General features: G+C 37.6%; 3 protein-coding genes and 1 non-coding gene across 4 annotated transcripts; 2 read left to right on the top strand and 2 right to left on the bottom strand.

Moving 5' to 3' along the window:
* Positions 1-17,699: 17,699 nt before the first annotated feature.
* On the bottom strand, positions 17,700-18,101 carry LOC110876032. Its single transcript, XM_022124216.1, has one exon. The coding sequence runs from the start codon at positions 18,099-18,101 to the stop codon at positions 17,700-17,702; it is 402 nt and encodes a 133-aa protein (XP_021979908.1).
* An 8,516-nt stretch (positions 18,102-26,617) lies between these two features.
* LOC110878071 (protein disulfide-isomerase SCO2) lies at positions 26,618-27,993 on the top strand. Its single transcript, XM_022126327.2, has 3 exons — positions 26,618-27,162; positions 27,370-27,496; positions 27,682-27,993. Exons 1-3 carry the CDS (start codon positions 26,815-26,817, stop codon positions 27,753-27,755), a joined length of 549 nt encoding a protein of 182 aa, XP_021982019.1. The 5' UTR covers positions 26,618-26,814; the 3' UTR covers positions 27,756-27,993.
* A 6,606-nt stretch (positions 27,994-34,599) lies between these two features.
* TRNAP-UGG lies at positions 34,600-34,673 on the top strand. Its single transcript has one exon. It is a non-coding gene; the product is annotated as a tRNA-Pro (tRNA).
* Positions 34,674-36,900: 2,227 nt separating this feature from the next.
* LOC110876031 (glutamic acid-rich protein-like) lies at positions 36,901-39,150 on the bottom strand. The gene is made up of 4 exons (XM_022124215.1): positions 38,922-39,150; positions 38,192-38,844; positions 37,394-38,068; positions 36,901-37,197 (listed from the first exon to the last, which is right to left on the bottom strand). The coding sequence occupies exons 1-4, from the start codon at positions 39,148-39,150 to the stop codon at positions 36,901-36,903; spliced, it is 1,854 nt and encodes a 617-aa protein (XP_021979907.1).
* Between the last annotated feature and the right edge of the window lie 32,939 nt (positions 39,151-72,089).

The raw sequence follows: 72,089 nt of genomic DNA, 5'->3' as shown, positions 1-72,089 counted from the left end.
TTACCAACTTGGGAGCTCCGGCAAGTCCTGATTTTACTCTTGATAGGTTCTATCCCATGACGATACGAACATGGGTGAACCATCTTCATTTGGTTTACTCTTTTTCAATTCATAAAATTCCTTTACCCCTTTTACCTTTCCATCAATCATTTTTCCAAAAATATGCTTCACTTTGGGGTTAAAAGCTTTTCCAACATCAAATTCTTTCTTTTCAGAAAAAGATTGATTTGAAATTTCAACTTTGCCAACTTTTTGTTTAAAATTTTCAGTCCGCAATGGTGGAAAGTTTGCGTCATCCATTGGCGGAACAGAATTTTCACTTTTTAGCTCAACTTGTGGCTCCTCTGACTTTGACGAGTCAGATTCATCGCCAGAAAATAGCTCCTCTGATTTTGACGAATCAGAATCATTGCTAGAACTATCATCTGATTTCTTAACAACCCACTTTTGGTTGTTAAGCTTTGCTTTTCTTTTGTAAAAACTTTTTGAACACTCACCAACCTCAAATTTTGAATTATTGAAAACTTTAACTTGTTCGGTCGGTGGTTCAATATCAACAACTTTCTTTTTGAGTTTTTCAGAGACTCCTTGTTTTGTGTTGGTTGCCTTTGGATAATTCAAGGCAATGTGACCAACTATGTTGAATTGGTAACAGGTTCTCGTCTCCTGTTTCTGAACAGCTTCATTCTTCATTCCTTCTTGCCTCTTCGCAAGGAATTCTTTGTTCGATTGCTTCCCGAATGAGCTCTTTTCCTCTTCTTCTGAACTTGATCCTGAAACAAATACAGTTTTTGGTTTATAAGTTTTATCATTTTTATAATTTTCTGGTGGTATAAAACCTAAACCTTTCTGTTTGAAATTACCGTTATGGTTTGGTTTCTTTTGAAAACCAGAACCAGAACTGTAACCTTTTTTCTTGTTTAACCTTTGTTGAACTCTTGAGGTGTATTTTTTAGGTTTTTCAGAAAGATTTACATCTTTTATTTCAAAAATATTAATTTCTGTTAGTTTGAAAACCTTGTTTATCATTTCAGTTTTAACACCTCTTATTGGAAATTCTTCATCAGAATATAATTTGTCAGAATCATTCAAAGTATATGCTACTTTGAATGTTTCGTCATTCAAATTATTTTGTGATAACAGAAATTCTTTATTGTAAACCCTTTTGACTTTTTCAACTGGTGGACTTGGAGTGTCAGACTTTGACTTTGACTTTGACTTTGACTTTGACTCTGACTCCTCAGTTTCCTCTTTATCTAACACATGATCCACCACTTTCTTCATCAATTGAGATTGTTGATCAGTGTCAGATGCAGTGAATGTGACATCAATGTTATCTGGCAAGTTATCTGAAGTTTCAGATTCCCACTTTAAGTTGGTTGCCTTTTTGACTCTTTCTGAATTAGGATTTCTTGGAGAATATCCATTTTCAAGTGGAGGCGGACACTTGGTATAGTTAGTACTGTGTTTCTTACCAGAATCCTTCGCTTCAGTATCTTCTTCTTCAAATGCTTTCATGCCTTCAACTGTTGGGTATATCCTGTCAATCACATAAGAAGAACAAGAGTAACTTTTTAATAACTTGTTTACTCTCTCAGTTTCGATTCTCTGGGTTTCCAATCTCTGTTCAAGTTCGGCACATTTCTCAATGTAATGATTTACGATTTTCTACTTTGTCATGAATGCTCCTGGAAGTGTCTTCATAGCTGTTGCTTGTTCACTGCTTGATTCATTGTATTGATTCATAGCTTTGTTTAGAACGTCATAAGATTCTTTCAGTCTGTTCATGTTATGAATCAACGTGTTGTTCTGCTTTTTCACAATCTCATAATTTTCACATTTCTCAGGCATCTTTGTTGCATCAGCTTCCTCATCAATCTTGAAAACTGGAATTTCTTTGACCTGCTTCTTTATCACACGAACTTCTTTATCATAATTATCTCTCTCAGCTAGAAATCTTAAATGCTCTTTCATTCTGCTTGCATAATAATCATCATCACTGTCATCTTTCTCAGCTCGTAATTTTTCATATTCTTTCATTCTGTTTGCATAATATGAAGTATCATCATCACTATCATCTTGTCTTGTAACTTTCTTCTTTTTCGTAGCTTGTTTTTCTTTGATTTTTTCTGTTTTACCTGCAAAAAAATGAATCATCATCATCAAAAATTTGAGCAACAAATGCTTTAGGCTTTAAGAAATTTTCATCTGGACAGTATTTGTCCCAGCTAAACCCCTCTGGCAATCTTTCATCCTCTTGATCTATTATTCCATAACAAGCTCTTTTTGATGACTCCTCGATCCTCTTCTTAGCATGTGCAGTTTGTGGTTGTTGTTGTTGATGCGACTCTTGAGCAACTTGATGATAGATCGCTTTTCGATAATAATCATTGTTTCCGAAAGGATTTTGAGCTCCACTTGCTTCACGATTTGTGCATTCTCGCTTGAAGTGCCCTTTTTCCCTACAACGAAAACAAGTGACTTTAGATTTATCAAATCCTAAAGTAGAAACATTAGCGTCACGGAAATCATCTCTTCCAGTGATCTGTTTAAACTTCTCAGCTCTCCTCAACACACTAGCCAGACACCACTTAATATCCATTAATTCCATCTCCTCGGCATCGATCTGATCGTAATCCTCTTTTGTCAACATTGGATTTCTGATCTTTCCTGCAACTAAACTTTCATAAGATTCTAACACAGTCACCAACAAAGACATATGACCTTTTGCAACCTCTTTCGAGAAATTCTGACCATTCTCAAGATTCAACGCAATGTTGCACTGTAGTACTTTGCCATTCTTGGTTGCGGAAAAAATTAGATCGAATGATGGATATCAAGAGAATTTAGTTTTATTGTTGGATTCCCGAGATGATCTTCCAGAAGAACCTTTTGCATTGAAAGCAGTTTCAATCTTTGGTGCAATGTTGGTCTTATCACTAGTACCTCCTTTGTAATACAGACCAATGTCTTGTTCACCATTAAAATCCTTCATTCTCGCTATTTTTCGTTGTTCCATCTCTTGAGCTTCTAGTTGTTCAATAAACGTGCTCAGCGTTAGATTGTCAAATTCAGGTTTATTTTTCAACATCATAAGATACGTGCCCCAAACATCTTGTAGCAATGCATCGGCTAACTTTTCAATCCATTCATCATCATCTTTCTTGATGTTCAATCTCTTCATGTTCATCACCAAATTGCAATATCTTTCTATAATCTGCTTGGTGTTTTCAGTTTTTAATCCACAAAATAGATCGAATTCTTTCTTCAAAAGCGATGTTTTGTTCTTGATCATGTCTTTACTTCCAACAAACTTTGATCTTAGTTCTTTCCATATTGAAAATGCACTTCCATTGTGTTGTAATAAGATCAAAATTTCTTCTTTAATAGCTTGCTGCAGTAGACTAACCATCATCTTTTCACTTTTGTATTTCTTTTTCTCATCAACACTTAGATCTTTAATAGCAACCTTCTCTCCTGCGTCATTAACCGGTCTAATATATCGATATTCAATATATTCGCATGCATCTAAGTAATTTTCTTAAACCCAATTTTCAAAACGCTCCTCCCATCCACTATACTCCTCGATACTCATTAGCTTAGGCGGTTTTTGCATGGTACCCATTTCATTTTCTAACATCGTGTTCTGAGTTACAGTGATCGGAGTTGCAAAGGCGTTGTAGAACTCGTTTTCCATGTTTTCGGTTTCAATAAAATTCACAAACTCAAACTTTTAAACGATCTGGAAACAAACCAAACAACCTGGTCACTAATTTGATGCGAATTGGGTTAAATTCACACGGCCCAAGTATGTTTCAAATGAAATGAAGACTTATCAACCAATCTGTGCGAACTGGTATTCTCCTTGATGCGACCTGGGTGCAATTCGTGCGAAATGGGGTCTACAATGTCCAATCCGTGCGAATTGAGGTTTACTATGTCCAATTCGTGCGTATTGAGATCTACTATGTACAAACCATGCGAATTGAGTTGTCAAATCGTGTGAATTGGAAGTAACTTTCAAACGAACTGACTCAATTATACTCAATTTGTGCGAAATGGAAGTTTAATTCAAACAAAGTGGTGACCAATTCGTGCGAATTGAGTGATGATGTCTCACAATCGGACATTTTTTGACAAAATTGATCAGGTTTTAGTTCGATTTTAGGTCTGATTCTTTCAAGGATTAGTTAAAATAGTATTTCGCACGTTATATGTGAAAATCAAGCCATTTTATCCGTAAAAACTTGGTTAATTTTGAAAAATTTTGAAGAAAGTGAGTAGAAATCAGAAATTGATGATGAAATCAAGCTGAAAATGGTAAGAACTCTTCCTCCTGAGCTCTGATACCACTTGTAGGATCGTTGTGCGACCTTAACGAGTCGTTCAGAAGAGATCTCGTCCAATACGAGAGGCGGAAACAAACGTATCGGAGTTATTTCAGCTGATTTGCACAGAGAATCACTTAAACTATCTCTTGTATTGATTTAATGACGTTTTACTACCTGGAGATACTTCGGCAGAGCTTCGCTACCGGAATCCAAACCTTACAAATGAAATGAACAAGCTCCCTATTTATAGAAGATCCAATTCGCATGGAATGGACTTCACATGACCTGGCATTGCCAATTCGTACGAACTGGCCCTCCCATTTCGTGTGAACTGGACATCTTCCACTAAATATCTATTTTCTAGACTACCGAGCTTTGTTCTTTCAAAACTATCTATAAGAGTCGATACAAGACGAAGTCGACAGACATATGCACCAACAAAGGTGGAAAAAGCTTTCAACATGGTTAATCAATTACCAGAAAACATTGACATAACCTATTCCAAATCTGATGATTCTAGTAATTCAGAGGTGGTAGGTAAGGTCGTTGAAAGTGTCTTGAAAGAAGAGTCGGTTGAAACAGGTAAATCTGAATCACAAGATGAAAATGAAGGTAGTTTTCATGAAGGTTATCTGAAAAACTCAAAATCTGAGAAAAATGCGAATGATGATTCAAAAGGATTGGTTTATACCATGATTGGATCAGACAAATTATTCTCAGATCTTGAAGTCCCGATTCAAAATGTGATTTCAGAAAAGATTGACAAAGTTTTCAAGATGGTTGAAATTAAAAAATCTGAGATTCCAAAGTTTGCTAGAAAAAGTCACAAAACTTTTTATAACAAACCTGGTTACAAAAAGAAAAACATGAAGGCTGGGTTGGGTTATACAAAGAAACAAAATTGGAAAAGAAATGAAACGCCAAATTATCAGACAAAGATGAATTTTGTTCACAGAACAAGTTCCAAAGAAGAGAAAGAACTCCAATTTAGACGACAGTCTAATGAAGAGTTATACGCTCAGAAAAAGCAACAACAACAGGTAAAAGATGTCTCAAAGAGAACATGTTTTAAATGTGATCAAACTGAACATCTTGCACGCAAGTGTCCAAGTCTGAAACCTGTTGATGTTGAGACGGCAAAGAAGTCCGATGATGTTGAAAAACAAAAATATGAGGATGTGAAACAAAGGTCAACCAGATTTGATTCAAAACAAACTTGGATGTACAATACAAACAAGTTTTGTTCGAATCAAACTTGGAAATCAAATCCAAATAGGTTTGATTCAAGACAAAACTGGAATTCTCACATACCCAGATTTAGAACAACACAAAGTTGGAAAACAACTGTCGATGCAACGAAACCAAATCAGTTTTGGAAGATAAAAGGTTGAAAATCAAAACACTCAAAATGAATCACATTTTTACAAGAGAAGTGCTTCAAAAGGACATGGCTGGGTGGTTAAAACACAACCTAGTTCTGAGCAGAAAACTAATTCAATCAAAAAGGATGAAGTAAAAAATGAAAAGTTGTTTGCTCAAAACGATGTCAATTTTCCGAAGTTGAATGAATCATATTGTGTTGAAATGCCTAAGGTTAAACAGACCTGTGCTAATTTGTTCAAGTAATTAAATACATTGAATGTGCAGGTGCTCCTGAAGACAACTGAATGTCATCTAGAGGAGTGTCGGAGCAGCCTGGCACGAGAGGATAAGGCTGCTGAACCCTATGACTGTTAAACAGGGAGTTTGTTTGATTTCTATACATAAATAAACAATATTTCAGAAACCCTAAAAATTAAAAATTTAAAAACTAAAAATATGTTTTTATTTTGTCAAAAATTTGAAAAATAAAAAATATATTTGTTTTTAAATTTTGTCAAAAATCAAAAATTCCAAAAATGCGTTGATTGAATACGCCGAAACCCTCATGGCTGAACAAACATGATTAATTTCACAAGATTGAAAAACGGTTTTTCAAACTGTAAAATATCAATGTGTTGTAAATCATAGGGGTATATTTTCTGCAAAACAGAGCATTTGAAGCAGAAAATGGATAGCGAGACAAAGCTATCTACATCTGGTTGTCAAATTTTCTTAAACGGTTTTGAATTTTAGGGGGAGTAAGAAGATGTTAGAAAATCCAAAAACATTAGAAAATTTGAAAAAGCCAAAAACATGATAAAATTAAAAAATGAGCTTTGTGTAAAAAGAGGAAATGATAGTACATCAGTAGACAGCCACAGTACGCTAAAGAAATGGAAAGTTAAAATGTGATAAACGGTCTCACTGATGATATGCCAGTAAGTTTTTACACGCTTAGTAGATTGTTTTCGAGATATAAACCTAAATATCAAATACTTACTTATCTTGTGGGGAACATCTCTCGGATATATGGGTAACCCCCGAAATCTTGTTTGAGAGATTACCTGATTCTGAGATACTAGGTCTTTATACTGTTTGATATCTGGGGTATTATACATGGTCTTCTGATATTGTGGAAGCAATGGCCTAGACCTCGTATAATACTTTATGCACTTTAAAAGCTTACACTCTGCATAAAAATTGAAAAATATCGAAAGATATGAATCAATTGCAGCTGAAGAAAATATTCCCTAAAGGGAACACACCTAAAGTTTGAGCCTTCATCTCTTTGACTGAACGGAAGTTCATACATGAGCTCTCAAGGTTTCGCACTAACCCAGAATACAGATATCAAATTGGTATACTCACCTGTAAGACTGAATCTAGGGAATTTTGATACGGGAGTATATTCTGAGGGGGGACACGCGAATAAGTTAAGTTCTTAAAACACTAATCTCGTATCTCGAATCAATTGAACTTTGTGTGAAAATTTAAAGTGGATCAGTATACTGACAATCTAAGTGAATCGTTTAGAACTGAAAATGTTTTAAGCTGAACGGTGCTAGTGATTTGTCATAAACTGATATGATCCTCTGACGCGAACTCAAACAAAAATATTGTCTGTAAATATGTTTGTAAATATTTCTTTACTGCTTTATGTTTCAGAAAAATTCAAAAAGATTTTGATTCTACTTTATTTTCGACAACCGACGTCTGAGTGCTGTATTTCAAAATCTAAGTATGTTGATCGTGTTTCTGAAAATAAACAAGTTCATTAATTTGAAACTTGAAGCTTTTATACAAAAAATAAAAAATAAAAAACAGTTTGTGATTTCTCCAAGGTCATTAAGTTGGACTTGGATGATTAACTATGAGGGATTTGGATTCGTTAATTGTTGAAATCTGCTGTAAAGAGCTAGGTTTCGATCTTGGATACTTAATACTGCCAAAACTATGAAGTTTGTTGATAGAGGGAGAAAAGCAAGTAATCCTGGATATATTCATATTATTATATTTTAGAGCCAGGTTCTTGATTAAAAGTGTTTGAGAGCCAGGTCATCATTCCTGGAAGAACCGAAAACGCTTTCACTGTTGAAATGTTTTAGCTTATGTTGAGAGAGTTAGGTTATTCAATCCTGGATGTTCAAAACGTTTTCACTTATAAATGTTTGAGAGTTGCAGAAGTTATTCCAGATTATGATCCCGATAGCCGAGTCTAAGGGGGAGTCTGGAGACGAGCACGAAGCAAGGGGGAGCTTGTAACCGAAAAGCCAGGTGTCGATCCCAAAATCACGGAAGCTTGTCAAAACGGGGAGCCTGAAGAATAGAGTCTGTTGAAAGGAGGAGCAGCTGATGCTGAAGACAGATCCACAGGGATTCCATTCGAGCAAGAGGGAGTCTGTGTTGCTGAAAATGATAAAGTTCAAGAAGACTCACAGACAGAGAAAGACAAGACGCTACGAGATTGACTACGACAATATGCAAGGGGGAGTCTGTTAGTGCATTTATGTCTATCGCCTCCGTCAATCCAGTTCGTAGCAGAATCTGAAGAAAACTTAGCTTTATATTGTAATATGTAGAAAAAAGGAAAGGTGGCAATATTGTAACTAATGAGATCTCTCATCAAAGCCTTGGCCTATAAATAGGAGGCTTATGCCTTAGATTTAGAATTTTTGGCATTTGCTACTTTGGAGCTTGGAGCCTAGAGAGAGAAAGTAGAGAGAGAAAGTAGCAAGGTGATTCACGTGACTTTGTACGTTTTCATATCTTCTAATCGAATCACATATTATTGTACGGTTCTCGTGTTTGGTCCACGCACGTGTACGGATTCCGCACGTCACACGTGGCATACGCAATCGTTAGGGAGTCAAAAACCGATCCTACAGTTTCTGTAAAAGACATAAATTGAATCAATGAGACATGGATTAAGTTCATTCTCGTATGGTGTTCAATTATTATTTTCTCGATCAAGAGTTAAAGTGGTCAGAACAAACACACAGTAAGTTTGGGTAAGGCCTTACACTTCACCAGTTTGAATCAACGAGGGCGCCACAATGTCTAACTGTTACATATCATGTAAGAGTACAGAATCCCATATCGACTACGTACAACTCCCACTGAACTTCAGAACTATTCCCAATTAAAGCCTTTATGACTGGCTGTTACGCGACAGCGGTTGACAGTAATCAAAGAATAATCCTTAGTAAACGGAAGTTCTAATATGTATCTCAGGTCAAAGGATACTAAATGAGTATACCAATATCAAATCATCTTATGATTAAGACCCATGAAGATGATTTGATGCGAGTTACATCCAACATCATTCTCAGTGAGGTTTGTGAATTTGGAAGTCAACTCCTTGAGTCCAAAGTCAGAATAGTCTTAATTCATAATCGTTCCCACGAGTCTGACCGACTACAGATAGTTTAGAATGCAAGATTCATGGATTAAACGTATTAAAATCGAACATAGTTATAAGATTCAGAATTGCATTTAACCAGTAAATCAACAATGAATTTAAAAAGTACAACTGTTAAAAGTTCGTACATCCAAATACTAAATCAAAACATACTTCTAGCTAATTTAAGTGTCACACCCTGATATTTCCACGTATTACCAGTGGGCCCGGTGGGGAGTATCGTGACGTAGTTGATATCATCATAGTCAAACAACACAATTTAATGCAAAGCGAAAGCAAAAGATGAATCACATTACAAACCGAATAAATAGTAATATCAAAGTATTACAAACGGACTATAAAGGATCCACAGGCGGATCAAAAGATAAAAAGACAAATTGTTCAACAGATTTTAACATCTAAGCTTGCAAGACTGGTATAATGATGCCAGGAGTAGCCAGCCTATTCCGTCTAGTACCTGCACTTAGCCTTTTTGGAAAATACGTCAGTTTACACTGGTAAATACAATTAACTGACTCATTTTGAAAAGAGTTTAAGAAAATAGATTTGAATGCACATGGCACAAAAGTTCTTTTATAACTTGGGACAATTATAAAAATAATCTTGTATACAGTTTTACTTATTTGTCGTCCGTCAGGGCCGGTTAGAAGAGCCGGACAAGATTAACTGACGCGCCACAGGTATAACGCCCACAAGGTTAATTCCTTAAAGTGGGTTACCAGTTTTTACATATGCAACTGTCAGGTGTATGCCTACACCCCGTGCTTAAGTCGTGGCCATTTCAATGAATGATGCCAAGGATATCCGGGACATGGTCATTAACCCCCCAAAGGCCATACACCAAATAATACAGATTAAAACGGGTTATGTAAATACATTAATCACAATCCGATTTAAATGACTACATACCCGACCAAGCGGTATTATTATAATACCGTATCCCAAGCCCGTATAGGGAAAATAAGTTAAAAGTATTTACCTAAGCAAGTATATATCAAAATTAGCGAGTGCAAGTAGCTTTTATCGGGCTCCTAATCTGGAACGAAGGTTTTTAATAACCTATTAGATTCCTAACGGGTCTTAATTAAGCCTAAACTTAGACCGGTTAGTTTTAAAGGAAGATACGGTTCAAAACACACGATTAAGCGAAGACCGGATTAGAATGTGGTTTAGACCCAACAAGTTTCTATACTTGTTTAATATGGGTAAACTAAACACATTCTGGATTTTGAGGTAAAAATGATAAGGTTTGACCCGTTTCGGCTAATTTATGCAAACTAGTTACAAAAACCGCACCGAACGTGAAAAGTTCATAAAGGGTAACCAAATGAGTCATGAACAGGTTTCCTAAGTTAATATGCCTTAAATATGTTGTGATATAAGTAGGATACCTTCCATTATGCCCAAAATGAATTTAAACTCAAATTATGCCCTGTAGGGGTATTTTGGTCTTTTTAAATCTTATAAAAGAGTTTACATATAAATCTGAGTTTCAGGTCTGATGTAATCAGTAAAAATATGTATTTATATAAGTTATAACAGTAGGGTATTACATATAGGTGAAATTTATCTTTTATAACCAAACTATGCACCGTAGGGGCATTTTGGTAATTTCACATAAGCTTTAAAGGTCAAAATTAGTATTCTGAGTTCAAAACTTTTGCTTACTATTTAATTATGAAAATTTACTCAAAACATCAGTAGGTATCAAACCTTATATGTTAAAAACGGCTTTAACTCATACTATGCGTTTAAAACGCGTAAAAAGGCGATTTTAAGCGATTTCCGGGTTTATAAGAAAAGCTGATATTTTTATTATTCCAGAAAGCTTAAAATATTTTATTTATCATATAGAATCAGTAGCAAAAAGTTTGGTATCAAAATGTTGTGTAAAACTCATTTTATGCATGAAAAGGGTAAAACCGACAATTACCGAATCAAAGCTATAACCGTATGTTATGCTCAGCCTAAAAATAAATAAAAATCTTCAAAAATCCTAAAATATTATTTTATATCAGCAGGTAAAAAGTTTGGTATCAAAAATTGGGTTTAGATAGGCTTTATGCTAATTACGTCGTTTAATTAATAAAAAGCTTTCTAATTACGCTATTGAGCATAACTCTTAATCTAGACCTCAAACTGATGTGAAAATTTAGGGACATGTTTATAATTCACTAACAAAGGTTATTGTCTTTTCACATTTTCAAAATTCTCGTTTTAAGGTCAAAAGGGCATAATAGTCAACATTTAGGCATATAACGAAAACATGCATATGAATCGGATAACTAATGAACCATGTTGTATAATCACAGAGGGTTATACTAACATGTAACCTGGTCCTAATAAATCTCTAAGGCATTTCTAAAATATGTATAATGGGTCAAAACTGAAAGTCAAAGCAAAAGTCCACTTATGCGACTTTCGGTTCTAAACCGAGCTTAAACTGAAAATTGTCGGGTTGAACATGCTTAGACATGTTCTTACATTAATTACCAAGTTATATGAATGATAAAACAGGTTGCATGGCTTCTACATTGTTAATTATATGTTTATTTGAAAAATTGATTTCTGTTGACTTTTTTATAATCAAGTTTGACCCGACAATTGACCTAGTTAGAGTTGGAATCAGAGGGTGCCCTTTCAAGGGTTTATCACCCACATAATTACCAACTCAAAGCTACTCTTAATTCGAGAATTGACTGGACCATTAGTGATTAATCACTAAGTCAAACCTTAATTACGACGGGTTTGACTTTAGGCCATTAAACTAATAAAACTGAATTAAGAGAGGTTAAGGACACTTACTGAAGTCCTATGCATGACTAATGATCCTTAGAGAATGGTCTTGAGCTCCAGGAGACTCCAGAAAATGAGTTTGAATGGTTTCAAATGAAGTGCCCAAAATGTTGCAAATGAGCCTCTATATATATTGATTTTAATCTCATAGGATCATGCCAAACAAGTCTATTGTTGCTACCAGATGATCACAACTGTCCATATTGCATGAAATCCCATTTGCACAGCCCCTGGTATCCATTTACAGGCCCTTAAGTCGGTTAACCTGCTGAAAACAGGCATGTGCCATGTTTTTTATCGCTGCAGACTTCCACGCGGCCCGCGTAAAAGACCAGCATGGTCTTAGGTGGTCGGTATGAGGCCCAGGATCAGGTTAAAAGGTTTTCCATATTTGCAGTTTAGGTCCCTGGAAAGTGGTTTTAATTCCTTATTTGCATATTTAACCCTCCAATTTTGACTTTTAAGGGCTCCAAGACATAACCAAACTTTGTTAAGTCCTTGGTTAGTTTTATGATCACCCGAAAAGCCTTAAATTCCAACATTGACGCTTTTAACCCCTCATATACGAATGTTAGCATAACTTCCTCATACGTTATCGAAACATTGTGAAATTTTTATCACTTATTCTAGTGTGCATAATTAATCGTTACAAAACTTCGGGTTTGCTAAAAGGTCACTCAGAGGTATAAATTAAACATGTTGACACTTTTAACCCTTGCGTTTTGTAATCTTTCACTTTCTTCCACATTTGGCTTCGTATGATTCATAATTCATTCGTTTAAGGGCATAAACATCGTGTAGGGTTGTTGGAAGGTATATTTATCCATTGTTGACACTTTGAATCCTTTTACACACGTAGATTCTTCGTTTGTCAACTTTAGTCCCTCATAAGTAACCTGTTACACGTTTAGAGCTCATGACACGTGTCGATATTATATTGGACATGAAATTACGAAGTGTTACATTAAGCCCAATAGCACCCATGTGATGATCATGCTTGCCCTGAATCATGGGCTTAGTAAACGGATCTGCTAGATTTTGATCTGCGTTCACTTTGCTTATCACGATGTCTCCACGTTCCACAATTTCCCGTATGTAGTGGAACTTTCTTAGAATGTGCTTGGCCCTGTGATGAGACCTGGGCTCTTTGGCTTGAGCAATAGCACCTGTGTTATCACAAAATATTTCGATGGGTTTCTTAATGCTTGGAACCACATCGAGGTCGGTTATGAATTTCGTCATCCAAGCAGCCTCCTTTGCAGCATCCGATGCGGCTATATATTCAGATTCGGTGGTTGAATTCGCCACGCTCTTCCATGAGATAGCTCCTCCATTTAGAGTGAATACAAAACCTGATTGTGAGCGAGAATCATCTCGGTCAGTTTGAAAACTGGCATCAGTGTAACATCTTATAGTCAGCTCTTCTTCTACTCCTCCAAATACTAAGAACATATCTTTAGTTTTTCTCAGATACTTCAGAATGTTCTTGACATCAGTCCAATGGGCGATGCCAGGAGTTTGTTGATAACGACTAGTCATGCTTAAAGCATGCGAGACGTCAGGTCTAGTACATAACATAGCATACATGATAGAACCAATCGCTGAAGCATATGGAACTGCTTCCATTCGCTTAATTTTAATGTCCGTTGAAGGAGATTGCGATTTGTTCAACACAGTCCATTTAGTCATAGGAACACATCCTTTCTTGGAGTTTTCCATCTTAAAGCGTGTCATCATTTTGTCTATGTATGTACTTTGACTTAGCCTAAGAAGCCGCTTAGATCTATCCCTATAGATCTTGATTCCTAGAATATAAGCTGCTTCTCCAAGATCTTTCATTGCAAAACAAGTTCCCAAATAGTGTTTAACTTCGTTAAGCATAGGGACGCTGTTTCCAATGATCAGTATATCATCCACATACAGAATGAGGAATGATATAGTGCTCCCACTAGCCTTTCTGTAAACAAAAGGCTCATCTACGAGACGCCTGCTTGAGTCCATAAATGGACTTATTCAGCTTGCACACCCTATTAGGATATTTTGGATCAACAAAACCGTCTGGCTGAAACATATAGACATCTTCAGAGAGATGCCCATTAAGAGAAGCGGTTTTGACATCCATTTGCCATATCTCGTAGTCATAGTACGCGGCTATGGCAACCAATATCCTGATCGATTTGATCATAGCAACGGGCGAGAAGATTTCATCATAGTCAATACCCTGAGTTTGAGTGAAACCCTTTGCAACTAGCCGTGCTTTAAAGGTGTGTACATTTCCATGCATATCGGTTTTTCTCTTGAAAACCCATTTGCTCCCTACTGCCCGAGATTCGGGGGGTAGCTCAACCAAGTCCCAGACTTGATTATCACGCATAGATTGCATCTCAGCGTTCATGGCTTCCAGCCATTTCGCAGATTCAGGATCTGAGATAGCAGATTTGTAGTTAGTAGGTTCGTCATTAGACTCATCTACTACCAAGACTTCAGCACCTTTGAGATGCCAAAGGTATGTGTCAGGTTCTTTACGAGTCCTGCTACTTCTGCGAACGCCTGTGTTCATGTCTGATTTATCAGCAACAATTTCTTGATGTTCAGACATTCTCGACTTCATCAGCGGTTGTTGTTGGTTCTCAAATTTCTTCAAGATCAACCACATTATTTCCAGTTCCTCGATTAAGAACTTCTTCCTCGAGAAAGTGTCCCTTCCTTTTGATGGAAATAACATTTGCATCAGGATGGTAGAAATAATATCCGCTTCTTTTATAGTATCCGACGAAAACAACCTTTCGCCTCGAGGATCGAGCTTATCATCAGCATCACTTGTGATGTATGCATCACATCCCCATACTTTTAGGTATTCCAAATCGGGTTTACGCCCATGCCACATCTCATATGGGGTTTTGTTTACCTTTTTAGTCGGAGCCAGATTGACAATGCGGGCGGCAGTCATAAGAGCATGACACCAAAAGGAGTGAGGCAAGTTAGTTCAATGCGGATCTGTGTTTTGCGGATGATTTATTTCTGTTTGCTAGAGGAGAGGTGAATTCGGCTAGATGTATTATGTATTCTCTCTCGAAATTCACAAAGATGTCGGGGTTAGTGCCTAGTAACCAGAAAAGTACAGTTTTCTTTTGTAATGTAAAGAATCAGGTCAAACAGGCTATTCTGTATATTATGCCTTTTACAGAAGGGAAGTTACCTGTGAAGTACTTGGGGGTGCCCCTGGTTTCGGCTAGGATTGGTTATAATGATTGTTGGGTGCTTGTTGAAAGATTAGAAAAGCGTATTATGCATTGGAGGAATAAGCTGTTATCGTTTGCAGGAAGGCTTCAACTTATTATCTCTGTGCTCTCTTCAATGCATATTTATTGGTTTTCGGTATTTATCTTGCCAGCTCGGATTATTCAGGAATTAGAAGCTAAAATGAGAAATTTCTTATGGTCTCAAGATTCATCTTTCAATAAAGGTAAAGCAAAAGTTTCTTGGAAATTGGTTTGTACGCCTAAATATGAAGGGGGTTTGGGTATTAGGCGTATTGGGGATATGAATAATGCTCTGATGTCGTCTCATATCTGGAGTATTGTCTCCAATCGTGAGTCTCTGTGGGTTAAATGGGTTCATTCCTATCATTTAAAACATAAGAGCTTCTGGAGTTGTAAAACGCCTACGAATAGTTGTTGGTCCTGGCGAAAACTTATTCAGATGAGGCCTTTAATTAGAAATCATATATGGTCGGAGCTAGGGAATGGTGGTAATACTTCAGTCTGGTTTGATTATTGGAGTGATTTGGGTCCGCTTGGCGATTTTATATCGCCAAGAAATATTTCTGATGCTGATTTTCGATTGGACAACCGGGTGGCCGATGTGTATGTTGATGGTTCTTGGTTGTGGCCTACTGCTTGGAGGGATAGTTTTCCTGTTCTTAATCAGATTGACCATGTTCAGTTAGATCCCTTGAAAGTTGACAGATTGTTATGGAAAGATGGTAGTGACATTAACGAATTTTCCTCTTCTGGTGTTTGGCACTCTCTTCGGCATAGAGAACCGGAAGTGGATTGGGGTAGCATTGTTTGGTTTGGCCAGTGTATCCCTAGACATGCATTCATGATGTGGTTAATTATGAAGGGTAAGCTCCTTACGCAAGATAAAATTCTGCAATGGGATTTATCTAGAAGAAAAAACATGAATATGATGTGCTGTTTACTGTGCTATCAGAACGTTGATTCTCATCCGCACCTATTTTTTGAATGTAAGTACTCAACTCAAGTGTGGCTTATAGTTAGAGACAGGGTCGGAATGAGTTCTATTGCGCCGAGATGGACGGATATTGTTCAGTGGCTTTGTAACCGAGATCATCAAAGAAGGGTCGATACTTATGTTGCTAAACTACTTGTAGCGGCTGCAGCGTATAGTATTTGGCAAGAGAGGAATGCCAGGCTATTTAAAAATCAGTTAAGACCTCCTGAGACGGTTAGTGATGTAATCATGAATACAGTGCGATACAAGTTGATGGGAGCTAAGCTGAAGAATACCGTTAGGGTGCGTAACCTTCTTAGAGAATGGGAGATTCGTACGAAAGACAGGGATGACGATGGGGGCTGATTAGCTATTATTTTTTATTGTTACGTCTAGATTGTTGTCTAGTTAGTTTCCCTTGTTTTGGTTGTCGTTGGGATATTTTTGTTTTTGCTTGTTTACTTTCATGGGGCATGTCTCATGATTGAACTAGTGTAGACTCTCTACACTACTTGAGTTTTGTTGATGTGAATATATAGAATCACCGGGGTAACCCTTTACCCAAAAAAAGTTAGTTCAATGCGGGCGGCAGTCATAAGAGCATGACACCAAAAGGAGTGAGGCAAGTTAGTTCTACACATCATCGATCGAACCATATTAAGTAGGGTTAGATTTCTCCTTTTGCTCACGCCATTAAGTTGGGGTGTGCTAGGTGGAGTGGGTTCTGAAATTATTCCACACTCCTTTAGATGATTGATGAACTCTAAGCTGAGGTATTCGCCACCTCGATCTGATCGAAATATTTTTATCTTTCTAGTAAGTTGGTTTTCTACTTCATTTTGAAACTCTTTGAACTTTTCAAAAGTTTCATGCTTATGCTTCATAAGATAGACATAAGCATTCCAACTATAATCGTCGATGAAAGAAACGAAGTATCTTTCATGGTTCTTTGTCATGGTTCTAAAAGGGCCACATACATCAGTGTGAATGAGTCCTAGCAGACCATTAGCCCGTTCACCAACACCAGTGAAGGGACGCTTTGTGAGTTTGCCAGCTAAGCAAGATTCGCAATCATTAAAGGAGTCATGTCCAGTGGATTCAAGAATCCCCTCGGATTGGAGCCATTTTATACGTGCCTTACTTATGTGGCCAAGTCTACAATGCCATAGAAAGGTTTCATTCATACCAGCTTTGTTACGCTTAGAAAGATGATATATGTTATTACATGTTTGAACATCAATCTCATACATACCATTTCGAGGTTTAGCCTCAAAATAAAAGACATCATTCAAGTAGGCAGAAATAGAAATACCATTAAAAACGTACTTGAAACCTTGTTCAAACAAAAGGGAAACCAAAATAATGTTTCTGGTTATACCAGGTGCAAACAAACAATTGTTTAAATTAACTACAAGGCCAGAAGGACATGAAAAATGAAATGTGCCGGTTGCAAGAACGGGCACTCTTTTCCCATCACCAACGATGAGTTCCATGTCGCCTTGTTTAAGCTTCCTCCACTTTTCAGGCTCCTGCAAAACATTAGTGACGTGGTAACCTCACCCGGCATCAAATACCCATGTGTTACTGGAGACAGTAAAAAGTTCAATAACATAAATGAGAATACCTGAAGAAGTGCCAATGTTATTGGCCTTGTTCGCCTTCAGCTTGGCTAGATACTTTGGGCAGTTCCTTTTCCAGTGCCCTATTTGGTTGCATTCAAAGCACTGACGCTCCTGAGGAGGGGGTGGTTTAGCAACCTGCTTGTTGTTGGTGGCAGTTTTGGCAGCAACAACAGCCATTTTCTTGCCTTTGCTGTTATGAGCCATTTTCTTATTGTTGGGCTTCTTAACACCACCAGACTTGACCATCAGAACTTGGTTGGTTTTATGTGGAATGTTCATCTCGGTCGTTTTAAGCATACCATGTAGCTCAGGCACAGTCTTCACCCAAGCATTCATATTATAGTTCATAATGAACTGGTCATACTAGCTAAGGTGAGAGTTCAAGATGAAGTCCGCTGCCATTTCATCTTGCAGGGGATAACCAAGTTTGTTCATCTGGTCAATGTACCCTTTCATCTTAAGCACATGAGTACTGACACACGATCCTTCTTGCATTTTACAGCTTATGAGCTGCTTCATGGTGTCATATCGCTCCTGTCAGGCTTGTTTCTGAAACATGCCTTTCAGTTGCTGGATCATGTCATAAGCATCTTTATCTTCCATGTTCTTCTGAAGTTCAGGAGACATGGTGGCTTGCATAAGGCAGGCTACCTCAACGACATCCTCATTATGTTTTTCCAGTGCCTTACGAGCAGCAGTAGTGTTACTTTCAAGCTCAGTAGGGACTGAGCCATCTAAGATATATAGCTTTTTCGCCATCTTGAGAACTATTCTCAGATTGCGGTGCCATTCGAGAAAGTTAGTGTTATTCAGTTTTTCCTTTTCAAGTATAGACTTGAGGACGAAGGAGTTATTTTCATTAGACATCTGTTACATAAACAAAGAGATTTTAATTAGTATTTTTGATGTATATTTCCTTATTTAATTAATGACCCATTATAGTAATTAGAACAATGAATGAGAATCTGGCTATGTCAGTAGTAAAGACAGCTGTGGCATGCACTTTAGTAAGTGACTAGGCAGACTGACAACGAGTATCAATTGTGAGAATTGCACAACTCTCGAGTATGAGGCCGCTAAGACAACTCTTGTTTATGCATTGATATGTTTAGCCTCATCTATGCCGACCTTTTAATTTTGAGACAGCTGGAGCATGTGGTGAGAAAAGAAAAACTAATAGTTGTCCTAAAAGAGGTACTTGTGGAAGGGCCGGATGTGTCAACGAAACCCTTGCACCTTGGAAGGATATGCTAGACATCAAGTGTGGTGCTGTGGCTCCAAACACTGATGGTTCGCTTTTACGTTCCAAGTGTAGCTTGTGATAGGATGGCATAGACTATTGATTTTAATTATGGGTTAATTTAATATTTACCAAATAGGGTCGTAAGAGCCAATTTTAGTACATATTTAGTCGTGACATCTTGATGAACCCTTTCATCTCTTAGGAAACTTAATTTTAAATAACCTATTAAAAGTAAGTTTGTCGCGACTTGTATAACCATATAAAAGTTAATAGTTTTAAAACTATTAAGTTATGAGTTTTAGAAAGTTAAAACTTGTTAAATTTCAAAAACTCTAATGGTTATTATTTATTTTAAGATAAACTATTTGTTTTATAACAAATATTTGCAAGTTGTAAAATCAATTTAGAACTTGTTATAATTGATTGTGAAAATTTTAAAACACCTTTTAAAAGTTTGGTATTAGGTTGGTATGTTATATAAACCTTATATGATAAAAGCAACCATAATAGCAAAAAATAAATATGTAAATCTTTAGGCCATTTTGTTTGATCTTGCTAGAGCCAAATAACAAGACCAAAATGGGTCACGGGGTAACAAACAACCACAAGGATGTACCTAGTGCATCTAGTTATCTTTAGCACCTCCTTGATTCCTGTAAAGTCTTCAGTTTTGTCTTCGGGTCTTCAACATTGTAATAAAAATATAATAAAATTGAAACCCTAATCTATTACAACTTTGAGCCACAAAGTGGGCCAAAAACCATAAAAAAAAAGAAAAACAAGAACAAAATACAAGTATAAGGTCGACCAGATTTACGTATTTAACACAATCATATTAAAGTGGGCAATCTTTTGGTCAAATAAAAATAAATAAAACTTTTGACCAAATAACTTCTTGCCCAAGAAATATTTAGATCTGAAACTTTAAACAAGTTAAAGTTGGAGATCTATAACCGGTTAAATGGACCAGTTCCGATTTGCATGTTGTAAGCGTGGCTCTGATACCACTGTTGGGATTCAGTGGTGTCAATTTTACTTTTTATCAAAACGGGTTTGACATATTTTATTAACTAAAATATAATTAATAAAAACACGCAGCGGAATAAATAAAAAATCGACACCAAAAGTGAACCGAACAAGATCATGGTTACAAACATGCAAATACGGTATATAAAAATAATTAATCTAACGATGAGAAAAATTATACCCTTTTGGTTAATAATAACCATGTGAGACACCGAGGTACAATGAATAAGTGCTAGACACGAACACAAACACGACTTGCTTTTAGTATAATGGAATCACAAAGAGGGTGGCACAAAATACTGATTTGCGGCTCCCTGTTTGTTGGGTTTTTTAAAATCACCAAAAGTGGTGATTGTGTTCCTCCCTTTTGACCACAGTAGTAAAATCACCAAGAAGTATATATATATATATAGGAACAGAATTAGGAGAGAACGCTTCAAAGTGTGAGAACGGTGAGAACGATTCTCACCCACAAGATCTTAGTGGTTTGTGGCTAAGATTGATGCGGTGGCATTTTTGTAAATAATAGGGGGCTTGGAACTACCAGAAGGGGTAAAATAGGAAGATCCAAACAAAGGTGCACATGCTAATCACATGCCATTTTCCCCCATCATATTTAAACGACAATAACTTTTTTATACGTGATTATTTTTTGAAAAAAATTACACCAAAAAACTCAGCGTTTTTTTATCTTTCCAACGAGTATACTATTGATATACTTTTCGAAAAAAAATTAACTGGGTTTTATGGCGTTTTTCTGAACTGGGTGTTTTATGGCGTTTTAGACTAGATATTTTCATGGCGTTTTTCTGAACTAGGTGTTTTTATGGCGTTTTAACTAGGTATTTTCATGGCGTTTTTCTGAACTGAGTGTTCTATGGCGTTTTTAACTGAGTTTTTTCATGGCGTTTTTCTGAACTGGGTGTTTTATGGCGTTTTTACACTAGTACAAATTATGATTTTTCTGAGCTCAAAAAAGCTATATGGCTCAAAAAAACAAAAAAAAATATTTTTTTTGTGCTGTTGTAAATTATAGCTAACAAAAAAATGGTTTTTTGAGCTGTTGTAAATTATAGCTAAAAAATAGCTTTTGAGTGTTTTATGGCGTTCAAAAAAAATGATTTTTTTAGTTGTTGTAAATTATAGCTCAAAAAATAGCTGGCGTTAAAAAAATTGGTTTTTTGAGCTGTTATAAATTATAGCTCAAAAAAATAGCTTTTGAGTGTTTTATGGCGTTTTAACTGGGTATTTTCAGTGTTTTATGGCGTTCAAAAAATGGTTTTTTTGAGCTGTTGTAAATTATAGCTCAAAAAAATAGCTTTTGAGTGTTTTATGGCGTTCAAAAAATGGTTTTTTTGAGCTGTTATAAATTATAGCTAAAAAGATAACTTTTGAGTGTTTTATGGCATTCAAAAAAATGGTTTTTTTGAGGTGTTGTAAATTATAGCTCAAAAAAATAGCTTTTGAGTGTTTTATGGCGTTCAAAAAAATGTTTTTTTTAGCTGTTGTAAATTATAGCTCAAAAAATATCTTTTGAGTGTTTTATGGCCTTTTAACTGGGTATTTTCACGGCGTTTTTCTGAATTGGGTGTTTTATGGCGTTTTATTTGAACACCCAGTTCATGTGAGTGAGTTTTTTTTGACAATATTACCCCTTAGTGTAATTTAACATCAATGCCACATGTCACCACCAAAATCGTTCTCACCGTTCTCACACTTTTCACCGTTCTCTCTAAATTCTAACCATATATACATATATATATATATATATATATATATATATATATATATATATATATATATATATATATATATATATATATATATATGGATCGCTAAAATGAAAACCACCTCTAGTTGTAAGAACCATGGGAACCACTTTCTAGCCCTTAGATCAACTAGATGGATGAATGTGATTAAAAGTAGATAATATTAATATTAAAAGCTTTTTGTCTTATTATGTGTTTAATATTATAATCCAATAGGGTATTTAAGTAAAATCACTTTATTTTGTCTTTTTATATATATTAATTTTAAATTATCTTTTTTGCACCTATTCATTAATTAGTTTTTTGACTTAATTATTTTTAATTTATAAACAGATTTTTTTTGTAAATCAATTTTTTGAAATCAAATTTTTATTATATTTTTTTTTAATTTTTAAGATTTTTACGCCCGGCCTTTTCACGCCTCGTTTTTTGACGCGCCGTTTTTTCGCTCGGCTTTTTCACGCGTCGTTTTTTCAACGCGCCGTTTTTGCGTTTTGCGCCCCGGTTTTTTACGTTAACGTTATTTACGTTTTACGCGCCGGTTTTTTGCGTTTTACGTCCCGGTTTTTACGTCAACGTTTTTTTGTGTTTTACGCACCGATTTTTTACGTTAACGTTTTTTTACGTTTTACACGCCGGTTTTTTTTTTACGTTTTACGCACCGTTTTTTTATGTTTTACGCACCGGTTTTTTTACGTTTTACGCACCGGTTTTTTTACGTTTTACACGCCGGTTTTTTGCGTTTTACGCACCGGTTTTTTACGTCAACGTTTTTTACGTTTTACGCGCAGGTTTTTTTACGTTTTACGCACCGGTTTTTTTACGTTTTACACGCCGGTTTTTTGCGTTTTACGCACCGGTTTTTTACGTCAACGTTTTTTACGTTTTACGCGCCGGTTTTTTTACATTTTGCCCACAGGTTTTTTTAAGTTTTACACGCTGTTTTTTTTACGTTTTACGCACCGGTTTTTTTTACGTTTTACGCACCGGTTTTTTTACGTTTTACGCACTGGTTTTTTACGTCAATGTTTTTTTTTACTTTTTATGTTTTTAAATTTTGCGTTTTATGTAAAACTTTTTACGTTTTAAGTTTTACGTTAAACTTTGTTACGTTTTACGTTTTAAACTTTTTACGTAAAACTTTTTACGTTTTACGTTTTACGTAAAACTTTTTACGTTTTACGTTTTTACGTAAAACTTTTTACGTTTTACTTTAAAACTTTTTTACGTTTTACGTTAATTTTTTTAATCTTTTTACGTTTTACGTTAAAATTTTTACGTTTTACGTTAAACTTTTTTACGTTTTACGTTTTAAACTTTTTACGTTTTACGTTAACTTTTTACGTTTGACGTAAAAGTTTACGGTTGAACTTTTTTTCACAAAGACTTTTTTACACAAAAACTTGTTTACGCAAGACGAACGCACCCATAAATCGCAAAGTCGGTAGGTGTCTCGGATATATTTTTATCGTCATCGACTGGGGAAAAGAATATAAAAAACCAACAACAATAAAACAAAAGAGTATCTCGAAAAAAACGGGGTTTGGCTCAGATTTTTTCCGATAATTAAAAAGGCTGCAAAGTGGGGTTGCAGGTTCAAAAACCTACACTCCGCCGTCCTTGCCGCGCCATCGTCATCAAAATCTATTTTTTTTTCATCATCGCCATCCAATCCAAAACATATCAACCCCACAGTCACTGATCAAATAAGAACAAACCAGATTCAAACCACAAGATTCAAAACCAACAAGATTCAAACCCAACAAAAACCCAGTTCATCAAAAAAGCACCCAGTTCATCAACAAAAACCCAGATTCAAACCCAACAAAAACCCAGTAACAATAACAACCAAACATGATGTAGATACCCAAAAATCAAATCAAAAAGGAAACCCCATCAACAATAACAAAATGATGTACATACCCAAAATCAAAAACCCAGATTCAACATGAACAAACATTCAAAGCCCAGATTCAACAGAATCAAACCCAGAGAGTCAAACCCCCAAGAACACCCATCAGATTCAAAAAAACCCAGAAAAATCAAGAACACCCATCAGATTCGAGAACACCATCAACAAAAACACTTACCCACCGACGCACCATTGCCCCTGAAACCACCACCACCACTGACGCCGTTCTCCGCCACCGCCAATCGCCGCCGTCCCCTCGCTACGGTCAACACCACCACCACAACATCAAATCGGTCTTCATTTTCATCCCAGATGGAGAATAGTGGTTGGGGTTTTTGTGACAATCGGTCTTCATCTTCATCCCGCGAATAACTTCATCTTTGTGATGATTGCGGCGACGGAGGGACAGCTGTGGGGTGGCGGCTCCGCCGTGAAACGGAGCTTCCGTTTCTGTTCTCCGGCCTTGCCGTCGATGTGTGCCGCCACCACCACAGTGGTGGCCGGTCGTTTATTTGAGCAGGGGTGGGGGGAGGGTTGAGTGGTCGCCTGATGTATATATCGAGTGGGAGAGATGATGGTTCTAGTTGCCTCTGATTTTCTTCAAGAGAGAGAGAATGAGAGACAAAAATGAAGATAAATGAAGAAGAACCTGAGATTTAAAGAGAGAGGAGAGAGAAGGTGCTTTAAATGAAGAGAGATAATGAGATTTGATGTTTTGGGTAAATGACTAATATACCCTTTCTGTTGGCATGTTCTGATTGGTTGAAAGTGGTTCTCGCGGTTCTTACAACTCGAGGTGGTTTTCATTCTAGCGGCTCCCTATATATATATATATATTGTTGATCGACGGCAGTAATGCCTTTTTGTGTATATCAATTAGAGTTCTAATAATATGTGTATATATATTTATTAGGTTAATAACCCTAATTATCTCTAAGGCCCCAAAGCTTACTATGTCTAGTACAAAACCAAACGCGATACGAAGCCCGAAAAACAAAGTTTAATTAAACAAGTAATTAAACGTTATATTATTTATAACCCGTATAAATAACAAATTCCGTTTCTCGTGTATATATAATTATTCTAGATAATTATATATTTCGTTCCGTTAATTGTTCGTGGTCACCAGTTAACCAAGTTAAGTGGATTTAATGTTCGTTGCCCAAGGTGTAACTCTTACGGGTCATAGCTCGGTCAGCAGCGTTGAATTATCGAACCCGTACATATAAATCCAACAGTAACGAGTTTCACGGTGTTTTGATTGTTTTGCAGGATCATCGCTGCTGTTTGTTAAGGAAGAAAGAAGACTAATCTTAATTGGACGAGACACAAACCACAAGCTAATCTCTGGATTAACTTGGTATTTCTTCATGTATTTATTCTCACGATAAAGGGTGGTTACAAAGAGAACCCACAACGTCTCATCCTTATAATGAGTCTAACGGTATTTTGTTTTGTAGATTACATTTAGTTCATCATCCAGGAAAGACCAAGGATTCGCTCTTATTCGATAAAAAGCATCCCCATAAAGATAAATAGAATAGGTGTTTCTTCACATTGAGTACGAGTATATGATGTCCTTAATATATGTAATTAGTTGATGTCCCGCCCACGTTGCGGGGCGATGGCTGAATAATTATCAATCAATTAAAAAACACTATTATAGTTTTGTTAGGAAAAAAAAAAAACTAAAACGATGACAAGACCGTAGTTCTGAGCTCAGGACAAAGCTGTAGTTTGTCATGATTAATGAGCGAGTGTTAGGCAGCTCATTGACATGGAAAAAAATTAAATCCAGTCAACCAATTAAAAAAACACTTTTATAGTTTTGCTAAAAAAAAACTAAAACGATAGCAATACTGTAATTTGAACTGAGGGCAAAGTTGTATTTGTTGACTTGGGTAAAATCGTAATTTGCCAAAAGTTAAAGTGATGGCAATACTATAAATTTGAACCAGAGACAAAATCGTAATATAACTATGCACTAAGGATAAAATCGTAATTTTAAGCTGGGGACAAAATTATATTTTTAATTTGAACTCGGGCAAAATCAAAATTTTGAAATGAGGGCAAAATCGTAATTTGAATTGGGGGGCAAAAGCATACTTTTATTTTGAACCAGTCAAAAACATAATTTTAAACTTAAGGCGAAATCATAATTTTTTAAAGAGGCGAAATGCGAAATCGTCATTTTTAGTTTGGGGCAAAAACAAAAAATTATTTTGAACTGGGGCCAAAATTGTAATTGTAATCTGAGGATAAAATCATAATTTTGAACCGAGGGCAAAATCGTAATTTTGAGCGAGGGACAAAAACGTAATTTTATTTTGAAGTGGGGGCGAAAACATAATTTTATTTTAAATTAAGGAGGAAACCGTAAATTTAAAACCAATATAGGGCATGTTTGGCTAAGCTTATTTAACTCAAAAACGACTTTTGGGAAAAGGACTTTTTGAAAAGGAGTTTTTAAAAAAGTGTTTGGATTAGCTTATGTGGTGGGAAAAGCCAATAAGTCAATAAGTTGTTTTTTAAAAAGTGTATGGCTTAACTTATTGATGTAAAATGACTAAAAGGGGCATTATTTCATAAGGGATGTTAAAAAAATAAGGGGCATTATTTGTTGTTTGAAAAGCTATAAGCTGATCAAGAAGTCACAATCTCTTAACTTTTCAAAAACTACTTTTCCTTCATATCAAAAAGTCATTTTAAAAAGCACTTTTCCACTAAAAACTGCTTATTAGCTTTTTGATAAGTCAATAAGCCAATAAGTTGGTTGGAAAAGCTTAGCCAAACATGCCCATAAAATAATAAAACGGGTGGTCAAATAGAGTAGTATCAGACACCTGTGTATATGGAGGAAATGGGATATCGTGTGTTTTGTAACATAATGGTTATTTGCGAAGGTATAAAGAAAAAATAGATTCAGATGTTGTTTTTGTATTTATGGTTTTGTTTATTCCGGGTGTCAACTCCATCTCCATTTCGGATCATATTTAGCCCGCTTCATTTCACAACCCGGATCCTTCACCACCACCACCACCACCACCACAATTCACCCATATCTCCGTCACCGGAAACACTCCCTCCTAACTGAATTGTATGTTGCCGATAAACCCTACTTCTATCTTCACCAAACCCCCAAGTACCCCCTACCTAACCCCTCCTCCACGCATCCGTGCTGCTTCAGATAACCTCACCTGGTCCTTCAATTATGCCGCCTTAGCTGACTCCGGCAGTCTCAATAGCAACGACTTCGTTGGTGCACCGACGGCTGTTGAGAAGAAACGTAGTCGTATTGATAATGCCAAGGAGAGGTGGTCGCGTGACCGTGAGAGTTACTTGACCGATGATGACGATCCCCTGCCGCTCCCCATGACGTATCCAGATACGTCACCGGTGTCGCCTGATGTTATTGACCGACGCTTACGCTGTGATCCTGAGATTGAGGTTTATTTGATTAGACTGAATTCGTTTATTCATTCATAGCTTTTTCAAAATTTGGCCCAATAAATAAATAAATAAATAAATTTAGACCAATAATAACTAACATTCAAACCACCACCCCCTTGAAATTATTTATTTATTATCTTGTTTGTTTTAAGAGTATTGGTTGTTGGTACAGAAGTTAACTTGGTGTTGGTTCATTTTATTTAGGACTGTAAGGCAGTAGTTTATGAATGGACGGGGAAATGTCGAAGTTGTCAAGGATCGGGTTATGTTAGTTATTACAATAAAAGGGGAAAGGAAGTTGCCTGCAAATGTATACCATGCCAAGGAATAGGTATAACAACATAATCCTTTTTGTTGTAATAACTAACATACTTTTTGTTTCATACTACATACAACAAGCTGTCTGTCTGTCTGTCTGTCTTGAAGTTTACACTTGTTAAAATTCTTGGAGTGATGGAACTATACCTCCCTGCCTGCCTATTTGATATGATCCAAATGTATGAATCATCGTTACAGGTTACGTCCAGAAGATCACAGCACGTAAGGATATCGATGTAATGGAGGATGTTGATAATGGGAAACCACCTTGACTCACTCACACATAAGTATTATTATTATTATTATTGTTGTATTCAGGTTCTATGACCTTATTTCTTCTACTACGGCTGGCTTAATCTTGTAATTCTTGTGCAACCAAGTGTTTTGTAAGGCTTGAACTAGAAAAGATGGAAGATGTTGGGCATGAAAAGGATTTTTATATTCTTGTTATCCGTTATTTGTTTTTGATCTCGTCTCTGACAGCTGCCAGCGAATAATAAAGTTTTAACTTTTGATAATCTGTTGGACTGTCATCAGATCTGATGTTTATATGTTCAGATTTCCGCAACTGGTTGCATTATTGTTGTTTTCTTCTTTCATCTGATTAAACATTCTGAGACCTTATGCTCTTTTGTCCTTGAGTACACATTTCTTAGTGATGTTAAAATTGCAACTGTGTGAATGCAGATTTGTTAAACTGGATTTGTACTAGGTAAGAAGAATAATTACAACTCACACAAGGAAATCTGTACCAATTATTCTCTCTGATTAACTGCACACTACTTGACTGTTAAGTTGGTCATGAACTAACAAGATGCAAGTAGAAAGCAATAAATCTGCAGTTTATTATTGTAAAAAAATGATCAACTGAAAATGGATCTCCTGTTCATTGTATCATGTTTGTTTGTTTTGATTTCTGATTCTTTGTAACTATTAACTAGACCAGGCAAACACTCAATTTGGACTTTTAATATTATAAGACCACGGGTTGCTTTGGGATGTATAATCTTTGAAAACAAGTTATATGGGCCCCTTCCATTTCACAGACGCAGAGCAGTTGAATACAAAGAGATTAAATATTCTGATTGCAGTTTTGAGCATTTTGGCAGACAGCTGTAGAGGGGTATTCCGTTCATTGTAAAAGAGGGATAAAGCAATGGACAGGTAATTTTCCTTGAATTGTTTAGCAGCTTCTTTCTTTCTTTCTTTCTTTCACTGTAAATGTAATGCAATGAGATTAGCAGCAAAGCTAACTTAATAAGCAATCCCACGCGAGCTGATTTTGATCTTGTTTTAGTTTCAGGCATTCTTTGAGTTTGCCACAGAAAAGGATCCAAAATGAAGTAGAAAAGAGGAGTGAAGTTGAAATCCGATCCAAAAATGATTAGTTGTAAACGACCCGAGCCAGGTATATTTATAACGAGATTCTTGGAGGATGAAATTGGGCTCTTTTTTGCAGTTAATGATGTGTGAGAGCTAGTAATCTTGTTCTTAATAATAATGATAATGATAATGATAATAATGAGCAGTCAGGTCTAGTTTCATTTATTAGGGCACTTCGATTATTCATCAGCCTTTTGACGTAACTATGATCTCTTTTATAACAAATACCAGATTGATATGCTCCGTATATTGAAGGTAAACGTTAACTTTTGTTAGCATGCATAATACCATCCACGCTTTCTGCCAACATAATACTAGTCAAGTTCCTTGTTAAACAAATACCAAACACTTTGTAGCTTAGCAGTATTAAATGGTGAAGGGTTATAAATAGTATTTGTGGTTTAGTAAAATTCATTTTTATATCTCGAGCTTGTTCGTGAGTAGTTTTTAAAAACCGAGCTTGTTTCATTTGTTAGTTATTCTATTATATATATCTATATCTATATCTATATCTATACTATATATAAAAGCATATCCGAAGGACGACTTAAGGTAATTTGCCACTTTACTTAAAACACCTTTAAAGCATGATGTATAAGTGTTTAAAGCACCAAAAATAAAAATGGACATCACTTTTCTAGTTATACCCTTCCACCCAAAACAAAAGGCACGGGATACCTAATTTGATTAGGGTTTCAGATTCATTTCAAAACATCCCGCCGCTTCCCAGCTCCTCTCTCTCTGGCGATTCAGGAAAACGATTTCCCTAGATCTATGAAGTTTCAACAAATCGATGAAGATTCTGACCTCCTGGTTCCTGTAGGATCGTTTTGCGACCTAATGAGTCGTTCAGAGTCAACACAGAACTGTTTGAGAGGCGGAAACAAACAAACAACCTAGAATCAGTGTAAGAATTGAGTAGAAACAGAGTATGATACTTAAAACAAGCTTCTCATTGATAATTGACTTGAATACACGGTGAAAATCGGGCAACACTTCGTTACACTTCACCTAATTTCGTACCAAATGAGAAGCTAAGACTACCTATTTATAGGCAGGTAATTTCGCATGGAATTACCACATGACAGTTCATGCGAAATTACACTTCGTAATTTCGTGCGAAATAGCAGCTAGCTATTTCGTGCGAAATTACCTAAAACAAACTTAAACATTACATATTTGACACTTTTGACCCCTATACAAGCTACCGACATGACCTAGACTTTAGACGTAGGCTATAGACATTATGCACCAACAAACTCCCCCTTGGATATTGCCGGAGTCTTCAGTCTGGTCTTCAGCGCTTTCTTCACAGGGATTTGAATTTCTCTTCCCTCGGCTTAGGCTTTTTCATCAGCAGCTTCCCAAGCTTCTCGTTCTCGTCAACCTTCTTCTTTTCCTCAGCAGCCATTCTCTGAACCACAGTATGTCTTAGCATGTTGTCTTTGTCTTCACGAGCTTTTCGTTCTTTCTCAGCATTCAACTTTTCTTCTTTCTCTATCTTTCGCCATTTAGATGACCATTGACTTTCAGCATTGATTCCTTTCTGGAAATAGATGGATACAACCCTCTGAAACTGCATAGCCTGGTCTTTGTCTTCAGCTTTAAACCCGATCTTGTTTACAAACAAATATTCTATATCCTTTGCTGAGCAGTTCACTAACCATAAAGGATCATACACAAAGATGTGTCTGATTTCATTTTCAGCTCTGTAGGTGATCACAGCTTCAGTCGACAAACAACTGTATACCCAGTACAAAAACCCCTTATGAAAGTCTTGCTCCATCTTAGGTACTGGAATGTTCTTTATAACTCTAGGCTTTTTTACATGCAAGATCGTCTCTTCAACTCCAGTCACTGGATCTACCCTCCTTACTTTTTTCGGGTATTGAGGCTTCCAGTGTTTGAACCCTCTAAAGGCTTCAAATTTCATCAAACCCCAGATGGGTACATCATGCTTTCGTACAGGATAATCTAACGTTCTCACTTTCGACAATTCCTCAACGTCCCACCAGGGTAAGGACATAATATCCTGGATGTACTCAAAGTATTGGACACCAAACTCTCGCCGAATAGCATACACATTCACTTGAGGCAGAAATCCCCAACTGACAGTGTTAGTCAATATTAGATCCGAGATTTTAGGGATTTCATATTTATTGTAATTGATTTATGTTTCCTTTTATTATGTCTTGTATTGTCCTATATAAGGACCTCCTAATGTACTCAATAAGATAACACAATACAATACAAGTTTGATTTGGTATCAGAGCCAAATCAGCTCCTCCATAATTCACGGCTGCCAAACCTTCTACCCAGCCGGAAACCCTAACAGCAGCAGCGCTGCCTACTGTAGCCGCCACCACCTTTACCGAAAATAAACCCTCCGACTCTCCTCCCTCTCTTCCGATCACTATGGCAGCCATTACAACCCTAACAAACCAGGAGAAAACTATTCACAACTCTCACAAATTCGCCTCTAACATAAAACCTACCAACTATGGCCATTGGAGATCAATGATAGAACCTTTCTTGGTCTCTCACAACTTGTTCGGCTATGTGGATGGTACCATCCCACGCCCACAACAGCAGGTCACAACAGGAACTACTACAACTGATAACCCAAGTTATCTCCCATGGGTCGCGAATGATGCCCATGTTCGGTTGCTGATTACATCAACCGTGTCTGAAGAATCTTTCCAGCATGTCCAAGGTAAAACATCTCGTGAGATTTGGCTTTCATTAGAACGTGCCTACGCACCAGTTACCTCTTCTCACGAGTTTACTCTAAAAAGTCAACTCCTTAGAATCACCATGAAAGGTGATGAGAAACCTGCTGAATACCTAAGCCGAGCCCAAAAATACGCTACAGCCCTAGCTAACATTGGCGAACCCATGAAAGATAAGGATATAGTCATGCTTACACTTTCAGGACTCCGTGAAGAATACATTGGTCTTAAGGCAAACTTGCTGGCGCGGTCTCCTCCTGTTACCTTCAATGAACTTCATGGCCTCCTCAGTGATCATGACTACATGATTGCCAAAATCCATGGTGTGTCTTCTGCAGCCTCAAACCCGCAAGCTTTTCTGGCTACTGCGGCACCCACGGCAGCCCCACCATCCAACCTTAATACAGTCCAACAGCAACTCAGCAACCTCCAACTTATGGCTGCACAGTTTGGGTATCAACTGAATCCTATGGGAGCTTCCAACTCACAACCGCAAGCGTTTTTTGCACCCAGATCTGTCAATTCTAACCGAGGTAGCCGTGGCTCTCGGGGATCCTCACGAGGACAGCCGCGCAACAACTCCAACAATCGTTCTCGTGACAACGGTACAAGACAGTTTGCTTGGGCCTCCACTCAGAACATGGTTTATGGTCACTGCAATCGTTGTGGCATTGGCCACCTACCATCTCAGTGTCCAAACCAGTCCAATCAAACTCGCGTGACTCCACAGGCCAACTTTGCTGCTCACTCGGACGTTGCCTCCCAAGCTGGCTTTACTTGGCTGTCTGACACTGGAACAAATGATCATTCTTCTCCAGACTTATCTAGTCTCGACAACGCTGAGCCCTATTATGGTAATGACTCTCTCCTTGTTGGTAATGGTAATCCCCTACCTATTTTGCACATTGGCTCCACCAAACTTTATTCCCCTTATAAAACCTTTAACCTAAATAACATTCTTCATGTCCCTGCACTTAAAAAGAATTTATTATCTGTCTAAAAGTTTTGCCATGATAATGATGTCTTTTTTGAATTTCACTCTTCTTATTTTGTTGTGAAGGACGAGTCTACATGCACCACCCTCCTAACGGGTCCAAGTGTGGTAATGACTCTCTCCTTGTTGGTAATGGTAATCCCCTACCTATTTTGCACATTGGCTCCACCAAACTTTATTCCCCTCATAAAACCTTTAACCTAAATAACATTCTTCATGTCCCTGCACTTAAAAAGAATTTATTATCTGTCCAAAAGTTTTGCCATGATAATGATGTCTTTTTTGAATTTCACTCTTCTTATTTTGTTGTGAAGGACGAGTCTACACGCACCACCCTCCTAACGGGTCCAAGTGAACAGGGCTTGTACCACATCCGCCTTCCTCGTTTTCAGTCTCTTCCAAAAGTCGCTTTCACTGCTGTCAAGGCTTCCTCCACAACTTGGCATCAACGTCTTGGACATCCTCATGATCAAGTTTTTCAGTCTATTGTTTCCCATTGTTCTTTACCTGTTTCAAATAAACTTTCAAATTCATTATGTACCTCTTGTCAGCAGGGCAAGTCTTCAAAACTCTCTTTAGCAAATTCAAATTTTCGTAGCACAAATGTCTTGGATTTGGTTTATTGTGACGTTTGGGGCCCTGCGCCCACTTTATCTATTGATGGTTGTCGATTCTTTCTCTTATGTGTTGATCATCACACTAGGTATATGTGGTTTTATCCATTGGTGCATAAATCTGATGTTTTTTCTACCTTAACTAATTTTATAAAAATGTCAGAAAGACAATTTAATACTAAACTAAAAAGCATTCAATCTGACTGGGGTGGCGAGTTTCGCAATCTCACACATTTTTTTTATAATCTTGGAATCATCCACCGACGTTCGTGCCCTCACACTAGTGAACAAAATGGGACTGTCGAATGTCGCCACCGTCACGTTGTGGAATCTAGGCTTACCCTTTTAGCTCAATTCATCTTCCTCAACCCTTCTGGCAATTTGCCTTCGAGACGACTGTCTACTTAATTAATCGACTCCCTTCTCGTGTCTCGTCCAACAAGTCCCCTTTTGAACACATTTTTAAACGTAAACCTGATTACTCCTTTTTACGTGTCTTTGGGTGTCAATGTTTTCCTTATCTTCGTCCATATAATCGTCACAAGATGGAATTTCGGTCCACTCCGTGTGTCTTTCTTGGTTACAACCCTGTTCACCATGGTTACCGGTGCTTTGACCCAACTTCAGAACGAATATATATTGCCCGCCACGTTCGCTTCAACGAACATATATTTCCTTTTCACAATCCGACACCCGTGCCACCTACCTTACCAACTGAACCTCCCTATATCTCCATCTTTCCTGGCCCTTCCATCCCTTGGATAGATAGAGAGGGAGGGCAGAGCTTTTGGTTTTTCATGTTGTCAAAGAGTTGAACAATGGTTTTTTCGTGTTGTTAAAGAGTTGAACAATGAAAATAGATGGCGAGTGCCCGATCGAAACTAAAGCGCTAACGTTATATTACTTAGTAAAGCAACCTTTCGCGCTAGGCGCTCACTTTTTTGTCTGGGTGGAAGCTGGCGGCGGGGCTTGCTTAACCGGGTACACGGAATTGGGATCTCTGTCACATGCAAATCTTTCGAGCACTTCCGGTTCGCGATTCCCTTGTTAATGAATCTTTCCTGCCCTTGTTATCAATCAAACCTTTTCACCTTCTAAACTGATTTACCTTCCCAGTCCACTTCCTCTCCTAATATGAGATCAGAATCGAAGATTGCTGCTAGTCTGATTTCATTTCTATCGGCCTCTTTCTTCTTTCTATAATACAACTGATCGGTAAAGGAAGCTTTGGGGTTCCGTTCCATATTTCATATAGATAGAAGTATTTTACTATTATTATATGTTAAATGAGACCAAAAAGACGAAATGGAAATAAAAATTCTAGATTTTAATAGAGGAGATAACGATGTGGAAAACAAGACAGGAATTCTCTACAATGACACTGTAGACCAATGGAAGGGATGTAGCGCAGCTTGGTAGCGCGTTTGTTTTGGGTACAAAATGTCACGGGTTCAAATCCTGTCATCCCTACCTATTACTGCTCCTTTGAGCAGTAACGAGGGGTTTTTTGAGATCAACTCACGTTGGACATATCATATAGAATCTTTCATTCTTATGATACTATATAGTATGCATACAAGACGTATTGGGACGAATCCTTTTTCTTTTATGATAAGAAAAGGCTCTTAGTTCAGTTCGGTAGAACGCGGGTCTCCAAAACCCGATGTCACCCGACCTCCCTGTTGAACCCCCTACGTCACCCACACCTTCCTCAACACCTCACGGCCCATCTATCCCAACCGAACCTACACCTCAAAACCCACCAGACCAAACCGACCCTTCACCCATTCCTACCAACTCGCCCGCTGCCACTCTACACCAAACACCCACACCTGTCTCAACCAATCCGCAAGCCAACCCACCTCCTCGACCTAGACCACCCAACCTACGACCCAATCCCAAACAAACCACTCCCTACAATCCTGCAGCTTACACTGCTACTACTTCCCCTGTCTTACCCACTGAACCCACCTCATTTACCATTGCTAACAAATCCTCGGAGTGGCGTCATGCCATGGCTGAAGAGTTGGAGGCACTTTATAAGAATGGGACATGGTCACTTGTTCCACCCGTAAAAAATACTAACGTTGTTGATTGCAAGTGGGTTTACAGGTTGAAAACAGATCCAAATGGAAAGATTACCTGCTACAAAGCACGACTTGTTGCTAAAGGATTTCACCAACAACCAGGAGTTGACTATCATGAAACCTTCAGTCCGGTTGTTAAACCGGCAACTATTCGCACCATCTTATCACTAGCAGTTACACAAAAGTGGCCACTTCGACAATTAGATGTTCAGAACGCCTTCTTACATGGGGATCTTCAGGAAACAGTTTACATGAAACAACCTCCCGGGTTTGTTGATCCTACCAAACCCAATCATGTGTGCTTGTTGCACAAGTCTCTCTATGGGCTTAAACAAGCCCCCCCGTGCATGGTTCACTCGGCTTTCTACTGCGTTGCAACAAATTGGTTTTTATGGATCCCGAACAGACCCCTCATTATTTATTCTAAATTCCAATGGTACTATTGTCTATGTTCTTGTTTACGTAGATGACATCATCATTACTGGAAATCATCCAGGGGCAGTCACTGATGTTATAACTCGTCTGAGCTCTCCTTTTGCGGTTAAGGATCTTGGTCGTCTACATTATTTCTTGGGTATCGAAGTGGTTTATCATAATTCTGATCTAATTCTCTCCCAGCGTAAATACATTATGGACATTCTTCATCGAGCTGGACTGACAGACTGCAAGCCGGTCACATCTCCTATGAGTACTTCTCATGTGTTACTTCCAGATGACAGTCCGCTTCTTGATGACCCTTCTCGATATCGGCAAACGGTTGGTGCTCTTCAGTATGTCACGTTATCTCGTCCGGACATTGCTTTTGCTGTGAACAAGGTGTGTCAATTCATGCATGCCCCAACCGAAAACCATTGGGTTGCGGTGAGACGAATACTTCGTTATCTTAAAGGCACGACTCATCTTGGCTTATTGTTTCGTCATGGTTCGGGGTCCCAACTCTAGGCTTTTTCTGACTCTCACTGGCACCGAGATGTTATTCAGGCTTACTCTGATTCTGACTGGGCTGGTTGTCCTGTCGACCGTCGATCCACGGGGGGGGGGGGGGGGGTATGCTATCTACTTGGGCTCAAATCTTATTTCGTGGGCTGCCCGAAAACAACGAACTGTCTCTCGGTCTTCAACAGAATCAGAATACAAGGCAATCGCTGACACTGTAGCAGAGCTTATCTGGTTAAGGTCTCTTCTTCGAGAACTTGGGTTGGTTAATCACTCACCGACACTTTGGTGTGATAATCTTGGAGCAACTTATCTCTCTGCAAATCCGGTCTTTCATGCACGCACAAAGCACGTCGAAGTTGATTATCACTTTGTTCCTAAACAAGTCACTAAAGGAAAGCTGAATGTCAAGTTTATCTCCACTGATGACCAAATTGCTGATGTATTTACAAAGCCCTTGTCTTCACAGAGGTTTGAATTTCTACGGTCCAAGTTGCAAGTCGTTCCCCGCCCTCAACTTGCGGGGGAATGTTAGTCAATATTAGATCCGAGATTTTAGGGATTTCATATTTATTGTAATTGATTTATGTTTCCTTTTATTATGTCTTGTATTGTCCTATATAAGGACCTCCTAATGTACTCAATAAGATAACACAATACAATACAAGTTTGATTCACAGTGACACATCTCTATCTCTTTTATAATACTTCAATGGCCGCTTAAACTTTCGTTCATTACACTTTCGAAACCATTTCTTCCTTTCTTCCTTCTGAGCATTTTTCACTGTACCATCAAAGTTTTTATCTTTCAGACATTCAGAAACTTTTCTTCTCAACTCATCGACGTTCCCTTGACTGAAAAATTCAACCAGAGTTGGAAAGTTTGAAGTGTCTTCATTCACACTTTCTTCATCAGTACAATCCTTAACCTCAACCCTATCATAGTTATCAACTTCATCAACATACTTGTACTGATACTCGGGTTGTTAATTCATATCAAAAGCATTCAACTCTTCTTCAAAATCAAACTTGAAGTTAGGATCATCAATACACGTCATCTCTATGATATCATTCATAGTGCATGTATGCTTGATTTCTCCTTCTTCAACTTCAGGCTCAAGACGTAAAATTTAACTTTTCTCTTTTATCAACATTTTGATCACCCACGTTCTCCCCCTCACCTTCTGCACCTTCAGGTTCTTCATTCACATCATCGTGAAGAAAATCATCAACATTTTCTTCATTCGATGCTTCAGTAACTTTGACACTAGTACCACCCTGACCATTGTCATCATCATCATCATCACTGTGACTACTTGCAGAGAATACATCATCTGCATCATCAACTTTATCTTCATCATCATCCTCTTCATCATCATCCTCTTCGTCATTATCCTCATCAACAACTTCCTGATCATTAATAACATTATCAATCAATACATCTTCCTCAAAAATACCGGAAACAACAGATATTGGACGAGGATTCTGAATAGGTAATTCAGAAACAGAAGATGGAACAATTAATCTTTCAGCAATTTCACTAACACCTTCAACACCCTTTCCTTTATTTTTCATCTGAGCATCAATTTCAGCTGGACGTCGAGCTCTAACCTCTTCAACTTCAATCTCTTCAAATCTCTGCTCAACAGACTTTCCAAGCATGTTTTCTAACACTTTATTCATCATGTATATCTCGTGTTCTTTCATTGCCTTAACAACTTCCAACTCTTTGTTCTTTAACTCGAAGTATTTGTTCTGCTCATCTCTGCGTGCTTTCTCTTCTTCTAATTCAACAACTTTTACTTTAAGAATATCAACCTCTGTCTGATCAGCTTCAACTTTCTTTAACAATGAAGAATTTTCAGCTTCCACAGACTTAACACGCTTTTCCAATTTTTTCTCACGATCAACCAACCTTTTGTTTTCAACCAAAACTTATTCAACTTTCTTTTCCAATCTCCTTACTTGTTCATTATTTGCAAAGTCAAAATCTCCAATATCGTCAAGACCAATATTCACATTCATAGGGATGTTTGGAAAATTTCTGAATCCAGAAGATCCAGGAGTTGTTTGGACAGGTGGTTGTGTGGATGGTGGTGTTTGGAAAATTTGTTGGGAAGTAACAACAGGTTGTTCTTGGATTGATGTTTGATGTGGTGGTGAAAGATGTGGTGGTGATTGATGTAGTGGTGAAAAATGTGGTGGCGGTGATGGTGGTGGTGTAGGTTGTTTTGGTGGTGATTTATGTGGTGATTGAGGTGGTGATGGTTCAGGTGGTGGTGATGGTGATGGTGGTTGGCTAGATTTTGTTTTCAGTGTGCGTTTAGGTAGTCTCACGATCAACTTTCTCCTCGCTGCTTGTGGAGACATCACTTGCTTTCTTGCACTAGCTTTCTTCCTGCCACCAGATGATGGAGGCGTTTGAGATTCAATAATCTGCTCAGGAGATGGATTGTACAATTCATCATCTTTATCTTCTTTCCTCTTTCTCTTGAGCTTTTTCTCTTTTCCAATTTCAGCTTTAATTCTCTTCGCACGTTCTGTTTCATCAATTTCTTCTTCAGATGAACTTGATGAACTATCGTCACCATCATTTTCACCAATTGCCTTCTCTGAATCTAATTCATAATCAATAACTTTCAATATTTGTTCAGTCTCAGGAGAGAAACTGGATCTTGATCTTTTTCTGCATCACCTTCGTCTACAGCTTCATCTTCTTCTTCTGATTCATCAACAAGCATGGTTTCAACAACCTTCTTTTGACGCTTTTTCTGAGGTTTAGAAGATGAACCCTCCTCTTTTTGAACTTTTGGAGTTGCTTTTCTGCTCCTTTTCTTTTTCTCTTCTTTCAAGAACCACTCGTTTCTAGTTTCTTTGAAGCTTGCAAGTGTTTTCAACTCATCAGCATAACTCGCTTCTTTCATTTCTTTCTTATTCCTCCAATTCTGATGATTGATTGGATCTGGATCTTGATAATTCTTGTCTTTGATGAAAACCAAAGAATTCAACTTTTGATGATGGCTCTGGATGGTTTGGATGATATCTGGCCAATTGCTTTAAAGACTCATTATCCATGTGAAACTGCACTAACAAATCATTCTTTTCATCTCTCTCCAAATCAGGATACGCATGGTCTAACATCATCTGCACAAATCTGGGATAAATCCAAGTCTTGCTCTTTGAAGTGATATTTTCTACCATATAGTGAAATACAATCTTTGAAAAGTTATACTTATTCAACACAATAGCTGTCACCATGTTCATTTGATAGTCTCTCATCACATCGTAACCTCCCTTCCTGTGACTGAGAGCATGCAGCACTGAATGGATAAGAAACTTGTAAAGCTTTGGAAAACACGCTTTCAAGTAGTTGGCTTTGTTTAGTGGACCATTGTAACCCAACCGCAACATGCATCCTTTTACCATCCTCTCTGGAAACTTTGTTGGAGAGTTTTCATCATCCGGAAAGTTTATCACTTAACGTATAAGCTGCTCTGTAATAATGATTGGTTTGTCTTCGTCATTCAAACTCACAATTGAATTTATTGTTTTGTCTTCTTCGTCATATGTTGCATTTTTCCAGAATCTTTCAATGTGTGACCGAAATACCAAATGTTGATTCGTCAAAGCTTTCTGAATTGGTAACCTTCCTATGAACTCAAGAATCCCTATGAATCCAACCATCTTTGGTATCTCTTTATCATAAACACAACAAATGTTGTGTAGTGGATCAAATAGCACATTCGACGCCTGAAAGATACAACATAAAACCAAGTTAAACACTTTGAAAATCTTCAAACCAAAACAACATTCAAACGAAATCATCTCATACGAAATAAGTAGTTCAAACGAAATAACACTTCAAACGAAAACACACTTCATGCGAAATCATACACACAAACGAAATTACATTTCATGCGGAATGACTGGTTCAAACGAAATCACATCTGACAGTTTGAAGCGAAATTACAGTTAGAAACGAAATCATAGTTCAAACAGAATTACATTTTGATGCGAAATTCCTTCTTGAAACGAAATTACCATTTGAAACGGAATGCCTATTTCATACGAAATAGGTCATTATTTCGTTTGAAATCCACTTTAATTTCGTTTGAAACTGACAAGATCAACAACAGTGATTTTTCATCAACTGATGATCAAATTGATGATCTGGGTTTGTTATCTAGTTAATTCCGAGCACAAAGACATGTTTATTGTTCATTTTCGATCACAAGAACATTCTAGATCTAAGTCTGAAAGTTCAGATCTTCCGACTTCATACGGAATCAAGTCATCAATCACAAATTGGAACCCTAGATAAGATCTATAACATATTCCGAGTTCAAGGGTATGATTTTTATTCATTATTACTCACAAACAAACCCTAGATCTAAGTCTCAAACTCAGTTCATCGCCGATCATACGAAAACAGTCCAAAACACCATGAATCTTACCTTTCCCATGATCTAAGTTGAGCTAACCAACTTAAATCACGTATTCAAACAACAATCGGGCAGAATAACGGCTCAAATCGATGATTATTGGGATTTCGTATGAAATCGTCTTGACAGTTGCTTTGAAACGAAATCAGAAGAATGATGTCTTTCAAGTGAAATACCTGGCTATTTATAGACAGCCTAATTTCGTGCGAAATAGGCAGTGATGCCTTTTCAAACGAAATCACAATTTCAAGCGGAATTACTATTTGTTGCGAAATAGTAATTTCGTTTGAAAATCCCATTTTTCAAAATTTTCAATTTTTAACTTTTCGAGATTTTACCGTCACACCCAGTTAACCAAGTCCAAATTAATGACCCTGGTCAACTGTTTAGCCTGCCAAGTCCAAATTAATGATTTTAATTTGAAGATGCTGACCTGTTTATGAAGATGCTGATATTCTGAAACTGATTTTAATTCAAATTAATGAACTTTTAAACTTTCAAGCAATTACCAAACACTTTTTCTCAAACTTCTGCTTACCCAACCCTCATGATCCAGACTTGTTCAGCACATAAGACTTTGATCATCTGATCCCCAACGTCCGTTGTCGAAAATAAGATGAAATGCAAATCTTTTTGGATTTTATAAAATGCTAAACAAACAGACAATCTTTTTGGATTTTTTATAAGCAACAAACTGTACACACAATATTTTTGTGAGTGTGTTAGGGGATCATATCAGCTGCCCACAAGGTACGAGTACCGTTAAGCTTTTAATTCATACATAGCATTAAACAATTTGCTTTGATTCATACACAGACATATGCACCAACAGTTCCGATTTCCGGCTTTCAGAATGTTGAATTTGGTAGTTCATGAAGATGGCAACAATCGAGAACAAAGCTGTGGAATCACTTAAGGCATCATTGGCTTACAAAAACTCATCCTACTTGAAATTCACGACAGCAATGTTGAGGTGGCTGTAGTGATTTACATGTACATTGAATGTAGATTTGTTGAATCGAAGGTAAATAGATCGAAAATTCGAAATTACAAGTTGATTAATCGATTAGTTTGTTATGTAGTTAGCTGATTTGGCTTTAAGTTTGTTATATTTGTTGAATCGAAGGTAAATAGATTGAAAATTTGGAATTACAAGTTGATTAATCGATTAGTTTGTTATGTAGTTAGCTGATCTAGCTTTAAGTTTGTTATATTTGTTGAATCAAAGGTAAATAGATCGAAAATTTGAAATTACAAGTTGATTAATCGATTAGTTTGCTAGGTAGTTAGTTAGATCTGGATTAAAGACCGTTATTTTCGTTAAATTGAAGGTAAATAGATTGAAAATTTGAAATCATGAGTTAATTTATCGATTATATAGTTTGTTAGATCTGGATTTAAGTTTGTTATTTTGTTGTTTGTAGAAGAGATGAAAGCTCGAAAGGATCTGATTCTGGCGAGATTGACGAACTGGCGTAAGGCGCGTACGGCGGAGTCGCCGAGGCTGTTCGAGATGGCTCCGAAGATTGTGAATGTGAAAGTGAGTCCGAGACCGATTCATCAACCACGTTAGATTGAGTCTGAGTTTTTCGATTCATGTTTAGGCTTGTAATTTTGATGGTTTAACACAAGCGATGCTTAAGTGATACGAGATATAGTTCCTCACAATTATGGCTTCTGGTGGAATGGCACATCCTACTGTCGAAAAAGTTAATGATGATGCAATGTTTGTTGACAAACTGCCCGAGGAAATCAATGAAATGAAAATCAAAGATGACAAGGTGGAAAAGGTTGTTCCTTGTGTCTGTCTCTTTTTATATATTTTGGTATTTTGTCTTATCTTCATTCTGTGCATCTCTTCTACAACTCTTACATATGGATAGCCTCTTGTAGGAAATGGAGGTGACCGTAGTGGATGGAAATGGCACTGAAACTGGTCACATTATTGTTACCACTATCGGAGGAAGAAGCGGTTAATCCAAGCAGGTAACTGTCATTCACTTTATTAGTGTATGATAGTATGATACCATGAGTATACGTATCCTGCTTACAAGTAGTATGTTTCTCTATACGTATCCTCACTGTTTGTTTGTCATTGGTTTCTTAGTTTAGTTACTCAATAACACTTCACAAACTTGTAAATCTATAACGTAAACTGATTGAAAAGCAGTACATTTGAGACACGAAATTGTGTTACCTCAAGCTCTTGGTTTTAAAATGCGAATGCGCTAATTAGATCACATCAGGTGATGCGATTCCGTGATGCGAGAATGGTGCACTCTAAGTCGCATAATGTGTTCGCATGATGCGCTCTGGTGCACACTTTTTCTGAAATCGACCACTATAGAGTAAAGTTGTGCAGTGAGCTTATACAGTGAGCTGATGAGGTTGTTAAGTGAGTTCCTGCATAGATTACTTGTACCTTTTGTATAGAATACATGTACACATAAGTGTTAAAAGACTTATATTGGTTATATAGAATAGAACTTCTTTGGTGGTACTAGAGCTTTCTTTTTTGTATTTATTTTTTTAATCTCTTATTTTTTAGTGTTTAAAAGCTAACAATTTACTCGTGACTGTTATTTCAGACAATAAGCTACATGGCAGAGCGTGTGGTAGGCCAGGTTTCTTTCGGAATATTCCACGTTACCGTTCTGAATTGTCAAGATCTCGTATTTCAAAAGAGCTGGGTTGGGGTAACTGGTCAAAACGCATATTGTTCTTGTACGGGTCTAAATGAGCTGGATTGTGATGTTTGCAGGCCAAATGCTTAGAAACTGGAGAAGCCGTTGCAATTAAAAAAGTATTACAGGACAAACGATACAAAAACCGGGAACTACAAATGATGCTGATCATCCCAACGTTGTTTCGCTCAAACACTGCTTCTTTTCAACTACAGACAAAGGCAAACTTTATCTAAATTTACATGCCCGAAACAGCTTATCGTGTAGCAAGACACTATAGTAAGGCAAATCAAAGGATGCCCATGATTTATGTCAAACTATACACCTATCAGGTTTACTCTTTTCCGAGATCTTGTTGGTAAGTCTCTTTTTTGTATATCATGAAATATGAACTAACAATTCTCTGATGCGTTCAGTTTTTCAGAGCACTTGCGTATATTCATGCAATCGGCGTCTGCCACCGAGACATTAAGCCTCAAAATCTTCTGGTATGCATCTAAACTCCCCCAACACACACACAAAGGCCCAAAACCATAACCATAACCCCGATGTCGGTTCATGAAAAACCATAATCATAACCGATCAATTTTGACAGTTTTGATTAATTGGTTTTTAAGGTTGTAGCGGGTCAGTTTTGATTATTACTCAACCGTGCTGTGAGATTTGATTTAGCAAAGGAAAAGGGTGCTTACGCTCCTGGGTAATGATTAGTTCCCACTAAGATTTGACGTCTGAATGATAATTATTATCTGAATTGATGATCAAATTTTATAATGTAGTAATGAGAGGTCTTCACAAAAGAGTGGACAATCTCAAGTACGAACTATACGAACTGTATGTTTGCCTCTTGCTGTGCTTCAAGCACCTAGGCTGCACGCCTGTGCCTCGCGTCACTTCGCAACAAATTTTGCATGTAATCGTTGTGCGAGTCGGACAAGTTTCGGGGTATTCGAATAGATTTTGGTTCATTTTTGCTGAATTTCGAACATTTTCGGTGTGTCGATTGTGTTTTATGGACTGATTTGGTATATTTCGGAACAAATTTTATACATACCGATCTGTTTAAGTGAAATCAAATGAGTTTCAATCAAGTTTCGAATCAAATTTTGATCTGTTTCGGTGATTTTGATTTGATTCGGATCAAGATTTTTGAACATTTTGGAATATCTTTCTTTGAGTTTCGATCTGTACTAATGGATTAGTTATGTGGCTGGGTAATGAAAAGAGTTGCAAGTTTGTTATAAATTTGATTCTGATCCTAATTTAAAAAAATGCTTATATTTCTTTTGTTGGAAGTTTTAAATGACAGTTTAAGTGTCGTAAAAAAGGAACAAATTCGGTCAAATTTCGGACTATTTCGTGTGATTTCGATGAATTTCGGATCATTTCGGTTGAGCTTCAGTTGATTATCAATGTGATTTTATGTTCATCGGACAGTTTACATCGGTTTTTAAAGTGTTCATATCGATTTCGAACTAATTCGGTCGAAGCTTGGTTTGATTTGGTGTGTTTTTCCGTGTGTAGTTCATATATTTCACACATTATAAGTGTAAAAGAAATCGAGTTGCAGTTTATAACAAATAAACAGTATGTGCAGCTGGGTGGTTTGGGTGTTTTGAATAAGAACTGTGATGGAAATCAAATTCGGACACTTTCAGTTCATTTCAGAAACTGAAACTGGATTGAACTTGTTGTTTTCGATGAAAGTGTTTGAACATTTCGGGCTTTATAAGTAGTGTCGATATTGCAGGTTATTATTGTTGAGATCTGAATAACATCTCGATATCATAGATTGTTGTTGATTAGCGGCTGATGTTTTTGAGCGTTAGAAAGTGAATCTGAGTTGATATTTTCTCAAGGTAATGGTTTATCATACCCTACACTTTCCCCTTTTGCTTCTTTGTATATCATGTATTCGTAACATTCAGAATGTGACAGTTGGCTGACTTTCAATGTAACAAATAAAATAAACCTGTGTCTAGAATAATACTTTTTGATGTTCAGTTATTCCTAAGGTTCATTTACTTAAAGTTATTTTTCACATACAGATTTTATCCAACAATGAAAGTTGAACACATACTTCATTTGATGTTGAGGTAAAAATATTTATACACCACTATGGGTATTCTTTTGTACACAGGGATCAATTATAATGTATTATTATGTTTTCACACTTGTCAATTTTGATTTATTCACAGGCTGGATATGGAACTTGTGTAGCCGATTTTCACATCTCTGTGGGTGCTACACCTCGTCATTGGCAAGCAATCAATATGCACTAGAGATATATCATTATCGTTTCCAATTTAAGTTGATTATAACGGTAAATCCTGAAGTAAATTGATGATTTATTTACTTCATACAGTGGCTCTTACTTAGTAAAAGACTTGGTAATGGGAAAATTGTCTGATGATCTTATTGAATAATCGACCCCCTTTATATAGGGAATGATACAAGATAACCCTAATCTATAATTATGGAAAGGATACACCTAACTAATTACAAAGGCTATCTCTAAATATACAATATTTATCTAAACAATAATAATAAGAATATCCGCTAAGACTTAGTAGCTCAATTGGACAATATGGAGACAGCTGCCTGTATTACCAGCCCACAAAATGTGGAGTTAAGATATTTCTTTTAAATATTTTCTTTTGAACAGTTTCATGTTAACCTTGGTATCTAACGTTGTATCTTTTCCTTCATAGTTTTCTCATAAACGGTTATGAAGTACCTAACAGGACCAAAAGCAACATGGTTTGTACTTTGTCAAGTTCTCACCGAAATTTTTTCCCAGAAAAAAAAGCTTCAGTTATCATAATAATCCATGTTCTTGTTACATGTGTATCAGGGAAAGGGCCCACAGCTCCCATCGAACGTTACTAAAATGATAAAGTACGGAGTGAATCTACTACAGGTTTTTGGGGACTTTGATGGTATGCTTATATTTTTAGTGCTTCAAACCCGTAACATATACTGTTCACTTTCTTTAAAACTTATTTGGTTTATCCAGGACGCTATATTATTGCCTTAGCTTTTATGAATTCAGTATCATCTTCGGATTCTTCTCTATTGCAAGATTATCTTCTCCCCATGTCAGTTGATTCAGGTAAGTTAAGGAAATTGCAAGTTCTTTCATACACTAAATTGGCAAAACGGGTTGATTGAGTAATGTGTCAAAACGGGCTCGGGTCAAAGGGGTTTATGCGCGTCGGGACTCGGGTCGGGTAGACCCATATTGCTTTATTGTCCAAACTTCTATAAATAATTAGTCGTTAAATATGATTACAAAATCTGCACTATTACACTATTACCCATTTGACTTGTCATTTTTTTAGTTTTTTATGTTGCTCATTTGACTTGAAACATAACCCAAATTGACCGATTCGTAATAAGGCGAATTTGCCACCTCTAAAGAAGTGACTTTTTGTGCCTTTTTTTTCTTTTTTAGATTGTGCTATTATCCCATTAGGTAATTCTTTATTGCTTATTTAGTTGCTATTTTTCCAGTTTCTTAATATTTTTATTTTTGTTAATCGACAGTCAACACATTGTGTGACATTCAACCTGTTGTTTTTTATCTATTTTTTTCCTGTTTAGCGTAATGGTAACTGGTCTAAATGGTTTCAGCAAGTGCAGCAACAAACTCGAAGTAATACACATGCCTCCGATTTCTACTGGAAACCATAAACAATTCTCGGCATAACAGAGTCCTCTTTTGCAACAGGTGGGTCTTTATGAATCTAGATCATTGCAAACTTTGCTTAAATATAATTATCTTATGAAAATATGTTGATTAGATGGAGCAACAGCAAAGCCTGCCCGAAGATTCAGCTGCAGATCCTACTCAAATTGCTGGACTTAACAAGAATGTTGCCAACGAGGAAGATTCAAAGGCGTCATACGCATCAGATATGCAGGTATATTCGTTTTCAACTTTATTCTTTTGTTTTTCTTCTGTCGCGCCCTCTGTTGTTAGTATGAATTCTACCTAATGTGTCACCACTTTGAGCAACGCCGCAGCCAGCCGCAGCGAGAGTGATTGTTGGTTGGTAGGTGGAGTTCTGGTGGTGGTACTGGGAGAGTGAGAGTCGGTAGGTGGAGTTCTGGTGGTGGTACTGGGAGAGTGAGAGTCTTTTACTTGGTTGTTTGTTGGTCCCTTATTTGTGACTGGTTCTTAGTTGGTCAACTAAGAGGATGAACTACCCGGTCGAGGTTTAGCTGTTCCCTATTTTGACCCGCCTAATACTCCTTTCCTATATTCTCAGCTCATATAAACCCATAGAAAATTTATTCATGACCCAAAATAACCCAACTTGGTCTCTTAAAATTTATGCTTGAAGGCTGATGTGGACACAGGCTTTTCGGTAAAAGTGGTCAGGCAGCAATTGGCAAGACAACTGGATCTGAACACCCCATAAAATGATTTTATTTGGAATAGGTTGGCAACTTCAAAATGTAATATATTAATGCATGTAGGGCTGTGGAGGGTTAAATTCCAACTGCTGTGCTTACTCGTCAAATTTCGGGACGAAATTTCTTTCAAGTTGGGGATGATGTGACAACCCGAACATTCGAGGTTAGTATCGTGATTGTTAATTTGGTATTATTATGTCGCACTGCGTTTTATCACACGTTGCGATGAATTTGAATGGTTGAACCTTAGTTTTAATTGGGCCGCACCCTCACACACATCGGCTGGTGTAAGCCCATATACTCATACCCGAAGTGGGTATGGGCTACTCCTACCCGGTTGGACTTTGGCAAGCCCAATGCATATTTCTTTTGAATCTATTTCTTTTAAACCTTAGCTTGAATAGGCCCAAACTCAAACGAAACTTTCAGCCCAACACTATGTGATCGTGAATGAGTTTTTTAGTATTTAATTAGGTTACGTAGCATAATAACACAAGTGTACAAACCCTATTTCTCCCTAATTGTCGACGGCAGTGGATGTACGCCCTACCCTTTTGTGAGACATCATCTTGGTTAGTAAATCCATACCATATCAATCAATATTTGATGTTCTTTAACTGTTTGTGCATGAATGACTTGGGATGATGGTTATCTGTACGTCATGATTATGTGCAATTGTATGAGATTATGCGAGATGAGCACTGTTGTATTTTGTTTGTTGAGTTCGTAGGGAATATCATTAGAGTCGTTCATGTAGGGCAATCGGTTGGGAGCATGCGGGGTAAGTAAATTAGAACCAATATCATGCATGAAACTGGTAAGATAATGATTGCATAATGAGTTTATGAAGTGATGATCATGTGTGTTGGAAGATTTGACGCCAGGATCATATATTCAGATTAATAAATGTTTCGATATGTGCGGCTAGGATAGAATGTTTGGCCTGAATTACATGTCAAGTTGCGTGACCTCGGTATTGGTTATATGCTCGCTGATGATGATATATGTTCCTTGGTAATCATATGAACTGGTAATGGGCCACATTCACGTATAAATTAAACACATAAATAACGGATCATTTGGAACATGTAAAGTACAATCTGGGCTTGGATTTTGGGTGAAACAAAATAAGGGAATAAGGGCTTTGGGCCGATAATGCATAGACTTGGGCTCGGGCATGAGCAGCCCAGACTCATGCATGGCCGGTTGGGGTTATCAGAACAGTGAATTCTTTGTAATAGTAAAGGTATGAAATGAATAAACAGGTGCGATAATTATTAGTTAAACAATAGTTAAGGAATAAGGGATTGGATCTTGTAACAAATTGACTTTGGATGGGCCGCAGATCAATGGATTGTATGCAGTTGGTAATAAACTGGGCCGCACACAATGTAAATAATCCATTGGGCCACGCGAGTCATAGGTGCATCACTGGTTTGAACGTTGCACATTTTTGGGTGTCAACGAATTAACTGTTGCATGAGTTGTATAAATGAATTAATGTGACGGATTGGTTTATGAACTAAGCATACACTAGAGACTATTTGATTGACTGATATGGTTTGAACTTTACGTGTGTGCTACATGTATCTTGACTGTGTGATAAGTGAATAAGGAATACATGACTTGTTGTACATGAGATATGTAGTTTATATGCATGTAAAACTAATTGTTATCGGTAACCATGTTAGGACGTGTTTGATCAACTGATAAACGAGTAATTATTCTTACCGAGCAAACCAAAGGTGAGTTCATTACTTTTGAGCATGCGTCCCGGTGGTTGGGACAGTCAGTGGGTATCCTGGGAAGGGATAAGTCTTTTGGGTAAAAACGGGAATGTTGGATAATATACTCTTCCTATCACCTTTAAAGTCCCTCCGTGTTGTTTGGTTACCGAGGAGGTAACATGGTATTAGTTAGTAGCGCTACTTAGGTTTGGCAACCTCACCCCGTTCCTGGGAGGACGGGTGTTGAACTAATGACCTAGTCATGACCAATGCTTTGATAGGAGCATTGGAGAAAGGGCAAAATAATCAGAAGCCGTCTTGTATTTGGGGTATTATCAACATTGTTTTCAAAATGGTATTCAATGAACTGGATTAAACACTTGGTAACTAACGTTTTCGTAAAACTATGAACTCACCAGCGTTGTCTGATACACTTGTTGCATGCTCGCAGGTTGTTAGGCTATATGGATTTGGAACTTGCTGTCTGAAGTAGCTGGAGTGGTCATGGGTCGTGTTGATTGGATTCACTTATTGGAATACTGGTTTTCATACAATTGTTTTGAGAATATTTAACGCATGGTTTTGATAACGCTTCCGCTAAACACATTGGTTTTCGTATAAACTCATGTTGGAATTTTATCATTAAATAGAGAGTTTTATTTCGAAACTTGTGAGTTCAATGTAATTAGTGGCTCATTGTCAGTTCGTCACACGCCTAACAGGGACACTCCCTAGGTGGTATTTTGGGGGTGTGACAGTTTGGTATCAGAGCCACTGGTTATAGTGAACTTGGTTTTAAAAATGTTTTTATAAAACCAGACTATAACCGAACAGTTCTAAATACGTGAATACGACCATGACACTCAGCTCCAGATTGCAAGGTTCGTCTTTTTACCTGTGGTATACATTACATGATTAGTGTACACTTGTTTATAATGTAGCATGCGGACACACACTTGTCACTATAGCATAATTACATGAGTTGCTTGTTTACAGTATGATGCATTGCTAGTGTGTCGTAGTCCTTAGATTTCTCTGATCTTGTCGTTTTGACAACCTCCGTTGACATTTGAGTTGAGGAACCATTTAACATGAGTTAGGAGGAACTGAGATGAGCATGCAAATCACAATATTATTGTGGGTGCACACATAATAATAATGTGGGGTGCATGTGAGTCCCAACGAGGCCTAACAAGTGTGAAAGGGGTTCCATTCCAATATTCGGCCAAATGTGAAACACAACGATCCATAGGGGTCATAGCAATGACTGTCTCCTGTTTGAACGTGGTCCTTTCACTTCCCTCTGAACCCATACGAGTCTCGATGATATTGAGTGATACCTGAACACGTAACTGAACGTCTAGCGAGCCGTGTAGAAATGTTGGGTGTTAGTGCAAATGTCTTTGAGACAGTTGCCGGAACGCTAAATGTTTGGTCTATACTTTTTCACTTTTCTCGTTTACTATGACGCCACAAATTGACGCCTCAAATTCAGAGGTATGGACACCTCTGTGATTTTCTAACGATTTACCGTGCGCTATTCAATCGACTCGCAAGACCGATGGACAAGAAGATGAACGTGATGCATTACCAACCCTAGCGTTAGGATGACCCTGCTCTTTGACAACGAACACTAGTAGGTTGACTTCAATCGAGTCCCTAACCCTAGTAAGCAACATTTGGGAGCCAACTCTCACGAACCAATCGGGGCGTAAACGCTGGAAACCGACCGGAATATGGATGTGTAATTGCTAGCGCCATGGGCAGTACTCTAGGATGTGACAAGAACAACGAGAAGGTGGACCCTAAGGGAAAAAGATCGCAAGGATCTGTTTTCAAAGCAACTACATTAAGAGCAATGGCCACGGCAACAACAAGGTACTCGCAAGTCACAACTTTTAGTATGGAAATGGAGGTGACTTAGACAAGGATTGGTCGTTGTTAAGTCAAGACGTCAACAACCCAGGGAACAATGACAGTATTGGGAATCCTTGTAGCAGTAACAAAAGCACTAGAAGTGGTGTTAGTGGAAGGGCATTTAGGATTGGCATAGGCGACGCCAGGCGTAATAGCAACATGGTAGCTTGTATGTCTTTGGTTGACTAATCGCTTCGTCTTTCTGTTTAACCCTGATGCCTCTTGAAGACAGACACGTTGTAGAAGTGGCTGATGGCAAGCCAATTGAAGTCTCACATGTTCACCTAAGGTGCAACTCAATCTCGAAGGTCACGAGTTCGGCATTGACCTCTCTCCTGCTACTGTTAGAAGCTTTGGTGTAGTCGATATTATGGACCGGATGTCTAAGCCTCAAGCAGAAATCTTCTGTAAGAAGGAAATCGCATGTATATCTCTTCATGGTGGAGATTCACTGATTGTCCTGATTCCTGACACCCCTTATCGTCTTGCGCCTAGAGGGTTGCAAGAACTGTCCAATCAACTTCAAGAACTACTGGAAGGGAGTTTTATCGATCAAGCTCCTCGTCTTGGGGAACCCAAGCTCTATTGTGGAAATGAAGGACGGGTCCTTTCGTATGTGTACAGACTACCACAAGGTGGCAATCATAAACCGTTACCCTCTATCTCACATCGACGACCTGCTTGATCTGCTGCAATGATCAAGCTTCTATTCGGAAACCGACTTAAGATCGGACTGCCACCTGATGGAAGACCCAAGGGAGGATGATTCCTAGTACGGCGTTACAGACACAGTGTGGCCACTACGATTTTTTTGTTTATGTTGTTTAAGTTATCCAACACACCAGTAGCCTTAGGGATCACATGAGTAGTATTTGTCAACCTCATCTCGCCAGATTCGTCAACCGTGTTTATCTATGACGTTTTGAATCACTTCCAGGAGAAAGGAACACCATGAATGGCACTTGTAATTCATCTTGGAGCTCCTAGGGGAAGAGCAACTCCATGCGAAGTCTACCTAAGTGTGACTTTAGGATTCAAGTTGTACATTTTCTTGGCCTTGCTAGATACTATCACAGAATCATCGCGGGATTTTCAAAGAACGCACAGCTTTAGCCTCTTCAGCACAACAGGGTGCTGTGTATTCGTGGGAGACAAAACAGGAGGACGTCTTGTCAGCTTTTGAAGACCCAACCCTGCAACGCACGGAGCATCATTTCTATTCAAGGGAACCGATGATTTGGCGGTATACCATGACGGTTTGAATCAGAGTCTCAGTATACATCAAGGCAGCACGAGAAGGAGATGGCCAACGTGGTGGACTTACGGGAAGAACTGCACGAGTCACGACCTACAAGGGAATCCGTAGTCTATGGATTTAAATTGGAGGCATTACTTGGACGGTACCGAATGCACCACTTAGACCGATCACAAGGGTCCCCCGTGTACCCTTGTTTCAAGAGAGCTAAACATGTGATGGCAATGCTGGGTGGAACTCTTGAATGAATACGACCGTGAAACCTGGACGTGCACGAGCTTTACAGCCAGCTATCGACTTTAACGTACCTGATCAGACTCGCCGTGTTCAAACTGAAGAACTGAAAGTAGAGAGTTCTCAAGATTGACCCATGTGGGGCATGGGGAAGCAACCTTTGGCAGGTCGGGCGATATTTGCTACTTCACGGAACGAGTATGGACCTCACTATACAGCAACCTTAGGGAACTGGTGCAGGTGAAGCACACGGGCCTCGATATCTTATTCATCTGAGTTTTGATAAGATATATTAAGAACCTGAATATCATGTGCGGGTGCCGGGCCTGAAGGCCCACATAGCAATGCATAAGAACGATGTTTGACTTGTGGGAAAGTTAAGGTGGGATATTAGCAACCAGAAACGCATATACAGAAATGGGAACAGACTGCTATGGATTTAATCACCGGTCTACTTACAACTCGAAACAGAAACATTATCACCTGGATGATCGTTGATGGACTCACGTTACTAGCACACTTTCTTGCAGTTGATGAACTGACGAGTCTTCACAGCTTGTGAAGAGTCCTCTGAGAGAGGCGGCTTTAGGGCACTTCTGTCATTTCTGATTTTGATCTATCCTTGATTCATGTCAGGCAATACACAACATCCTTGGCTCACATCTAGACATGAGCATTGCTTGTCACCGTAGGATAAATGGTCAGAATAAACGAAACCTCCTGACACCCAAAGACATGCTGTAAGCATGTGTATGACTGTCTTTGGTGCAAATTTGAAGAACTCTTACCTATGGTTGAGTACTACTGCGGCAACTATCATTCTGGTAACCAGACAGCTCTATTGAGGCAATACATTGACGATAATGCCAACCTTCTTGCCAGACTGAGATGGTTGACAACTTAACTACTGGTCCAGGACCGGTACTCGAAACTCTTGGGAAGGTTGTTTGGATCGGGAGTCGATTGGCGACAACGCGTGACCATTAAGAAAGCTGATAAACTTGGGAAACGCAGGAAGATTGCTGTAGACGATCGTATCATGTTGAAAATCTCACCTTGGGAGGGTGTGAAATGCTTGGGGAAGCATGACGAACTTAACGGACGTCACGATGGACCATTCAACAGTCTGGGAAGAATCAGTGTTGTGAAAACTATCGAAAACCTAGTTAAATTTCAATCGCGAGAGTTCGTTGGAACTCATTATGAGGACCGAAGTTCCCGTGGGAACGCAGAGATCAGATAAACACGAGTATCCTCAATGGTGCAAACGATTGAGTCGACTCCTGATGTCACTGGCAAATTTCGGGGCGAAATTTCTTTCAAGTTGGGGATGATGTGGCACCCGGGGAAAATCTGCATCAATTTTGATTTATCACTTCACTGCACTATGCTTACTCGTCAAATTTCGGGACGAAATTTCTTTCAAGTTGGGGATGATGTGACAACCCGAACATTCGAGGTTAGTATCGTGATTGTTAATTTGGTATTATTATGTCGCACTGCGTTTTATCACACGTTGCGATGAATTTGAATGGTTGAACCTTAGTTTTAATTGGGCCGCACCCTCACACACATCGGCTGGTGTAAGCCCATATACTCATACCCGAAGTGGGTATGGGCTACTCCTACCCGGTTGGACTTTGGCAAGCCCAATGCATATTTCTTTTGAATCTATTTCTTTTAAACCTTAGCTTGAATAGGCCCATACTCAAACGAAACTTTCAGCCCAACACTATGTGATCGTGAATGAGTTTTTTAGTATTTAATTAGGTTACGTAGCATAATAACACAAGTGTACAAACCCTATTTCTCCCTAATTGTCGACGGCAGTGGATGTACGCCCTACCCTTTTGTGAGACATCATCTTGGTTAGTAAATCCATACCATATCAATCAATATTTGATGTTCTTTAACTGTTTGTGCATGAATGACTTGGGATGATGGTTATCTGTACGTCATGATTATGTGCAATTGTATGAGATTATGCGAGATGAGCACTGTTGTATTTTGTTTGTTGAGTTCGTAGGGAATATCATTAGAGTCGTTCATGTAGGGCAATCGGTTGGGAGCATGCGGGGTAAGTAAATTAGAACCAATATCATGCATGAAACTGGTAAGATAATGATTGCATAATGAGTTTATGAAGTGATGATCATGTGTGTTGGAAGATTTGACGCCAGGATCATATATTCAGATTAATAAATGTTTCGATATGTGCGGCTAGGATAGAATGTTTGGCCTGAATTACATGTCAAGTTGCGTGACCTCGGTATTGGTTATATGCTCGCTGATGATGATATATGTTCCTTGGTAATCATATGAACTGGTAATGGGCCACATTCACGTATAAATTAAACACATAAATAACAGATCATTTGGAACATGTAAAGTACAATCTGGGCTTGGATTTTGGGTGAAACAAAATAAGGGAATAAGGGCTTTGGGCCGATAATGCATAGACTTGGGCTCGGGCATGAGCAGCCCAGACTCATGCATGGCCGGTTGGGGTTATCAGAACAGTGAATTCTTTGTAATAGTAAAGGTATGAAATGAATAAACAGGTGCGATAATTATTAGTTAAACAATAGTTAAGGAATAAGGGATTGGATCTTGTAACAAATTGACTTTGGATGGGCCGCAGATCAATGGATTGTATGCAGTTGGTAATAAACTGGGCCGCACACAATGTAAATAATCCATTGGGCCACGCGAGTCATAGGTGGATCACTGGTTTGAACGTTGCACATTTTTGGGTGTCAACGAATTAACTGTTGCATGAGTTGTATAAATGAATTAATGTGACGGATTGGTTTATGAACTAAGCATACACTAGAGACTATTTGATTGACTGATATGGTTTGAACTTTACGTGTGTGCTACATGTATCTTGACTGTGTGATAAGTGAATAAGGAATACATGACTTGTTGTACATGAGATATGTAGTTTATATGCATGTAAAACTAATTGTTATCGGTAACCATGTTAGGACGTGTTTGATCAACTGATAAACGAGTAATTATTCTTACCGAGCAAACCAAAGGTGAGTTCATTACTTTTGAGCATGCGTCCCGGTGGTTGGGACAGTCAGTGGGTATCCTGGGAAGGGATAAGTCTTTTGGGTAAAAACGGGAATGTTGGATAATATACTCTTCCTATCACCTTTAAAGTCCCTCCGTGTTGTTTGGTTACCGAGGAGGTAACATGGTATTAGTTAGTAGCGCTACTTAGGTTTGGCAACCTCACCCCGTTCCTGGGAGGACGGGTGTTGAACTAATGACCTAGTCATGACCAATGCTTTGATAGGAGCATTGGAGAAAGGGCAAAATAATCAGAAGCCGTCTTGTATTTGGGGTATTATCAACATTGTTTTCAAAATGGTATTCAATGAACTGGATTAAACACTTGGTAACTAACGTTTTCGTAAAACTATGAACTCACCAGCGTTGTCTGATACACTTGTTGCATGCTCGCAGGTTGTTAGGCTATATGGATTTGGAACTTGCTGTCTGAAGTAGCTGGAGTGGTCATGGGTCGTGTTGATTGGATTCACTTATTGGAATACTGGTTTTCATACAATTGTTTTGAGAATATTTAACGCATGGTTTTGATAACGCTTCCGCTAAACACATTGGTTTTCGTATAAACTCATGTTGGAATTTTATCATTAAATAGAGAGTTTTATTTCGAAACTTGTGAGTTCAATGTAATTAGTGGCTCATTGTCAGTTCGTCACACGCCTAACAGGGACACTCCCTAGGTGGTATTTTGGGGGTGTGACAGTTAAAATGGGTTTCTATGCCATCCTAGCTTGTTACTTGATATCTTGAACATTCAACCTGCAATATGTATTAAAGTAAAATCAACAAAAGCATGTTGGCGAGTATACAAGTTTGATACATAGCATAATAAAAAGTTTGAAGTTGCTCATATCCAACGTGAATAACATGATTACACATTAACGATATATACTCGAAACAATGTTACTCTATGTGTCCAAACCAAAGTTTAACGCAATTAAAGTGCCAATCCCAAAAGAATAACATGAGGTTTTAACATAGATTAACCTAACAATACCCGCGAGAATAACGGGAGGGGCGTTTCTCAACCTATAGCGCTACCATTGTTAGGGGAGGCTTGCAAAGTTAATAAACACATAGTCATGAGAGTTTACAATAGCATAACATGTATAACATGAATCAAATGAATCACGTGCAATTTGGATAGAGTGTGCATAAAGCTGTTTGAAGTGAATAATGTGATTGATATAGAATACATATTGCACCCAAAAGTGTTAAAATGAAAAATGGGTCATGTATACTCACATTGATTGCGTTGCGCTTTCTTGTAAGAACGTATGAGTAAGATATCCAAGAGAACGAACGTAAGCGATTATCCTAAATATGAAATACGTGGACGAACTCATTACTATTTATAGATTAAATAAGATTCCTAATATTTGTGGTTTACAAATTATTCATATTTCTAAATAGAATTTTAAACTGGTCCTTTAATACGTTTGTATCACAACTAAAAGATGGGTATTTGCTTTTATTAAAGGAATTAAGTATAATAGAAACTGTTTAAAATAAAACATGTTTCATTTAAAAAAAATATTAAGTTGTATTCAGAGAATGATTATAATTGTTTTCAAATATAACAGTGGGTTCCCTTTTCAAAGAACATATCCATTCAAACACTAAACCCACTGTTCATGTTTGGTAAATGATGTTTTAAATATTTATTTGGTTCATGAATAAAAGTGAAAAGGATTTAAAAGAGTATACTGAAACAACAGTGTCATATGTAAAAGACTAAAATTTCTTTTTCTTGTTTCTGCTATGATATCTATATATATATATATATATATATATATATATATATATATATATATATATATATATATATAAGAGATGATAAAAAAAACTAATGGATCGAAGCTAAGGGTGTACCGACCACGTGACGATTCGAGCTAGAGTCCGTCGTGCATTTCGGTCGTCTTCTCCAATCTCCGGCGAACTCGGCAGCTCCCGGGCGTGCGACGAAGTCGTTCGAGGAGTGTGTTAGCGAGGAGGGAGTACAGGTTTTCTTTCCGGTGACGTATCTTCCTCCGGCAAGGTTACGTGAAAATGTTTGCGGTGTGTGTGACTGTGTCAAAACACGATCTTGTGTGGTTGTGTCGAGTTCACCCAAATGGTTTACTTATAACCGTTTTCAATTCCTTGTTTTTGGTAACTTAAGAAATTCCGAATATGATTTATGGTAAGTGTTTGGTGTACCGATGAATGAGGACAAGGGTTGGTACTTGTTCATGATTGATAAGGAAAAGGAAGCCGTGTAATCTGTGATCATTTTCGATTAGTCAGGAATGCATGAAAAAGGAAATGCGGAAATATCATCATCACCGAAAATCAGCGAGAAAAAGGGAGGATTTTAAAAAGGAAATACGGTTGTTGTTTTGGTCAACTGTTTCGGCGGCAAAAGGAGAGTCTCAAAAGGTATTCCAAAAAGTAAATTCTTTAATTGTAAAAAGGAACATGAGTTTCTAAAAGGTAAGGAGAATTGGTATTTGATTTGTAAATGGTGCCCATGTTCATGATTAGAACAATATTTGGAAATTTATAATTGAGATTGACTAAAAAACACAGCGTAATAGCTGTCTTTGGTTTTGAGCGGCAAGAAAAAGGAAAACAATATTGAACTTAATGTTTAAAGTTTTCCCTAAATTACACAAAGGATCCCTAACTTTAGAAGTTTAATTAACTGGGTTAAGTTATACTAACTGGATCACTTTAAACGAACTTTGAATTCTAACGAAACTAACTAGATTAATTTTATAAAAGTAAAAGAATAAAACTTTTAATTTAATATTATTTAATTAAATTAATTAAACAAATAAATAAATAAATAGATGGCCATATTGATAATTATATTAAAAAAAATTAAAAAAAATAAATAAATCTTTCGACGGCTATTTAATTCGCGAAAAATTTCCGTGGTTTCAAAGGTTAGGATCCAAAATTCAAAATGGGTCGGAGTTTGGATATTCGTTTTTGGCGGATATTACAGTCTCCCCTACTTTAGGACATTTCGTCCTTGAAATCTAAGGGTAAGACTTCTAAGGATTTAAAAGAAAGAATATATGAGACTTGATCCCAATGTTTGTTTAATGAAATTGTTTTCACGAATGCGTGACATAGCATATAAGATGTTCAATTAGTTTCACATAGCATATAAAATGTTCAATTAGTTTCATATAGCATAATTACGAATTTCACGTAGTGTAACATGTAAAATGAAAGCATCATAAATTTAGTTTGTTCGCGAGAGAATATTATTATTTGATTGCGAAGATAGTGTGTAACGTGTCTCCAAGCTTGAAATGAAAGTAATGTTCAAATATAAAATTTCATTGAGAACGAAGAAGTGTTGGCAACTACCTCTGAGGTAAGGAAATCACCCCTAGCTCGTTGGTGAAGTTGAAAATTGAGCGAAGTTAATCGTCAAGGTGAGGAAATCACTCCTATCTTGATTATAAGCTTCCATTTTTGGGAAATATGAGTATTAGCATAAAATTTAGAACGATTCACATGACATACTTAGTTAACAAGATTAACGTATCACTGGCATGTGAATAAACATGTCAACCCATCGTGTACCGCAATTGAAAGACTTAACATGACCACTAGAATACGGGCGGGCGCTACTCCTATAGCACTACGCATAGTGCTATACATGTTAAGGTGTGGGTTAAAAGACAAGTTCATCACATAAGAATAACCCAATAATCACGAATCCAGTATAACATATTAGTATGCATGTATTAAATTGAAATGATATATCGTACAAATGTAAAACACATGAAAATTAAGATAGCATAAAAGAGATTTAACATAAAAATTGGATTGTCATGGAATGTAACATATGACTATTCCAAAGTAAATCGAAGTCCTTTTCGAATTAAGGAAACATGCTTTGGCCTAATAGACAAATACTCTCGTCGAGGAGCGATTAACGATATTTGTCCTTCCAGTTACTACACGTCCTTAATCGATTGGGAAAATCGAAACTTTGGCGAGAATGAAAATCGAGGAGTGGGACTAGTTAACAAGATGTGAGTTTCACCTTTAACTTGATAACATCGTACCCTTAACGTGGTTGGTACTTATCAAAAGATAAGGGTCCACTAGAGTGTGAAATGGAAATTTCCTTTAAGATTTGGATATCACTCCTAACTTGAGGGTAGATTTCGTGCAAAAATCAAAGTATAGCTGAGTGAAAGTCTTCACCAAATGTGGGAATCACCCCTATTTTGATGAGTCATTTCGATTGTGTTATAAGAGTGTCTTCAAAGCTTTCAAGTGTATTGTGTTAGCCTTAGGAAAGGCATGTATATTAAGAGTCCAAGAAAGTAGAGGGAAGCAAAGAAGATAGAAAGGAAGTTGTTTTAAGCAACACATAGTGAATAAGCTCTTAAACTATAGACTAGGCAAGACATTCCAAATTCCCTATAGTTATGGCTCTGATACCAATCTGGTATCAGAGTACTCCTACTATAGACTAGGCAAAAGTAAAGCAATCCTACCTAATTCCCTATAGTTATGGCTCTGATACCAATCTGGTATCAGAGTACTCCTACTATAGACTAGGCAAAAGTAAGGCAATCCTACCTAATTCCCTATAGTTATGGATCTGATACCAATCTGTCACACCCCAACCGATGGCGGAAACATCGGACTGAGACGAACAAATTGCTCAAAACAACATAACACTATTTGTGACAATATAAATTTAAATCATTTTATTAATTATAAATGAGAGATACATTGTTCCAAATAAGCAAACATAAAATCCAACAAATTTTCTAGAATGCTAAAATGGGTTTCTATGCCATCCTAGCTTGTTACTTGATATCTTGAACATTCAACCTGCAATATGTATTAAAGTAAAATCAACAAAAGTATGTTGGCGAGTATACAAGTTTGATACATAGTATAATAAAAAGTTTGAAGTTGCTCATATCCAACGTGAATAACATGATTACACATTAACAATATATACTCGAAACAATGTTACTCTATGTGTCCAAACCAAAGTTTAACGCAATTAAAGTGCCAATCCCAAAAGAATAACAGGAGGTTTTAACATAGATTAACCTAACAATACCCGCGAGAATAACGGGAGGGGCGTTTCTCAACCTATAGCGCTACCATTGTTAGGGGAGGCTTGCAAAGTTAACAAACACATAGTCATGAGAGTTTACAATAGCATAACATGTATAACATGAATCAAATGTATCACGTGCAATTTGGATAGAGTGTGCCTAAAGCTGTTTGAAGTGAATAATGTGATTGATATAGAATACATATTGCACCCAAAAGCGTTAAAATGGAAAATGGGTCATGTATACTCACATTGATTGCGTTGCGCTTTCTTGTAAGAACGTATGAGTAAGATATCCAAGAGAACGAACGTAAGCGATTATCCTAAATATGAAATACGTGTACGAACTCATTACTATTTATAGATTAAATAAGATTCCTAATATTTGTGGTTTACAAATTATTCATATTTCTAAATAGAATTTTAAACTGGTCCTTTAATACGTTTTTATCACAACTAAAAGATGGGTATTTGCTTTTATTAAAGGCATTAAGTATAATAGAAACTGTTTAAAATAAAACAACATGTTTCATTTAAAAAAAAATATTAAGTTGTATTCAGAGAATGATTATAATTGTTTTCAAATATAACAGTGGGTTCCCTTCTTCAAAGAACATAACCATTCGAACACTAAACCCACTGTTCATGTTTGGTAAATGATGTTTTAAATATTTATTTGGTTCATGAATAAAAGTGAAAAGGATTTAAAAGAGTATACTGAAACAACAGTGTCATATGTAAAAGACTAAAATTTCTTTTTCTTGTTTCTGCTGTGATATCTATATATATATAAGAGATGATAAAAAAAACTAATGGATCGAAGCTAAGGGTGTACCGACCACGTGACGATTCGAGCTAGAGTCCGTCGTGCATTTCGGTCGTCTTCTCCGATCTCCGGCGAACTCGGCAGCTCCCGGGCGTGCGACGAAGTCGTTCGAGGAGTGTGTTAGCGAGGAGGGAGTACAGGTTTTCTTTCCGGTGACGTATCTTCCTCCGGCAAGGTTACGTGAAAATGTTTGCGGTGTGTGTGACTGTGTCAAAACACGATCTTGTGTGGTTGTGTCGAGTTCACCCAAATGGTTTACTTATAACCGTTTTCAATTCCTTGTTTTTGGTAACTTAAGAAATTCCGAATATGATATATGGTAAGTGTTTGGTGTACCGATGAATGAGGACAAGGGTTGGTACTTGTTCATGATTGATAAGGAAAAGGAAGCCGTGTAATCTGTGATCAATTTCGATTAGTCAGGAATGCATGAAAAAGGAAATGCGGAAATATCATCATCACCGAAAATCAGCGAGAAAAAGGGAGGATTTTAAAAAGGAAATATGGTTGTTGTTTTGGTCACCTGTTTCGGCGGTAAAAGGAGAGTCTCAAAAGGTATTCCAAAAAGTAAATTCTTTAATTGTAAAAAGGAACATGAGTTTCTAAAAGGTAAGGAGAATTGGTATTTGATTTGTAAATGGTGCCCATGTTCATGATTAGCACAATATTTGGAAATTTATAATTGAGATTGACTAAAAAAACACAGCGTAATAGCTGTCTTTGGTTTTGAGCGGCAAGAAAAAGGAAAACAATATTGAACTTAATGTTTAAAGTTTTCCCTAAATTACACAAAGGATCCCTAACTTTAAAAGTTTAATTAACTGGGTTAAGTTATACTAACTGGATCACTTTAAACGAACTTTGAATTCTAACGAAACTAACTAGATTAATTTTATAAAAGTAAAAGAATACAACTTTTAATTTAATATTATTTAATTAAATTAATTAAACAAATAAATAAATAAATAGATGGCCATATTGATAATTATATTAAAAAAAATTAAAAAAAATAAATAAATCTTTCGACGGTTATTTAATTCGCGAAAAATTTCCGTGGTTTCAAAGGTTAGGATCCAAAATTCAAAATGGGTCGGAGTTTGGATATTCGTTTTTGGCGGATATTACAGTCTCCCCTACTTTAGGACATTTCGTCCTTGAAATCTAAGGGTAAGACTTCTAAGGATTTAAAAGAAAGAATATATGAGACTTGATCCCAATGTTTGTTTAATGAAATTGTTTTCACGAATGCGTGACATAGCATATAAGATGTTCAATTAGTTTCACATAGCATATAAAATGTTCAATTAGTTTCATATAGCATAATTACGAATTTCACGTAGTGTAACATGTAAAATGAAAGCATCATAAATTTAGTTTGTTCGCGAGAGAATATTATTATTTGATTGCGAAGATAGTGTGTAACGTGTCTCCAAGCTTGAAATGAAAGTAATGTTCAAATATAAAATTTCATTGAGAACGAAGAAGTGTTGGCAACTACCTCTGAGGTAAGGAAATCACCCCTAGCTCGTTGGTGAAGTTGAAAATTGAGCGAAGTTAATCGTCAAGGTGAGGAAATCACTCCTATCTTGATTATAAGCTTCCATTTTTGGGAAATATGAGTATTAGCATAAAATTTAGAACGATTCACATGACATACTTAGTTAACAAGATTAACGTATCACTGGCATGTGAATAAACATGTCAACCCATCGTGTACCGCAATTGAAAAACTTAACATGACCACTAGAATACGGGCGGGCGCTACTCCTATAGCACTACGCATAGTGCTATACATGTTAAGGTGTGGGTTAAAAGACAAGTTCATCACATAAGAATAACCCAATAATCACGAATCCAGTATAACATATTAGTATGCATGTATTAAATTGAAATGATATATCGTACAAATGTAAAACACATGAAAATTGAGATAGCATAAAAGAGATTTAACATAAAAATTGGATTGTCACGGAATGTAACATATGACTATTCCAAAGTAAATCGAAGTCCTTTTCGAATTAACGAAACGTGCTTTGGCCTAATAGACAAATACTCTCGTCGAGGAGCGATTAACGATATTTGTCCTTCCAGTTACTACACGTCCTTAATCGATTGGGAAAATCGAAACTTTGGCGAGAATGAAAATCGAGGAGTGGGACTAGTTAACAAGATGTGAGTTTCACCTCTAACTTGATAACATCGTACCCTTAACGTGATTGGTACTTATCAAAAGATAAGGGTCCACTAGAGTGTGAAATGGAAATTTCCTTCAAGATTTGGATATCACTCCTAACTTGAGGGTAGATTTCGTGCAAAAATCAAAGTATAGCTGAGTGAAAGTCTTCACCAAATGTGGGAATCACCCCTATTTTGATGAGTCATTTTGATTGTGTTATAAGAGTGTCTTCAAAGCCTTCAAGTGTATTTGTTAGCCTTAGGAAAGGCATGTATATTAAGAGTCCAAGAAAGTAGAGGGAAGCAAAGAAGATAGAAAGGAAGTTGTTTTAAGCAACACATAGTGAATAAGCTCTTAAACTATAGACTAGGCAAGGCATTCCTAATTAATCAGAGTACTCCTACTATAGACTAGGCAAAAGTAAAGCAATCCTACCTAATTCCCTATAGTTATGGCTCTGATACCAATCTGGTATCAGAGTACTCCTACTATAGACTAGGCAAAAGTAAGGCAATCCTACCTAATTCCCTATAGTTATGGATCTGATACCAATCTGTCACACCCCAACCGATGGCGGAAACATCGGGATGAGACGAACAAATTGCTCAAAACAACATAACACTATTTGTGACAATATAAATTTAAATCATTTTATTAATTGTAAATGAGAGATACATTGTTCCAAATAAGCAAACATAAAATCCAACAAATTTTCTAGAATGCTAAAATGGGTTTCTATGCCATCCTAGCTTGTTACTTGATATCTTGAACACTCAACCTGCAATATGTATTAAAGTAAAATCAACAAAAGCATGTTGGCGAGTATACAAGTTTGATACATAGCATAATAAAAAGTTTGAAGTTGCTCATATCCAACGTGAATAACATGATTACACATTAACAATATATACTCGAAACAATGTTACTCTATGTGTCCAAACCAAAGTTTAACGCAATTAAAGTGCCAATCCCAAAAGAATAACAGGAGGTTTTAACATAGATTAACCTAACAATACCCGTGAGAATAACGGGAGGGGCGTTTCTCAACCTATAGCGCTACCATTGTTAGGGGAGGCTTGCAAAGTTAATAAACACATAGTCATGAGAGTTTATAATAGCATAACATGTATAACATGAATCAAATGTATCACGTGCAATTTGGATAGAGTGTGCATAAAGCTGTTTGAAGTGAATAATGTGATTGATATAGAATACATATTGCACCCAAAAGTGTTAAAATGGAAAATGGGTCATGTATACTCACATTGATTGCGTTGCGCTTTCTTGTAAGAATGTATGAGTAAGATATCCAAGAGAACGAACGTAAGCGATTATCCTAAATATGAAATACGTGTACGAACTCATTACTATTTATAGATTAAATAAGATTTCTAATATTTGTGGTTTACAAATTATTCATATTTCTAAATAGAATTTTAAACTGGTCCTTTAATATGTTTGTATCACAACTAAAAGATGGGTATTTGCTTTTATTAAAGGAATTAAGTATAATAGAAACTGTTTAAAATAAAACAACATGTTTCATTTAAAAAAAAAATATTATGTTGTATTCAGAGAATGATTATAATTGTTATCAAATATAACAGTGGGTTCCCTTCTTCAAAGAACATAACCATTCGAACACTAAACCCACTGTTCATGTTTGGTAAATGATGTTTTAAATATTTATTTGGTTCATGAATAAAAGTGAAAAGGATTTAAAGAGTATACTGAAACAACAGTGTCATATGTAAAAGATTAAAATTTCTTTTTCTTGTTTATGCTGTGATATCTATATATATATAAGAGATGATAAAAAAACTAATGAATCGAAGCTAAGGGTGTACCGACCACGTGACGATTCGAGCTAGAGTCCGTCGTGCATTTCGGTCGTCTTCTCCGATCTCCGGCGAACTCGGCAGCTCCCGGGCGTGCGACGAAGTCGTTCGAGGAGTGTGTTAGCGAGGAGAAAGTGACGCAAGTGATGGATACTTTTCGGATAAAGTACCTTCTGACGAAGGGTTTTAATTTTTTTTCTTCTGTGTAATTTCCTTTTTTTTAAAGATAATTAAATGATATATTTCTCTATTTATTTGCAAAACGCCAAAAAAATACTACAAAAGGTTATTGTTTACAAAACGCCAGAAATAACAAAAAATATTTTTCCTGCTTAATATTTTATTTTCTCCGTTATTGTATTTTCTCATCTTGGTCTACATAACGCCATTTAAAAAAACGCCAAACTTGGAAGATAGGACTCTATCACCCTAGAAACTGATAAAAGCTGATCAAAACAGTAAATACAAATAGTAACTGAAAAGACAGTTACTTTATTACTATAATTTATTATAATAAAAAAATCCCACCTAAACTACGCGCCAAAATACACACAATGAATTGATCACACCCAGAAAACAAACGCCATGTTCTCTAGAAACCACTCACGTTAAAACGCCAAAAAAGGTTAGTTAAAATAACCACAGATGGCAAAGCTTTCACTGAATGGATTCTTCTCTGAGGGGGTTATCTCTATAATCTTTTGCTGAATGAGATGGACAAATATTCAAGAAAAAGAGACTGATGACAGTGATATGTCATCATGTGAGCTTTGTTCTTAATGGATTTATTGATGGCAAGAAGGGATCAATACCAGTGTAAAATGCTATTTTGGACTCCATTATTATAAATAGCATCAAGCAAGAGTTGATCTTCAATGACATGCCACCAAACAAGAATATCACACCAAAAAAACAGGATGCCACTAAGAAGCTTCGTCTAAAGAAGACGGGGTTTATGTAGGAAAGTTGGCATCTAGCTAAGGTATTCAAAGGTTCAAAACGCCAAATCAAATTCAAGAAGAAGAGGCTGATGACAGTGAAGATTCGGAAGAGAAATTAGATTACCATTTTTATTTTTTTTCTTTTTCATTTTATATTGTTTTGTTATCAAATTATCTGTTGTTTTGTTATCTAATTCTCTACAAATAAAATACATTATTATATAAAACGCCAAAAACTACAAACACCAAAACGCTACTAGTATGAAAACTGTGAGAACGGGTGCTGCTGGCATGAAAACGTCCAGAAATGGTAGTTGATGCTACTGAACGGATTGCACAGATACGACAACGCATGGCGGCAACTCGCGATCGTCAGAAAAGCTACGCTGATAAGCGCAGGAAACCGCTCGAGTTAGAGGTTGGGGATCGGGTGCTACTCAAAGTCTCACCCTGGAAGGGTGTAGTTCGTTTTGGTAAACGAGGCAAGCTCAATCCGCGGTATGTTGGACCGTTCTAAATCACAGAAAGAATACGCAAGGTGGCCTACAGACTGAACCTACCAGCAGAACTCGGTGCAGTTCACAACGTTTTCCACGTGTCAAATCTGAAGAAGTGTCTGTCAGATGAGACCCTTATAGTTCCTTTGAAGGAACTCACTATCGACGAGCAGTAACATTTCGTCGAGGAACCAATTGAAATCACGGACCGGGATGTTAAGGTCCTCAAGCACACTAGAATACCTCTTGTTCGAGTCCGTTGGAACTCCCGTCGTGGCCCAGAGTTCACCTGGGAACGAGAAGACCAAATGAAACTCAAGTATCCCCAGTTGTTCGTAAACAATGCAACTACTACTGAGGCTGAAGCTACTACAGAATTTCGGGACGAAATTCCAAACCAATGAGGGGATGATGTGACACCCCAGGGAAACCAGTAAACGATACAACTTACCTAGCTTCCTCAGTAACCGCATGCTAAATTTCGGGACGAAATTTCTTTCAACTCGAGTTTCCGAGATTCTACTTTTGCTTTTATTGCACGTTGACTGTTTGGTTGTTTACTTAATTGACTTGTTTACTTTGTAACTATACACGCTGTGTTATGACAAACGTATTGTGATTATTACATGTTTATGTGCTTGTTGATATAATATGGAACTTGTTGAAAGACTTAACTATTTGAACCATGAAATGGCCCGACGAAACAGAGTTGTTTCGTCATGAACACATCCGACGAAACACAAGTGTTACGCCATAACCTTTAGCGACGAAACAGATGTTGATTCATCACAATCACTCCGACGAAACAAGCTGTTTCGCAGGCCCATGATTCGCCGAAGCCCAGTTCGGGCCCAGAACGTTAATTCGGGTATTAAAACGTGAAACAGCCTCAGTTTCACATCTTTTATCAAAAATCAAAACCCTAGAGCTCTTCCCCTGTGTGACGGCAGTTTGAAGTTCCCGAAGCTTTTCTAAACGATCGAACCATCGTTCCGGATATCTCGGTTAGTTGAACGATTGTTAACACAGTTACATAACTCTTTGATTTATTTGATACATATTGCGTATATGATTGACTTCTGGAACGGATGTGTTTATACGAGCATGATGATCTTGATTTTTTGTTATATTTGATTACTCGGTTACATAACTTTAAGCGAAACTTGGTGATGAATAGGGTTTCATGAATCTTGCAGTAGTTGTACATGTAAGTGATTGTTAGTACATATATTCTGATTTATTTTTAGATCACCAATATCGGATTTATCCTTGTGCACATGTTTGATAATATAGATGTTCGGGATTTGTTAGCAAGCCTTTATGCTTAGAGTATAGGCTGTACATGTAATGATGAATGATTTCTGCGTTGATGATGACTGTATGATCTTCGTATGTTGTGACGGCTGATTAGGGTTTTCTGTGTTTGATTGTTAATCCATGTAACTGATGTTTTGACGAAACACCGGATGACGAAACACATATGGCGAAACGAATGTGTTTCGCCGAAACCAATCCTGACGAAATGAACATGGCGAAACAGAAGTGTTTCGCCGAGACCATTTACGACGAAACAAATGTGACGAAACGGAAGTGTTTCGCCGAAGGGGTTCACGGCGAAACAAGGGTGTTTCGCCGAATGGGTAATTTGCACAGTAACTTAGTTTATTTATGTTAAGAGTTAACATGGTTAGTTAATTGCCGTTAAATGTTGTGCATGACTTGTATGATTATGAATACGTGCAATGTGCTACTCGGTGATTATTGATGCATTGTCCACTGTGATTGTACTTATATGCGAACTTCGTGAACACAAATTGATTCTGTACACGTGCGTACTTTAGGGCTTGATTGATTAACTTGAGCACATACTTTAGCATACCGAGCAAACCAAGGTGAGTTCACACTCTTACCAAGGCATGGGGTTCCAGGGGTAGGGAATGGGATTGAATGGTTATTTGCACTTACTTTGTTATTGGGAATTACGTACCGCTGACCTCGTTAGGGAAAGGTCACTGATAGATATTGCTAGACTAGTGATACATGGGGAAGCCCCCACTACTCTTCGCACAAATGCCTAGAATGGCCGCGATACTATTTCTGAACTTCGCACACATGCCTGGAATGGCCGCGATACTGATACTAAACTTCGCACACGTGCCTGGAGGGCCGCGATACAAATATAACTAGTCTACAATACATGGGAAACTCCCACTAATCTTCGCAAACATGCCTGGAGGGCCGCGATGCAATTATAAACGATACATGGTTTACTAAACAAACAAACGATTTACGAGATGAAACTATAACTAAACAACCAACTGTGAACTCGCTCAACTAGTTGTTGACTCTCTGTTACATGCCTTGCAGGACGTTAGGTACACTTGGAGCTTGCACTGGGAGGCGCGGTCGTTGTGGACGTGGATCATGGTTACTTTGTTAAACATTATGACATTTTAAACTTATACTTATGTTGGGTTTACTTTTATGCTTCCGCTAAACATTGAAACTATACTTATGTTTTGAACACCTTTCATATTGGTTTGGTTGATTTACATTTACTATTTACTTATTTGTTCAATATGATTGGTGGCTTGATCCTGGTCATGTCACGCCTCCATACGGTGGTACTCCGCGTGTGGATTTTGGGGGTGTGATAGATTGGTATCAGAGCCATTGGTTATAGAGAACTTGGTTTTAATAAGGGGAAAAAACGTTTTTATTAAAACCAGACTATAACCTGTAGAGTGCTCAACGATCCACAACGACACTTCGCTCCACATGCAAGACTCAATACCATAGGTACTACTATTCATGTTTACATTGCCTACTTGCTAGATTACATAGAACTTTGCTCGTGGTATGCTTAGATTACATTGCCTACTATTCATTATTGCTTGAGAACACTTGTGTGCTTACTCTCTTCTGTCATCGCACTGTTCGCGAACCTCTCTCACTTACGTTACTTTTGCTATGAAGATCATGACTGGACGCATTAACTTGACACAAGCCCAGTTGACGGCTCTCATTAACGAACAAGTTGCTGCGGCACTTGCAGCCGCACAAGCAGGAGGTATACCCTGCAGTCGTAACTCAACTAGGATCTTTAGATCCTACACTTCTAGACCAACTCTTGTGTTTAACCTTATCCTGTTCTTATACATAACAGGTCAACACGCTCAGCCACCTGTTTGCACTTTCAAGAATTTCATGGACTGTCGTCCTAGCACGTTCAGTGGCACGGAGGGAGCAGTGGGACTCCTCCATTGGTTCGAAAAGCTCGAGTCCTTGTTTGAGATGTGTGAATGCCCTGAGGCTCGCAGGGTGAAGTATGCCACTGGTACTCTAGAAGGAATTGCGCTGACTTGGTGGAACGCGCAAGTTCAGATATTATGGCTGGCAGCTGCTAACGTCACCCCTTGGAATGATTTCAAAGAACTGATCAAACGGGAATACTGCACACGTGATGACATCCACAAGCTAGAAGTGGAGTTCTTTCATCTGAAAATGACGGGGTCGGAAATCAAGGCGTATACTAAACGGTCAAACGAGCTGGCCGTCCTGTGTCCAACTATGGTGGACCCATCTATCAGATGTATTGAGTTGTATCTCAAAGGGCTGGCACCAGAAATTCAAAGCCACGTGACATCAACCAACCTTGTTAATATCCAGGATATTCAACGACTTGCTCATCGCATCACAGATCAGGCAGTGGAACAGAACAGGCTGCCTAAACGTATCAGTGCTACCGATACTACTACTTCCGCTACTCCTAGTGATAACAAGCGGAAATGGGATGGGGATTCCAGCAAAGGTTCAGCTACAGCTCAGTCTCAGGTCCAGCAGCGCAAGACTGACAACTACCAGAGCCCCGGTCAGCAATCTTCGGGTAATCAAAGACAGGGGGATATCGAGGAAACCTCCCAAGGTGCAATACTTGCAACAAGCATCACAACGGCCAGTGCAACAAGGGTCGTTGTCAGCGGTGCCTCAAGTTTGGTCATGAGGCTAAAGATTGCAAGAGCTCACGACCTGCGAATCAGAATCAACAACAACCACCTGCTCCACGAAACCAGCAGCAGCAACAACAGCGAGGCAACAGAGGATGCTACCAATGTGGTGCTGAAGGCCACTTCAAACGTGATTGCCCCCAGTTAAACCAGAACCAGAACAACAATAACAACAATCAGGGCAATGGGAACAACAACGGGGGAAACAATAATGGCAACGATGCTAGGGGTCGTGTGTTCGTGCTGGGGCAGGGTGATGCAGGGAATGATCCTAACATGGTTATGGGTAAGTTTCTTCTTGACGACTTTTATGTTATTGTATTGTTTGATTCGGGTGCGGATACCAGTTATGTGTCTCTAAAAGCTAGTCAAATGTTAAAACGTACACCAACATCCTTAAACACCAAACATGTCGTAGAGTTAGCCAACGGTAAAAGTTTAGAGGCCACACATGTAGTCAAGGGTTGTAACATCGTCTTAGCGGGTCAGAACTTCTCCGTCGATCTCATTCCAATAGTTCTGGGTAGTTTCGGCATCGTTATTGGGATGGACTAGTTATCCCAACAGCAAGCAGAGATCTTATGCAAAGAGAATATTGTTCGTATTCCCGTCCTGGTAAAGAACCTCTCGAAGTTCAAGGCGACAAGAGTGGTGCCGTGGTTGGCATCATCTCCTTTTTGAAGGCTCAGAAATGTTTGTGAAAGGGTCACACTGCCATTTTGGCACTTGTTACAGACGC

Source organism: Helianthus annuus, chromosome 9 (assembly GCF_002127325.2).
Source record: "Helianthus annuus cultivar XRQ/B chromosome 9, HanXRQr2.0-SUNRISE, whole genome shotgun sequence".
Taxonomy (NCBI): domain Eukaryota; kingdom Viridiplantae; phylum Streptophyta; class Magnoliopsida; order Asterales; family Asteraceae; genus Helianthus; species Helianthus annuus.
Note: the sequence above shows the minus strand (reverse complement) of the source record. Positions and strands in the feature narration are given on the sequence as shown.

What these genes read in the sequence shown, in the direction of transcription:
- LOC110876031 (XM_022124215.1), bottom strand. Translation starts at nt 39,150, where the DNA reads ATGAAAGAAGCGAGTTATGCTGATGAGTTGAAAACACTTGCAAGCTTC. An exon ending in AGATGAAGCTGTAGACGAAG is followed by an intron (nt 38,845 to 38,921) that starts GTGATGCAGAAA and finishes ATTATGAATTAG; the next exon opens with ATTCAGAGAAGGCAATTGGT. An exon ending in CAGAAGGTGAGGGGGAGAAC is followed by an intron (nt 37,198 to 37,393) that starts GTGGGTGATCAA and finishes CCCGAGTATCAG; the next exon opens with TACAAGTATGTTGATGAAGT.
- LOC110878071 (XM_022126327.2), top strand. Translation starts at nt 26,815, where the DNA reads ATGTTGCCGATAAACCCTACTTCTATCTTCACCAAACCCCCAAGTACC. An exon ending in GCTGTGATCCTGAGATTGAG is followed by an intron (nt 27,163 to 27,369) that starts GTTTATTTGATT and finishes CATTTTATTTAG; the next exon opens with GACTGTAAGGCAGTAGTTTA. An exon ending in TATACCATGCCAAGGAATAG is followed by an intron (nt 27,497 to 27,681) that starts GTATAACAACAT and finishes TCATCGTTACAG; the next exon opens with GTTACGTCCAGAAGATCACA.
- LOC110876032 (XM_022124216.1), bottom strand. Translation starts at nt 18,101, where the DNA reads ATGAATGCTTGGGTGAAGACTGTGCCTGAGCTACATGGTATGCTTAAA.